Genomic DNA, 64,438 nt, shown 5'->3' with positions numbered 1-64,438 from the left:
CTACATGGGTAAACATAAAGACTTTTTTCTTATTATTTAAATCTCTTTAAAAGGCAATCAGCTGGAGAGTATTCTGGGAAGTTGGTGGAGTAGGAAGCACCAGAAATCTGTCTCCTCACTTAGACAATGCAGAATCTATCTCAGAATCTATCTCTATTTTGGAACTCTGGAGTCTATTAAATGCTTGCATCTACCAGGTGAAGGCTTGGATGGTAAAATGCAGTTAATTTTGGTCAATTTCAGCTCTTAGCACAGTAGCTGCTATCTACACCCCACCCCCATCCCACAGAAGGCACCTGTGTTCCTGCAGCAGTCAGGGTGGGCAAAAAGGAACCTGTCCTCCAAAAATCAGTGCTCTGTTCTCTGACCACTGATTGCTGCTTCTGATCACAAAGGTGCTGACAAAGAGGCAACCAATCATTGTTACACCTCCTTCCCCACCCCACTGTTACAAGCCCCTCTCCCTCCAGGTGAAGTGACTTCCACGAGATTTAAGGGCCAGCACCCTGTTCCCCCGCTTCATTTTTCTCTTTTTCCCCTTTTGGGAGCCATGCATTAAAGACTAGGACATTCAAAGGCAACTGCATATATGGGGGAAATCAGCAAGTCACTACACATGCCCAGGGAAAAGCAAACACTCAGAAAAGACCTTAGAAGATCTTAAGTTTTCTCCTCAGGCTGATTCTTGGCACAGAAACAGCCTACAAGAAAAAAAACAAAAACAATTCACAAAAACAAAAAAAAAGCAAACTCTGATAAAAGAGGAGAATCTGATTTCCAGAGTTACCACTTTATTAGATTCAGTATCCAGTTTCCAACAACAACAACAACAAAATCACAAGGCATACAAAGACACAGGAAAGTATGGCCCATTGAAAGGGAAAAATAAATCAACAGAAACTGTCCCTGAAAAGACATTATGGCAGATATACTAGACAAAGACTTTAAATTAACTGTCTTAAAGATGCCCAAAGAACTAAAGAAAGACATAGAGGAAGTCTAGAAAACAATGTATGAACAAAATGGAAATATCAATGAAGAGAAAAGCTAAAAAGAAAACAAAAAAATTCTGGAGCTGAAAAGTAAAATAACTAAAATGAAAAATTCACTATGGTGATTCAAAGGTAGATTTAAACAGGCAGAAGAAAGAATCGGTGAAGTTGAAGATAGGACAATGGAAATTATTGAGTCTGAGTAACATAAAGAAGAAAAGATTGAAGAAAAGTAAACAGGACCTAACAGACTTGTGGGACATCTTCAAGCAGATCATCATATGCATTTTGGAAGTCCCAGGAGGAGAAGAGAGAGAGAAAGGGGCAGAGAGAATATTTAAAGAAATAATGGCTGAGAACTTCCCAAATTTGATGAAAGACATGAACATAAGCATCCAAGAAACTCAACAAACTCCAAGTTGGATGAACTGGAAGAGACCCACACTGAGACACAATGTAATCAAACTTTTGAAAAACAAAGACAAAGATAGAATCTTGAAAGCAACAAGAGAGAGGTGACACATCACATACAGGGGATTCTCAATAAAATTAAAAGAGCTTTCATCAGAAACTTTGGAGGCCAAAAGGCAGTGGGTCAATATATTCAAACTGCTAAAAGAAAGAAAAAAACAACAAAAAAAAACAATCAACCAAGAATCCTTTAACTGGCAAAATGGTCCTTCAAAAGTGAGGGAGAGGGAATTCCCCAGCGGTCCAGTGTTTAGGACTCGCGCTTTCACTGTCAAGGGCCCGGGTTCAATCACTGGTTGTAGAACTAAGATCCCACAAGCCGTGCAGTGCAGAAAAAAAAAAAAAAGAGAGCGAAATCAAGATATTCCCAGATAAACAAAAGCTGAGGACGTTTATTACCTATACACCTGTCCTGCAAGAAATGCTAAAATGAATCTTGCAAATTGAAATGAAAGGACATTTGAAGTAACTCAAAGCCATATGAAGAAATAAAGATCTAAGTAAAAGTAAATACATGGGCAATTATATAACATAGTTCTATTGTAACAACAGTTTGTGATTTCAGTTTTAGTTTTCTACATGATTTAACAGACTGATACTTCTTTTAGAAAGGAAATTGACTGTCTATAGCAAAAATTATAACAATGTATTTCAGGGTTTATAAAATATATGAAAGTAAAATGTATGTCAACAATAGTACAAAGGCTGGAAAGGGGAAATGGAATTATACACTGGTAAGGTTCTTATACTATATGTGAAGTGGTATGTTATCATTTGAAGATAGATTGTGATAGGTTAAACATGTATACTATAAACCCTGTACTTAACCACTAAAATAATACAACAAAGGATTATAACAAGTAAGTCCCCCAAAATGGAATTTAAAAATCAGTTAATCCAAAAGAAGGCAGAAGAAGAGAACAAAGGAAACAAAAACCAGGTAAGACAAATAGAAAACAGCAGGATGGTAGATTTAAACCCAACCATATCGATAATCATGTTAAACATAATCTAAGTCATCTAAACACCCCTAATAAAAAGGCAGAGATTGTCAGGTTAGTTAAAAAGCAAGACTCCACTATAGGTTGCTTACCAGAAACACATTTGGAATATAAACAAATAGGAACAAACTAAACGGGTGGCAAAAAGTATACCACGCTAACACTAATCAACAGAAAACTGGAGTGGTTATATTAACATCAGACAAGTTAGATTTCAGAGCAAAGAATGTTACCAGAGATAAAGAGTGTCATTTCATAATGATAAAAGGGTTAATTTATGAACAAGACATAAAAATCCTAATTTTTATATCCTAATTATCCTATTACTTTTATGCTGTTAATAACAGAGCTTCAAAATACATGAAGCAAAAACTAAGTTGAGGATTACCAGTTTTTTATTTTCTTAATATAAAGACATATCTATAGCTTATTATTTTTATATAAACTTTTAATTCATCATTTAAGATGTAATAACATTTATCTTGAACAAGGAAATTACCCATGACTAAAATCTGATGCATTGACTCAAAACAAATTACTTCCAGATTTTTAAAAAACTTTTCCACAAAAAAAATATCAGACCCATATGGCTTTAATGGTGAATTCTTCCAAATATTTAAGGGCAAAATAATACCAAATTTACAAAAACTCTTCCAAAGAATAGAAAAAGAGGGAATACTTTTGATCTCACTTTTTTAAGACCAGTAAAACATTAATATCAAACCTAAAAAGGACATTACAAAAAAGAAAAATTACAGGCCAGTATCTCCTTTGAATGTAGATGTAAAAATCCTAACAAAATATTAATAAATAGGATTCCAGGGATATAAAAAAATACATAATGCATCATAACCAAGAGGGGGTTTATTCCAGGAATAAAAGGACAGTTTAACATTTTAAAATTCCATCAGTGTAATTCACAACATTAACAGAATTTTAAAAATAGGGGGAAAGCACAATCATTTCAATAGATGAAGAAAGCACATTTGATAAAACTAAACATGCATTCACGATTTCAGGGGGAAAAAATCCTCAAAAAGTAGAAATGAAAGGAAAAATCTTTTATTTTTAAAAGGTTTTCTAGTAATAAAACACTACAGCTAAACCATTCTCAGTGGTGCAATAGTCAAAGCTTTCTCCCCCAAAAGATGAGGATGTCCACTACCACAGCTTTTATTCACCATTGTGCTAGAGGCCCTAGACAGTGCTACAAGACTAGAAAGAAATAAAAGGTACACTATAGGAAACAAAAAGTACAATTTTCATTTACATATTACATGATTGTAAAAAAAGAAAAACTGAAAATATATCAACTGTTAAAATCAAATGAATTTAGCAACAAGCTCTCTAGATATAAGGTCAACATATTAAAAAAAATATTTCTATATACTAGCAAGAAACTATCAGAAAATGAAATTTTTAAAAATACCACTTATAGTAGAATGAAAAAAATCAAATATCTAGAAACAAGTTTAAGAAAAGTTCCATAAAGCTAATATTGAAAAGTATAAAATATTGCAAGTTTGTACTATAGAAAGAAATTAAAGATGACCTAAATAAATGGAGAGCTACATCATGTTTATGAATCAAAAGGCTGAATATTGATGTCAGTTTCCCCCAATTTGATGTGTGGGTTCAATGTAAATGCAATCAAAAGCCCAGCATGAATAGTTGGTGCATATTGACAGGCTGAATCTTAAATCTATATGGAAATACAAAAAGAACCTAAAATAGCCAAGATAATCTTAAAGATGAATAAAGTTGGAGAACTTATACTATCAGAGTTTCAAAACTTATTAAAAGCTGCAGTAATTAAGACAGTGGGGTATTAGTACAAGGATAGACAAATAGACCAATGTAACAAAACAGAGATCAGAAATACACCTATACCTATAGAGTCACTTGGCTTATGACAAAAGTATCACTGCAGTTCCGCAGGGAAATGATAGTCTTCTTCATTAAAAGGCACTTCAACAATTTTATATTCATATAGGAAAAGCAATAAACCCTACCTCACATCAAACCCCAAAATTAATTCAAGGTGGATCATAGATTTAAACATGAAAGCTAAAAAAATAAAGCTCTAGAAGAAAATGCAGGAGAGCAACTTGACAATTTTGGGGTAGGTAAAGATTTCTTAAACATGACAGAAAAAGCACAAACCTTTAAAGACAAAATTGATAAATCTGACTTCATTAAAATTGAGAACTTCTATCATCAGAACACATTAGCAGAAAGTTGAATAGGCAAATCACAAACTGAGAGAATATATTTGTAATACATATATCTGATATATCTGATAAAGGATTATATCCATAATATTTATATAAAGAACTCTACAGATCAATAAGAAAGCTTTTAAATTTAGCAAAATACTTGAACATGCACTTCTTAAAAAAGGAAGCTAAACTTACATCTACCTTATGATGCAGCAGTTTCACTCCTAAGTATATCCTCCCCCAAATAACACATTGAGTGCAAATGTCTGTAAAAACTTGTATAAGAATGTTTATAGCAGCTTTACTCCTAATAGCCAAAAACTAGCAGCAACCTAAACATCCATTAACGGGTTAATGGATGGATAAACAAATTGTGGTATCTTCATACAAAGGAATATGATAATAAAAAAAGAAGAAACTACTGATATGAACAACATAGATAAATCTTCAAGATATTATGGTGAGCAAAAAAGAAGAATGCAAGAATACCAACTATAGATTACATTTATATGAAGCTGAAGAACCAGCAAACTAATTTATGTGATTGAATTCAGAAAACCTACCTCTGGGAGATGGGGTATCAACCGGAAGGTAGCACCGAGAGTTTCCTTGGGGGCTGAAAATGTTCTGTATCTTGATCTGGGTGGTGATTACACAGGTATATACACCTGTAAAAACACATACATGCTTAATATTTATTTTACTATAGGCAAATTAAACTCTAATTTAAAAAAAAAAGTAAGGACCAGCAATGCACATATTATTTGGCACATTGCATGCACAGCCTTTGCACAGCATGTTCTTTGGTATCAGGGAATTTAAAAGTTAAATCTTCTTAATCCCATCTAGGGACACAATATAGCATAGTGGTTAAGAGTTTGGGATTGACCTAGTGGTGCAGTGGTTAAGAATCTGCCTGCCAGATGAATGGATAAAGAAGATGTGGCACATATATACAATGGAATGTTACTTAGCCATAAAAAGAAATAAAATTGAGTTATTTGTAGTGAGGTGGGTGGACCTAGAGTCTGTCATACAGAGTGAAGTAAGTCAGAAAGAGAAAAACAAATATCGTATGCTAACACATATATATGGAATCTAAAAAAAAAAAAAAGTTTCAGAAGAACCTAGGTGCAGGACAGGAATAAAGTCGTAGATGTAGAGAATGGATTTGAGGACACGAGGAGGGTCAGGGTGAGCTGGGACGAAGTGAGAGAGGGGCATGGACATATATACACTACCAAACGTAAAATAGATAGCTTGGGAAGCAGCCGCATAGTCCAGGGAGATCAGCTCTGTGCTTTGTGACCACCTAGAGGGGTGGAATAGGCAGGGTGGGAGGGAGATGCAAGAGGGAGGGGATGTGGGGATATATGTATACATATAGCTGATTCACTTTGTGATACAGCAGAAACTAATACACCATTGTAAAGCAATTATACTCCAGTAAAGATGTTAAAAAATAAAAAATAATAAAATAATAAAATTTAAAAAAAGAATCTGCCTGCCAATGCAGGGGACACAGGTTCGATCCCTGGTCCGGGAAGATCCCACATGCCGTGGAGCAACTAAGCCCATGCGCCACAACTACTGAGCCTGCGATCTAGAGCCCGTGAGCCACAACTACTGAGCCCATGAGACACAACTACTGAGCCCACGCACCACAACTACTGAAGCCCACGTGCTCTAGGGCCTGCGTGCCGCAACTACTGAGCCCACGTACTGCAATTACTGAAGCCCATGCGCCTAGAGACCGTGCTCTGCAACAAGCGAAGCCACTACAATAAGAAGCCCGTGCACCACAACAAAGAGTAGTCTCTGCTCGCCACAAGTAGAGAAAGCCCGCGCACAGCAACAAAGACCCAAAGCAGCCAAAAAATAAATTAAAAGAAAAAAGAGTTTGGGAATGAGCGTCAATCTTTAAACAAAAATTTGTTGAGCTTCTTATTACATGCTACATTTGAACAGAGACCTGAATGATATAAAGAAGTCAGCCATGGGAATATTTAGTGGAAAACTAAGCCTGGGGCCTTTAATTTTCTATTCTGGAAAACTTGGGCAAGCTACTTAATTTCTGTGAGTCTTAGTTTCATCATCAGTAAAATAGGGATCATAATCATTCTAAACTGTATTAGATTTAATGAGATAACAGGTAAAATGTTAACACAGTATCTGATGTATCATAAGAACACAATAAATAATAATTGCTTAAATCATGGGATAAGTTACAAACGGAATGAATGCATCAGTAACACAGCATGGGCTTTTTCTTAGTCTTCTATATATACAGTGTAGATGTTCCATAAACATTTGGGGTCTGGTGTATTTTAATGTAACACCTGTTTTGCAATGAGTCTGTTCCAATCCAGCTCTAGCACAGAAAAAGAGAGGATGAGAAAATGGGGAAGCTGGAGAACAATAACTGGCTAAGGAAAGCAGTGGAAATTCTGGGGGGATAGAATCAGAATACTTATTTTAAACAGCTAATTTTTCCAAGTTCAAGTCATAGGACACAGAATTGAGATGAGCCAGATAACAAACTAAACAAATAGCCATAGTTGAATCTAAACTTATGTGTACATATTTCACACCTTTATGCTTTCTCAAGCCTCCCTACCTCTTTGGTGGTTCTCTCTTAAGTTAGAATTTCCCTCCAAACTTCTATCATGTCCTTGTGCCCAAGCCTCAGCTGTTATTGGGAAACCTTGCCCTCCCAATCTGTTCAGGTAGGTTTGGTGTCCCTCATCTGGACTTAAATTTCTCATCTTCAATAGGAGCTCAATATTTCTTGAATGATTGTTACACGAAAGCACTCTGTAAACAGCAGGTGCTTGGGAACTTCCCAGGATCCATGTTACACTATTTATATGTAAAGCACCATCTGGTGGTGAAAGAAGGTGACCATACTTCTAAGTCACCAAGATGTTTTACATACTCTGAGCTTTCAGAGAGCTTTAAATATCATGTTAGACAAAAAGCCATGATTACTCGTATGTAGACGTACCTATTGTCAAAAATTAATTTTTCTTGAGCGAATGTTTCCTGCCCTTTCACCTCCTCCCTATTTCCTCCCATCCTTAGTTCTCAATCCCTTTCTACTACATTACAACTGGTTCATTGAAACATAGTTTCGGTTGGCATTTGTTTTGTTTTGGCTGCCTCAGGAACACCCAGATTTCCTTTTGGAATTCATACATCCAGACGGTGGGCAATCTTGATGGGGCAGTAATTCCTGGTGAGCACATTCCGTTACCGGAGCTGACAGAAACAGATCCTTGCCCTCCTTCACTCAGCAGGACCAGGGCCCAGGCATGTGACCCAAGCTCAGTTATTAGATGCTCTTTCTTAGACTCAGACTGTTGAGCCAATGACATAGAGACAATAGAAAAGTCTGGAAGATATGCACTACAGGGATGGCATGTTCTCCTCACTATCTTACTTTACAAAGATGGCCAGGGTTCCTAATGCCCAGCCCTCCACAGTATGATTCCTGCCCATTTCCAAGTGTGATTCTCCCAGCTCCCATTACTCTGTGAGCTTCTTAATAGTCTTCCAATAACTCCTTTCTCTTTAAGTTAGCTCAAGTTAATATCTGTGGTCTTGTCTGCTTACAAGTTTGTAAAACAACTAAGTATCACTAGAGTGGTGCTGTAAAATGGTACCACCCATCCTCTCATCCCTTTATCAGGGAATAAACTTGAGGATTAAAGAGAAACATTAAATCCTAGCTTTAATTAGGGGGCTTTAACAGAGCCATGTGCAGGCAGTGTGAGGGTCCTTTGAAATGAAAACCAGAAAAAGAAAGGGGCAAATGTCAATAGGAAGATTAGACACTTCTAATGCAGATTAGATCAGAGTGTCCTGGAATAAAAATTAATCCTCATAATAGCACACTAATGCAAGTTATTTTAGGAGAAAACGAGTTGCAGCTGGGAAGCACTCAGTGGCCAGCCCCTGTAATCTACCACTTAACAGAACCTCTCTCCCTGCAAAGATAAATGGAGGGAAAAGCAGAAGGAACACATGTATACATTCATTGAGTATATCATGCAAGAGAATTTATGAGACACAAAAGAAACTAGGGGCTAAAACATCTTTATTCCGTGGGCTGAAGAGTGGCTTGCCCAAAAGACGAAGAAATACGGTGAATCTCTCCTGAGTTATTTTGTCACCTGATGACTTATGCAATGAGGTCATTCTCTGGTCTCACGCAGAGCAGGGGAGAGTTAACTAGACTGAAAGCTGGATGCCTGCTCCCTGCCTATGGACTCCATATGATTTTGGAAGACTCATTTGACTAGTTAGTAAAGAACAGCTTAACATTCTATAAAGGTCTAGTGTGTACACAAAAAACCTATTTGGAACAGGGAAATAGAACCCTGCTCCATGGCTGCTGACAGTTTATCAAGTCTTTCTTTCATGGATCATGCCTTTGGTATACATAAAAAGTCATTGCCAGGCTTCCCTGGTGGTGCAGTGGTTGAGAATCTGCCTGCCAATGCAGGGGACACGGGTTCGAGCCCTGGTCTGGGAGGATCCCACATGCCGCGGAGCAACTAGGCCCGTGAGCCACAACTACTGAGCCTGCGCGTCTGGAGCTTGTGCTCCGCAACAAGAGAGGCCGCGATAGTGAGAGGCCCGCACACGGCGATGAAGGGTGGCCCCCGCTTGCCGCAACTAGAGAAAGCCCTTGCACAGAAACGAAGACCCAACACAGCCAAAAATAAATAAATTTAAAAAATAATAAAAATAAAGGAATTCCTTTAAAATAAAAAAAAGTCATTGGCACACCCAAAGTCATCAAGATTTTCTCTTTTCTTCAAATAGTTATTGGTCATTTCATCATTCATAAGAAATCCCAAAGGTATATAACAATTTGATTGTTCTTTGAAGCTGGTATGTAATGGTAGGTAACTTCATCAATGTGTGACCCTGGCTGATATCCCACCTGATAGATTTTAATAATCTGATTTGTAATACTTAGTGAACACATAGGATATACCAGTACTAGTCTATGAGTTTTGTGTAAATCAACTCATTTGTACCTTATAATGAGCCTCTAAGGCAGATACTACTCTTTGTTTTACAGATTAAGGAAACTAAGAGAGGCTAAGTAACTTGATAAAGTCACACCAGTAAGTTAATGGTAAAGCCAGGTTTTGAACCCCAGCTATCTGGCTCTAGAGGCCATTACCTTGACCTTTATATAATAAAATTATATAATGCAGCTTTATTGTTCTCTACGCACCTTTGCAAAAAGAAAAAAAAACCTTTGTTCTTTGGGGGAAAAAAGCTATTTGCTAGTGCTATTGAGATCTAAGATAACTGTTAGAAAGTATTAGTTTTTTTTTTTTTTTAATTTTTATTTATTTATTTATGGCTGTGTTGGGTCTTCGTTTCCGTGTGAGGGCTTTCTCTAGTTGTGGCAAGTGGGGGCCACTCTTCATCGCGGTGCGCGGGCCTCTCACTATCGCGGCCTCTCTTGTTGCGGAGCACAGGCTCCAGACGCGCAGGCTCAGTAATTGTGGCTCACGGGCCTAGTTGCTCCGCGGCATGTGGGATCCTCCCAGACCAGGGCTCGAACCCGTGTCCCCTGCATTGGCAGGCAGATTCTCAACCACTGCGCCACCAGGGAAGCCCAGAAAGTATTAGTTTTTGACCAATTAAATACAGAAAAGTTGAATTTGGTGATGGCTCAGATCTCTGATACATATTTGGTCCACAACAGGTTCTAAATGGAAAAAAAAAGGGAACAGCAGGCCATGAAACTGTTTCAGTAAATATTTAAGCCAGAACATGTTTAAATGATTTCACCATATTTAGACTTATTAAGTGTCTGACAGCAACAATTAAATTTCCCTTACACCACTGCACTTGCCAAAGAGAAATTGAAATGGAATTCTATAGTCCAATAAGCTAGAAAAACACTAAGTTAAACAAACTTAAACAGGTTTCTTTACTGAGGATTTTGCAGAGCCTTTATTATGCAAGTATGTAGTGCTATGAATTTTAAGAAGGGGGGAGGTTATGCTGTTTCTTAAATTATTTGACCACAGAAACTTTTTTTTCACAGTATCTAGCAGATTAGTACTTTATGAAATGCATTTTAAATAATATATTATGCCATATTCAAGAAATTAATGTTCATATTACATATGATATTCACATAGCATATTCAAGAAACGGGATAAATTAAAGTCTTGAGAAATATCATTCCCTACTGAAAAACAAAATCCAAAATACCTCTCACTCCTCAATTTCTTCCTTTGCAGATCCTTCTGAAACCCTCAAGTTGGAAGCCACTAGGGATATAAGGCCATTTTAATGAGGGGAGCACTTACTTCTCCACAAAGCATACTGCCCTCATATCTTGTTCAGCCTTTCAAAAAAATCTATTGAGCATCGACTATTTGTCAACAATTAAAAAGATAGGATAGTTCCTGACCTGAAGAAGATAAAAATGACAAGTAAATAGGTAGTAATAATGCAGTGTGATTAGGTGTCACAAAATCCTATAGGAAGGGGAAAAAAGAAGACTATCTAGTTTTGGGGAGTCAGAGAAAGCTTCTCAGGGGAAGTGAAATCTAAGTTAAGACTTAAGGAAGGATTACCAAAGCAAAGGGAATGGAAGAAGAACATACCAAGCAGAGCAGAAAAACATGTACAAAGGCCTTCTAGCTATATACACATGGTGGAACATGTGCAAGTTGAAGTGGGGGGGGGGGGGCGAGGGGGTATGAGTATTAAGGGATAAAGCTGAAGAGGTTAAGGAGGATCAGTAAAAATTCCCTACTTCTTTCTGAAATCAATGAGAAATTATTGAAGGATATGAAGCTAGGGATGGAGATGATGAGATTTACACATTATAAAGATCACTGTGGCAGCAGTGCAGCAAATAGATTAGAGGAAGGAAGGATTAAAAGTAGCAAAGAGATTCTTGAAGAGACTCTTTCAAGGACAGCCTAAACCCTTCCCATTCAAAGTATGGTTAATGTAGCAGCAGGAGCAATGGTAGTATTACCTGGAACCTTGCTGGAAGTGCAGACCCACCCCAGACCTACTGAATCAGAATCCACATTTACAAGCTCCCCAAATGATTAGCTGGTACAGTAGAGTTTGAGAAACACTGGCCTAAACTGCCTAGTAGATGCAGAAGTAGACTAGTGAACGAATTTAAGAACTATTTGGAGGGAGATGTGATTGTACTTAGCATAATCATTGAATGGATAAGGTGGGAAGGAAGGAGAAATCAATAGTGATATTTAAGCTGTGGGCAACTAGCTTGATAGAAATTAATGCCATTTTGGTTTTGTTTTTTTTTTTTTTTGGCTGCACCACCCGGCTTGTGGGATCTTAGTTCCCTGACCAGGGATTGAACCCAGGCCCTCCGTGGTGAAATCACGGAGTCCTAACCACTGGACCACCAGGAAATTCCTTAATGCCATTTCCTAAGAAAAGGGACATGGGAAGAGGCAGAAGAAAGAGATGAGTTCTGTTTTGTATATATTGATTTTGAAGTTCTTATAGGACATAAGGCTCTTCAGGAGTTCAGAAAAGAGATCTGGAATCATCAAAATGTGTTGGAATAGATTAGATCACTCTAGAACTGTACTTTCCAATATGGCAGCCTCTAGCACATTGAGCACATGAAATGGGATTAGTGTGACTGAGGAACTGAATTTTTTTTTTAAATAAATTTATTTATTTATTTATTTATAATTTATTTTTGGCTGTGTTGGGTCTTCATTGCTGCACGCGGGCTTTCTCTAGTTGCGGAGAGCAGGGGCTACTCTTTGTTGCGGTGCGCGGGCTTCTCATTGCGGTGGCTCCTCTTGTTGCAGAGCACGGGCTCTAGGTGCGCGGGCCTCAGCAGTTGTGGCTCGAGGGCTCTAGAGCACAGGCTTGGTAGTTGTGGTGCACGGGCTTAGTTGCTCCGCAGCATGTGGGATCTTCCTGGACCAGGGCTCGAACCCGTGTCCCCTGCATTGGCAGGCGGATGCTTAACCACTGCGCCACCAGGGAAGTCCAGGAACTGAATTTTTAAATTTTGGTTTTAATGAATTTAAATTTAAAAGTTAAAGCAGAGTACAATGTTTTCCCATAAATACAACTTCATTGTTTTGGTAATACTACATTTCACTTTAGCCTTTGAAAATTTGGCATCCAAACTGAGATGAGCTGTAAATACAAAATACACACCAGATTTTGAAAAGTTAGCACAAAAAAAGTGAAATATTTCATTAATTTTTAAATTGATTACATGTTGAAATGGTAATTTTTTGCACATATTGGATTAAAAATATATTATTAAAATTAACTTCACTTATTTTTTAATGTGGCTGCTAGAAAGTTTTAAATTATATGCATGGCTCACATTATATTTATATTGGAAAGCACTGTTTTAGAAGTATATAGTGTGAAACTTAGAGGGACTAGGATAGAGTTCCATGGGTTTCCAAGGGATGCCATAAGTAGACAGTCAAAACAAAGCTCAATCATTTTAAGAAGGATATGATTAAACATGTAATGCTAAGTAAAATTAAGATTGAAGTGTCCAAAGAGGCCAATAATGACTTTGTGGATTAATTTAAGAGTGCGGACTAAAGTCAGATTGCAAGAGGTTGAGGAGTCACTGAGCTGTAAGGAAGTAGAGATAGCAACTCCACTGAAAAATCTGTCTATGAAGAAGAGTGGACGAAGAAAGGGCACAGATGTGTCATAGAGGGCTTTTTGTTTGAGAGGAGAGACTTGAATCTGTTTAAATGTTGTTGGAAAGGTGCCAAGAGAGGGATAAGATATACAAGAGAAAGGGAATACTGATAAAGGGAGATCCCTAAGAAATTAACTCAGTATGGCCTTTAGAACAGAGATGAGCCTAGGATAGGTGGAACAAATACCTCATCCACAGTGACAGACAGAAGTGGAAAGCATTCCCATCTGATAGTGTCTACTTTCTAAGAAAGTGACCAACTGCCAGCGGATGAGAGGGATGTAGTGTGCAGGAATTTTATAAAAAGAGAAAAAGGGGATTTTTTAAACTGTTGTGGGACTTTTGATCTCCTTTTAGGGATGAAGAAAGCTGGATAAACAGATGCTGCCAAACTTACAATGCACAAACAAAGAGCAAGTTCACAACTTTCTTGAATCCATCCAAGTGTTGAGGTTGTAGGGCAACCACCCAAGAAAACAGGTGTGACAGAGGCTTACATAGATAAGGCATAGGTGTACAAAGAAAAGAAGAGTTCAGCTAGGGTGACTGGAAAAATTGGTGAAGTCTCCGCTACTGAAAAAAGGAGAGTCTCCACCCTGGTGCAGGCTTTTTCCTCATGAATCCCACTGAGTGCTCACATAAAAGATTTTGAGAGTACTGGAAAAGTCCTCATTGTGCAAAACTCAGGGACAGAAACAACAGTCTTTGCTGGAGGTAGAAAATACTTTGCTGGGACTCTTCACTCCTACCTGCCTAGGGAAAAAAAGTCTTAATCTGTGGCAGACAAAAGCTGTCACTCTTAGGGCACTGGTGAAAACTCACTGTGGCTGAGAGAATAAAAATCTGTTCCCAAGGGCAGAGGCAGAAATATGTGCTGGGCTCAGAACTATGTTGGCAGAGGCAGGAGCACGAAGACCACATCCCCAAGACCCAGGAACGTGATGACTGCTTAAGACTGAGGCTTCATTAAACCAGAGAACATCTCCACCCCCTCAACCCCCCATCCCTACTGCCAGTTAACTAGCATCAAGAAATAAGCAACTTGCAAGAGAGACCCTCTCTAAGGTGCAACACAAAGGGAAAATCTAAAGGTGAGGGTGGAGAAACATTAAAAAGAAAACCTCTGCAAACTAACCCCACCTAAAACACAAGGTATAGCTAGGGAAATTTTAAGCCTGTGGTGCAGTGACAGTAATCTCAAAGCCTCAAACCCAGGCCAACTACTAACCCTGGAATAAAGACCTAGTAGAAGATAAGGTATGCCTACTGCCAGGCACAAAAACTATTTACCTCAGACTCTAGACCTAAAGAAGATGTCTGGCTTTCAAAAATAAAATGACAAAGAATGGGAAAAGGCAAGAAAAAAAACAACATATTCCTAAGAGACAAAGCAATCATCAGAACTAGACTCAGATATGACATATATATGTTGGAACTGATAGAGGATTTTTTTTTTTTTTGACTGTGTTGGGTCTTCGTTGCTGCATGTGGGCTTTTCTCTAGTTGCAGCGAGTGGGGGCTACTCTTCGTTGCGGTACGTGGGCTTCTCATTGTGGTGGCTTCTCTTGTTGCGGAGCAGAGACTCTAGGCGTGCGGGCTTCAGTAGTTGTGGTGCACAGGCTCAGCGGTTGTGGCTCGCGGGCTCTAGAGTGCAGGCTCAGCAGTTGTGGCACATGGGCTTAGTTGCTCCGCGGTATGTGGGATCTTCCCAGACCAGGGCTCGAACCCATGTCTCCTGCATTGGCAGGCAGATTCTTAACCACTGAGCCACCAGGGAAGCCCATGATAGAGGATTTTAAATAACTATAATTAATATGTTAAAGGCACTAATGGAAAAGATGGACAACATGTAAGATCATATAGGTAATTTCAGCAGAGAGATGGAAATTATAAGGAAAAAAATCAAATGAAAATACTAGAAATTTTAAAACTCAGTAAGAGAGATGAAGAATGCTTTCACCAACTTATCAGTAGACTTGACGCAACCAAAGAAAAATTTAGTGAACTTGAGTATAGGTCTGTTGAAAATAATCAAACTGAAAGACAAAGAAGGAAAAATGTGAAGAAAAAAAAAATAAAAGAGCTGTGGCACAGTATCAGTGGTCAAGCATACATGTAATTAGAATTAAAGAAAGATAAGACAGAAAGAATGAAACAGAAAAAACTGGAAGAAAATAACCACCAAGAATTTTCCAAAATTAATGATAGACATCAAATCACAGATCCAAGAAGCTCAGAAAACACCAAGCAAGATTAAAAAACAAAAACAAAAACCATTTAAGGCAAATCATTTTCAAACTGCTGAAAATAAAAGACAAAGGGAAAATCTTAAAGGCACCCAGAGGGGAAAAATAACAGTTGTGGTGAATGAGATGGAAGAGTTTATCAAAAAACATAAGATTGCTGAGCAGCACTGACAACCAAGGTGAAGTTAGAGATTGTGGTTACAGGATTTTTTTAATGCAATACTCAGTGGCCTTTTACCAAAAAAAAAAAAAAAAAAGTACATGTGGTTGAACTTATTCAGAACTCAGGTTTTTCTGGTCAAGGTGATAGAAAAGGAATGGGACAAGGGGACTGAATATCAGTCTGGAATATATGCTAAATAATCAGTGGAAGTAAAAAATGCCTGAGAACATCTAACTCTACAGGCTACAATATAATGCAAAATGATATCACAATATACTTTCAAGAAACAATGTTTTTAGTGTATTTTTAATATTTACACTGATTCCTTCTAATGCTGAGCAAGAAAGGAGGCAATACACTGTACAATTGTGGAGGATAACTTTTTGAGGTTTTCCCAAAAACTAATTAAAGAGATTAGACTGATTTCAATATATAAGTATTTAAAAAATCTTTTAAATCAAATAAAAATTGGCAAGGAGCAGACACTACAATTCTGCCAGCTTACTTTTATAAGCCTATTTTATTTTTTATTTTTTATTTTTTTTAAGTTTTTTTCTTTTTTTAATTATTATTTATTTATTTATTTATTTATTTTTGGCTGTGTTGGGTCTCCGTTTCTGTGCGAGGGCTTCCTCTAGCTGCGGCAAGTGGGGGCCACTCTTCATCGCGGTGCGCGGGCCTCACTATCGTGGCCTTTCGTTGCGGAGCACAGGCTCCAGACGCGCAGGCTCAGTAGTTGTGGCTCACGGGCCTAGTTGCACTGCGGCATGTGGGACCTTCCCAGACCAGGGCTCGAATCCGTGTTCCCTGCATTAGCAGGCAGATTCTCAACCACTGCGCCACCAGGGAAGCCCTATAAGCCTATTTTAAACACAGTCACTGTTGAATAGTAGTCCTTCTCTCAATTTCCATTAATGTGGGCCAGAAATCAAGATGAATAAAGTGCATGAGCCCAAACAAGTTCACATGCTTTCAGTCTAGATTTAACATGTGACCACTATTGTAATGATCAAAGGAAAAACTAATATTGAAATTGGTATGAGCTAGCTTCAGTAACAGAAACTCAGTTAAGGGGACTTCCCTGGAGATCCAGTGGTTAAGAATCCACCCTTCCACTGCAGGGGCCATGGGTTCGATCCCTGGTCATGGAACTAAACCCATGTGCCATGTGGTGAGGCCAAAAACAAACAAACAAACAAACAAAAACTCAGTTAAGAAAAATAGAACCTGTTAAGGGAAAAGTGTGCTTAATAAAAACCAAATGAACCTCAATTTAAAAAAAAACAAACCCTCTGTCAGCTCTATGCAATCTCCAGTAAATTATGTATTGCTTATGAAAATTTTTAATAGAGACTTCCCTGGGGGTCCAGTGGTTAAGAATCCGCCTGCCAATGCAGGGGACACGGGTTCAATCCCTGGTCTGGGAAGATCCCACAGGCCATGGAGAAACTAAGCCTGTGAGCCACAACTACTGAGCCCGTGCGCAACTACTGAAGCCTGCATGCTCTAGGGCCCATAGGCCACAACTACTGCAGCCCATGCCTAGAGCCTGAGCTCCACAAGAGAAGCCACCGCAAGGAGAAGCCCATGCCCTGCAATGAAGAGAAGCCCCTGCTCACCGCAACTAGAGAAAGCCCGCGCACAGCAACAAAGACCCAACGCAGCCAAAAAAAAATTTTTTTTTAACAATAAATAAAGTGAAAGGAGATATCCTCAAATGTCACAAACAGCTGCTCCTAATTCCATGACCTAATGTATTATTAAGAGCCAACTAAAAAACTAAGATTAAACTAAGTCAATAAAAAACCAAAATATAGAAACTAAAGACCACCACTCTAACTTAGGCAATAAATGTATTAGTTTATAAAGATTTTCTTTTTGAACTATGGATATTTTCTTAAAGTAATAAGAATTGAGACAGAAACTCCAACTTGCATGTGACTTGCAGAGAGATAAACTGTATCAAACCTTAACATGCAAGACAAACCATCTTAAATACATGCAGACCCATATATTCTAAGATAAGACCCCAAACAAACTGATCTAACATTAACAGTACTCAGGCTCATGTGTTCTAGAGATCACTGACTTCCAACAATGCGTCCCTGCCAAGATGCTCCAAGACTAACTCTGGCTCCCAAAACCCTTCCCTAATTCTTCCCATTTGAGAAGCCCCATTGTTCCCTTAGTTTACGGTCTCCCTTGCTGCAGCATAACTTTGTTTGAATAAGGGTTTGTTCCTGGTGGTCTTTGTATTGCAGAGCTTAACAAGTTTAGATCCCACTGAGCTTGCTACTCTAGCCTGGACCCTCAACTGGATGGTAATGTGAACATCTGAAATCCCTTTGGTTTCCCCCTTAGAGCCACCCTTGTGCTGAAATTGAATCCATTATTCAACTTCAATGAGTTCTTCAGTGATGTGTTTTTGGGTTTTGTCCTGGGAATAAATTCCCCTAGGACTCTTTGCCTATCTGATTAAATATGTACTCATTTTCCTTGGTGAAGTTCTGCCAGATCTTTGATTTACCATTAGTCATCCTGCCTATTGTCTACAGTACTGCTACATGTCTAAAGAAGTTCACAGAAGACAGTTATAGACCCATTAAACCTGTCCTCCAGGCTTGCTTTCCAAGGACTGGTAAGTTCACAAGGTCTTGATAACCCGGCATCATTTGGGCAAACTTTTAAAAAGTTTGATCTTTTTAAGACAATACAGCAATGTTCTTCAGTCTTGTCCGTGTGTGAAAAATTGGCTTCGGGAAAGATATTCTCTGTATATTCTCTCTGCCAGGAGACTGCTGATTAATGACCAGAGACTCACACAAGCAATAATTTCCCTTTTAACCTAAACAGCCTGTTTGTCCTATGGTTCATCGCAAAAGACTTGGGGTATCTCCGAACAGAACTCTGACTTATATTTTCTCATTTTTGCATATACCTTTCTCCATGACAACTTCACCAAAGGCAATTTAGAATTACAAGTGGTCACTTAGGGAGACTTTTGCTCATTTGAGAGGTACATTAAAATCAAAAGAGGAATGAATCAGAAGGTAAGGGCTCTTAAAATCTACAGGAGCTCCTGTTCTAATTGGCCTACATGAAATTTTCATATAAATTTCAAGAAATAATTCAAGAAACTCCAGAAGGAGGGAAAATCTCCTAATGCTTTACATTTTGGCTCTTCTAAGGAAAACACTTCTGCTTCAACTGTAGCTTGAAAAAATTTTAACTGCTATTAGTTAAGAAAATAGTTACAAGAAGAAAAGCAAGGCATTCAGAGCTTTTAAATGTAGTCTTAAATTTGATTTACGTACACAGGTTAATAAATTGCATTCAAGAAAAAGTTCATTAAATACTCCTGAAATACAGATGATTCTACACAAATTAGAGTTAATAATATCACTTTTCTCCCTTATCACAATGTAAAAATATTCTAGTTTGTACAAGACTAGGTTTGTTTGTTTTTTGTTCCCCACGATTTAGTCTCTAAATTTCTTGTATAGGTTTTATGGGTTAACACTGTTTCCACAAATCATTTATTACTACAAAAAAAACAAAATTGTGCTTAACAAAATGGAATGGTTATAAGTGTCTTTTGAGAGGTTTTAAATTTGTGGAGTTCTTATGCTTCCATAAGACTGCCATAAGGACTTCCTGTGTCAGCCTAATTTGTAATTTCCAGAGCCTTAGTTATCTTTAAGAATATTAATGAACATCAATTTAATTGAAACATAATCTTGGATAAATAGACAATATAATTTTACTATACATGTGCTCTTATTTAATAACTGGAGTAACTCTTAGCTACCAGGTTCAAAAGGATATTCAGATGCCCTTATATTATGTTGGTATGCATATACATTTTGAAAGAATATAAAAGAATTTGTGTAGGTAAGGGGATGTCCATGCAGAGTAATAAACACTTTTTCTACCTAGATTAAAAAAAATTTTTTTTTGCCTTAAAACAAAAAGTGTCTGGTCGTGCTAGAATACAAGAGTACGTTTTGTAAAGACAAATTTAAGAGTATACAGAAAATGTAGAAGGTTTGAGGGGTGAACTTTGTCTGGGTTCATAATGAGCTACAAATAATAGGTTGGAAATGATTAAGAAATATGTTAAAACTGTTGACAAAGTTGGTTAAGTATGATGAATGTATTCACAAAGATAGGCTCATGAAACCATTACTAGATGTTGTTACACAGAAAATAAACAGAAAGAGTAAAACTATAATTTAGATTTTTTTTTTTTTCTGGTAAAACAGCAAAGCTATCTCTGTGCTCAGCTGAGAGTTGTCTTCTCTCATTATTAAAGAATACCACTCAGAACATTTTGATATACTCAAATCATTTTTGAAAAAAGTTCCCCACTTTTGAAAATATTAAAGTTCCTAATAATCTCAGTCATATACTCTTTCATCTTTTATGCTTATGCATCAAAATTAACATAAGTAGACTATGTTTCAACAAATGGTATTGGGACAGCTGGATATCCACATGCAAAAGAATGAAGTGGAGCCCTACCTCACACCATTCACAAAAATTAACTCAAAATAAATCAAAGACCTAAATGTAAGAGCTAAAACTATACAACTCTTAAAAGAAAACATAGGAATAAACCTTTACAGACTGATAGAAAAAATCTTTTCTTAGATGACACCAAAGGCATCAGTGACAAAAGAAAAGAGATAAATTAGACTACACCAAAATTAAAAACTTTTATGCTGCAACTATTACTCTCATCAAGAAAATGAAGACAATTCACAGAATGGGAAAAATATTTGCAAAATCATATATCTGATAAGGGACTTGTATCCAGAATATATAATGAACTGTTAGAACTCAACAATAAAAAGACAAATAACCAAACAATGGCAAAGGATGTGAATAGACATTTTTCCAAAGAACATAAACAAATGGCCAATAAGCACACAAAAAGATACTAAATATCATTAGTTATTAGACAACTGCAAGTCAAAACCAGGAGATTACCACCTCACACCCACTGGAATGGCTTCAATCAAAAGAAAAAAATTAGTGTTGACAAGGACGTGGAGCTATTGAAACCCTCATACACCACTCATGGGAAAGTAAAAGCTTTGAAAAATAGTTTAGCAATTCTTCAAAAAGTTAAACATAGTTACCATGTAACCCAGTAATTCCACTTTTAGGTATATACCCAAGAGAGATGAAAGCATATACCCACATAAGAACTGATACATGAATATTCATATGGGCATGACTCATAATAGCCAAAAACTGGAAATAACCCAAATGCCCACCAATTGATATATGGATAAAATGTGGTATAATCATACAATGTAATATTATCAGCAATAAGAAGGAATGAAGCTCTGATACGTGCTATAACATGGATGAATCCTGAAAAATTATGCTAAGTAAAGGAAGTGAGTCACTAAAGACCACTATACTATATGATTCCATTTATACAAAATACTCAGAAAAGGCAAATCCATGGATACAGAAAGTAGATTCATAGTTGCTTAGAGCTGATGGGGGTTCTGGAGGCTGGGGATTAAATACTAATGGGTATGGAGTTTCTTTTGAGGGGATGAAAATGTTCTAAAATTAGATCATGATGGTTGCACAATCCTGTTACTAAAAAACACTGAACTGTATACTTTGAGTGAATTTGATGTTATGTGAATTATACCTTAAGATTTTTAAGCAGGCAAATGCTGAAAGCAGGTATATATAGAAAAGTTATGGAAATAGAAGATGTGGAAATAAAAAATCATTTGATCATTCTAATAAATCCATAAATCTAAAATCTAAAAATGAAAATGGCTTACAACTATTGACGTAAGAAGACAGCTATCCTCTCTTTGACAAAATTATTGGCTGTCAGTTTTCAATTAATTCTTCATGTATTGCATTTTGATAATAAAAGAACCAAAACGTAATGATAAGGTAGAATCTATTAGACATGTATTTGAAATCTAGAATCAGCATTTACAAGATGGATATGTTCCCAGTTCATACATGACAACTCAAGTATAGTTAGTTAAACTCAGAAGACAATGCCCTTATCAGGTACAAATATCATGAAACTATGAAAATATGAAACACATGTTTAAGCTTGCTATTTTCTCATTATTTAAAATTCTAATAAAGTCCCTTACTATCCTTTTTTTTTGTTCAGTAAATTATTCAAAAAGTGACTTAGAAGCATTTTTAAAAGTGGATCCATTGGGCACAGATGGTAAATGGTGTTACTATTTTTCCCAGTATACTAAGTATAGATATTAACTGAGACTATTTCTTGGCTTTGGATATTTTTGACTCATGTTCATATCTTGTCTCCTCCGACCACTCTCTCTGATTTTGCCTTTCCCATATTGAGGCATAATAAAACTGTTAAGATGTCTTTTTTGCCTAAACTCTCTTGAGTTTCCTTCACTTTATGGAAAAAATGATAATAGGAAAAATTAAGTTTGTTTGGCATTCTCCAAATTTTAATAAATTCAAAACTATTCTAAAAGCCCTTTTTAAAAATCAAACTTAAAAGAAAAAGAAATGGACAAATCCAGAGTTCAGCCTTCCTAGGTTAAACTATGTGCAAGTAAAATTTGTTAATAAAATGCTTCAATGTGTCTTTGTCCCTTCAAGCTGCTGTAACGAAATACCACAGACTCACATAATCAACCAAAATTTGTTTCTTACAGTTCTGGAGGCTGGAAGGCCAAGATCAAGGTGTCAGCATGGTCAGCTGAGGGCCCTCTTCCAGGTCACAGAGGTCTCCATATATCCTCACATGGCAGAAGGGACAGACCTTTAGGAGGAAATTGGTCTCCTCAGGAGTTTAAAAGAATAGCTATTAAATCTTTTTTTTTTTTTTAATTTTTATTTATTTATTTATTTATTTATGGCTGTGTTAGGTCTTCGTTTCTGTGCGAGGGCTTTCCCCAGTTGTGGCAAGCGGGGGCCACTCTTCATCGCGGTGCGCGGGCCTCTCACTGTCGCGGCCTCTCTTGTTGCAGAGCACAGGCTCCAGACGCGCAGGCTCAGTAATTGTGGCTCACGGGCCCAGCTGCTCCGCGGCATGTGGGATCTTCCCAGACCAGGGCTCGAACCCCTGTCCCCTGCATTGGCAGGCAGATTCTCAACCACTGCGCCACCAGGGAAGCCCGCTATTAAATCTTTTACGGTGAAATTTGACTCTGAACCTGCTAAATTCCACTGTAGAAGATTTAATGGTTGTTCCTTTAAACTCCTGAGACCAATTTCCTCCCAAAGGCTCCTTCTGATATTTGAACTTTCCTCACACCATTAGCCCCAGTCTTCATTATTGTAAAAATTGGAACTTTACTCAAAGTCAGCAAAATACTTCTGCTATAATCATTATAGCACTGTCAGCAGAACCAACATCACCAAGGGAGGAACAAATGCTGGAGTTATTCTCACTGCACTGGTCATTTCCTCCAAGATTTTCCAGACGTCTATGAAGAAACTAAGCTCCACTGAGAATGTGCCCACCACAAGGAAACAATTATTGGCTTACTCCTGTTGTGATAAAATATAGATAAAAATCTATATTCCTGATTATTATCTGTAACTCACCAGGAATTGCAACATCAACACTAGGCTTTTGCCCACCTCCTACACCCAAACCTATCTTGGGTGTATGGAATAATTAAGAGGCTTTCTGATATTTAAAGCCCTTTTCTCTCCAGTGTAGCATGTATCCTTCAGAAGAGTAACAAGAGACTTCCAAAATGAAGCAGGTATTGGCTGCTCGGGAGAGCTCTCAGAAGTGATAACTGAATCTCTTTATGCATACTGTGCAAGACTACTACTCCAGCAGCAAGAATAATACAATTAGAAAAGTGGTCCAAATTTTGCCTCATCCTCTGCTGTGAAAGCCCAACAAACCAGTTTAAATACACTACCCCGGGGACTTCCCTGGTGGCACAGTGGTTAAAAATCTGCCTGCCAATGCAGGGCACATGGGTTCGAGCCCTGGTCCGGGAAGATCTCACATGCCGCGGAGCAACTAAGCCCGTGCATCACAACTTCTGAGCCTGTGCTCTAGAGTCCATGAGCCACAACTACTGAAGCCTGCACGCCTAGAGCCCGTGCTCTGCAACAAGAGAAGCCACCGCAATGAGAAGCCCATGCACCACAACTAGAGAAAGTCCGCACACGGCAACAAAGACCCAACGCAGCCATAATTAATTAATTAATTAATAATAAAAAAACACTACCCAGGACTGTCATGGACAATCACACTGTCTTTATATCCTCTTGGCAAGCCAAGGGACACTTTGTTTTTAGTTAATACTTCCTGTTGTATCTCTATAAAGATCACTGGACTGGTGAGATCCTGGTGGTTTCTGGTCAATGGGCATCACCAGTAAAAGTCAAAGGGTTGCCTTTGAATGAGACACAAAGGCTTTACCTTCATACAAAGAAGTAATGAATCCTATAGTCTATACACAAATGTGTAACATTACCAATATTAAACAAAACCTGATCAGTATTATGGCAATTTTGTTAATCAAAAACGTATGAATTTGCAGATATAAAAAGTGACAACCAATCTGTTAATTGAAAAAACTTTTTTTTTTTTTGACTGCACCACGCAGCCTGTGGGATCTTAGTTCCCCAACCAGGGATAGAGCCCAGGCTACGGCAGTGAAAGCGCCTAGTCCTAACCACTGGACTGCCAGGGAATTCCTCTGAAAAAACTTTTAGTCTAAAGAAATACTAACTGAAAATAATTTCTCCATATGTAAAAATGTATATTTGATATATTTTTCCAAAAGTCCCCAAATTTTGATATAGTTGATTTTAAGTTAACTATTCTAGCAAACCCCTGTAAATATAAATGAAAGATTATAAATGCAATGCATTTGGCACACTATTGTGACTATGTTTTATTTTTAAGTAAAAAATGAATCATAGCCAAACAAAATGTTTTGCCTCTGAATATTTTCAGCTTAAGGGAAAAAAGTCATTAATGATGAACATATTTTCATTTTTCAATGTTTCTAATTTTTTATAAAGATTTTAATTAAGCTTCATAGTCACTAAGCAGTTTTTAAACTTAGGCATCACGATCCTTTTGACTTCATGCTTTCAAATAGAATGATTATCTTTAAAACATGACAAATTTCAGAATCCATTAAAAATTATTTTATTCAAATTATGTTTTCCAAAAGAGAGGGTTCTGTGCCAGTCGTCTTTGAAAGTTTTCATACCTACAAAAGAAAAACATATTTATACGAAATTTAATTAGAATCTTTCATAATCTGACAAATGACTCATCAAAAAGCAAATAACTTTACATGTCATTTCTAAAATGCTAAGATTAAAAACTTAGAAAGTTAAAAGTTAATCTGGGAGTTTAATTATTAATTTATAAAAGACAGCAAGCATAGTGATTTAACTGGCTGTATCAGAAAGCACAAATCATAATAAATTTTATTAATTTTTTTATCTTCTGCAAATCTGAGAGCTAGAAGGGACCTAAGAAAAAATGAAATCTAACTCCTTCTCCCTCATTTCATAGATGAGAATAATTTGCTCAAGGTCACATAGCTACATTATTACAAAGCTCAAAACTAATACATTCTAGTACAATCCATGCTATACCATGCTACCACTTCTCAACAAACTCTCCTTATGTATCTCCCTAACACTGGGATATTCAAAGTGAAAAGAAATATCTATAAAACAGAAACATAGAAAAGCTGAAGAAACAGATTCATGTACAGGGTGCAGTATAAACCATTCTGATGTTTTATACATGTTTATTTTAGATCAAGACTTTCTACTTATGAAAAAAAAAGTTCATTGATATTTCAAGCCTCATATACAGTACTTACAATTCAAAATATAAAAAAATGTACAGCCCTTAATTGTGGTTCCTAAAACATAAGCAATTTTATTTTCCTGTCTTTATAAAGCCAAAATGGCTACTATATAACAAAATATTATTTGGGGTAAAAATTATTCCTAATGTGAACTCTAAAGTGCATACTTTTTAATTGTATGCAAATGTTAATGTATGCTGATGTCCACAATAAAAGAATATGTTTAAATGTCAAAGAAGAAATACATTCACAAGCAAAAAATACACATTTTTTGTAGGTTACTAGAAGCCTTAATATGAGAGCTACAAAATGCCCCATACCATTTCAGAACCACATTTGCCGGAATGAACATGTCAGATGGACTTGGTGTCATCTGGGCCTGAGAGACAGCAAACGATGAAGCAAAATTGTAGAAGTTGTCTAACATCTTTTGTGTGAACTAAAAGTTAATAATAAATAGATTAATGGATTATACTAAATACTCCATTTAGACCTTAATATTTTTAATTAAAAATGTTGTCATATTAACTTGGTTTAAGGACTGTGAGTTCTGAGACAGTCTAATGCTGAACATTAAGGCAAGTCATAAAATGACATTATGCCACAAAATCATAACAATCTGCCTTTAGTACTTTCTTTATATCGCAAAGAATTTCTATGATTATCAAATATTTTTAAGTTTATAACATATTCATTTTGGGAAAAAAAAAGAAAAGATGTTTTTTCATTCAAAATATCTTCTTTTATCTCCACCTTTGGAGATACCCCTCTCCTCAAATACCACCCTCATCAAATCAACCTATTCTCTCATATAAAATAGTAACCATATCCAAGAAGTCTTTTTCTTACCAGAAAGATAAAAACTTAAGTATAAAAAAGGAACAACTGGTTACTTGCCATCAATTACAAAGAAGAGAAAGGTAACACTATTCCATTTCTATTTCCTGGTCTGTTTGTTCTCACTGACCCTCAAATGGGCAAATCCACTAACATCCTCCAAGACTCCTTCGTAGAAGCAAGAAGTAAACTGATTCACATTCCTTGAGAATCAAATGGGTTTAAGCACTAAACCCCAAAATTAATGAACTACTAACGATAATACTACCTTTTATTCACTCAAAAATAATCTTCCCAACGTCACTTTCTCCGAAACACAACACTAGCCATGAAGGTTCTTGCTGTCTCTTTTCTACACGGAAGAAACATCTTATTAGGGGTTTTGTTTGTTTAATAATATCGAGGTAGTTTAGTCCAAGAGACTCTACTGTTAAGGTACTTGAACCAATATCAGAGTTGAACCAATAAGATCACTAACTAAAAGATCAGTATCAGGAGAAAAAAAATCAACAGCAACCCTCCATACAAGCAAAAAACATTTTTAAATGTAACTTTAAGAAGATCCAATTCATGACAGAAACAAAGTCTGTAAGATACCTAGGGGAAATGCTAAGACAAGCTAATAGTTATGACTTTTGTGGAAAATATTTTAAGACTGTCTTGAGAGATAAGAAAGAAAACAAATGAAAGGACTTATATACCAGGTCGAGTGGAAAGATACAATATGTTCACGGATGGGAATACTTAATATGATAAAGGCACATTAAACCTATAAATCCAATGTTATTTTCAACTAAATTCCAACAAGATTTTTCATGGCACTTGACAAGCTGACACTAAAATTATTATGAAAAATACCTAAGCCTATTTTGATGACTAGGAGGAGGGACTTGGCCTTCCAGATATTAAGGTTTTTCCTGGCAAAGGGACAGGCAAATAAACTAACTGGAATAAAAGAGAGAGCCCAGAAACAAACCTAAGCATATGTAACACATGATACATAACAAAGATGCTATTATTCAGAATAAAAAAAAATGTGGACTAACTATTCATTTAATGGGACTAGAACAACTAGTTTTCCATAGGGGGGAAAATGAGTTTAGATCCCTTCCCATACCACACACAAACACAATTCAAAAAGTAAAACGTTAAAAGCCTTAAGAACTATAAGAGAACATAACATCTTTACATATCAGCATAGGGAAGAATTTCTCAAATACAAAAAACCCACAAATCATAAAGGAAACAACTGATAAAACTTGTCTACAGAAAAATATATTATGTCTGTATGCAAAAGACACCATAAACAATACTAAAAGACAAGGTAGGAGAAAAAATTTACAACATATACAACAAAGGATTATTATCCAGAACACATAAAGGCCTTTCCCAAAAAGCTAAAATTAAAAAGTGTCAAAAATAACACAATAGAAAATTGGGGAAAATTATATAAACAGTCAATTCCTATAAAAGAAAATACAAATGCAGGCCAAAAATCTGAAAAGATGCTCAACTTCACCACCAGTCCAAAAAACAAACCAAAACAATAGTAATATTCTAATTTCACCTATCAAGTTTGGCAAAAATTTAAGGTCTGATAAATATTACTAAGAATGTATAAAAACATCTACCAATATGGAAATGGAAAAACAAACTGCAGCTCATTCGTACATATGACGTATGACAATTAAAACAAACTAAATCGATTCCATGTGTCAACACAGATAAATCTTTAAAAATAATGCTGAGTGAACAATAGTAAGTTGTAGAAGTTTGTGCAGTATGATACAAACATTTATATCCATTTTAAAAACATATGAAAGGGTAAATAACAAGAAGGAAAAACAGAAGAACCAGAAAAAAAGAGATTCAACACAGAAGAGAAATAAAAGGAATTTCTGGAGTAATGGTGAAAGAAAACAATACCTTAACAACAGCTATGCAACAGACCCAGAGAGTAATCAGTCCACAGTGGAACAAAAAAGAGAGTTCCAAGAGGAATGTTTCCAAGACAAATTTTAAATTGCTATATTTAAATATACTGAATGGGAATTTACAATTGGCAGAGTTTGGGCATAAATTATTAGAAATGGAAATACAGAAATCAATGCAAAGGAAAAAAATGAGAAATTTATTAACCAGGATAAATGAAAAGTTATACAGAACAAGAAATATAATCATAGCACTACACCTGGCTCAGTTTTGAAAAACATTTACCAGGTCATAATACTGAAAACTTTGAATACTAACTTAATGAAAATCTATATTGGAAAGGTGGGGAGAAAAGATATCTGTGTATTTTGGAGAACAGAGGATTAAGAGAGCTAAATCATGTTATGCATTGGTAAGTCAATGGAAAATACCTATAACAAATAAATTAATAAAGATTAATCAAGTTTCTTCTGACACATGGAAATAAATACAAGAAGAAAGAGGGAAAAAATATGAGGGGGAGGTTGAAAGTGACTGCTGCTGAGAGGCAGAATAAAGCAGAATATAAAAGGTATAATAGAGGACAGCTGTTTTACATGTAAAACCATTTGACTTTCTAAACCATGTACTACTGATAAAAACTAAAGTGAAGTAAGAATAACTAAGAGCATAAATTAGAAACATGTTTAAACACACATACAAATAGTACTATACATGTTTTGTGAATAAATATGAAAAAATTTTTTTAAGTACTGAAATACAGACAGGAAAGATATATAAAGTTAGAAGAGTAGCTACCTGGAGAGGAAAGGGAAGAAGAGAAGCAGAGAGCAGTGGGCTGTATCTGTAACACTTTATATAATTTTTTAATTAGTAGCAAATATAGCAAAATGTAACAGTTAAATCTAGGTGGAAGACACATGGAAGTCTTCAAATATACCCCACTATAAAGAGAGCTCTATAAGGACGGGTATTATTTTATTTTGTCTACCTATTTTTATCTGTTTGTTCTTAAAAAATGCCTCGCACACAATAGGTATACAATAAATATTTGTGGAATGCACTTTTCTATATATTAAAATATTTCATAGTAAAACGTTTAATAAAAAATACATATGCTTCATTAAAAAGCTCAAATAATTGATAATTATAGAGTAAAAAGTCTTCTTGCCCCTCCCCAGGGATAACATCACTTTGTCATGTATTTTCCAGACATTTTTCAAATACAATCTATATGGGACACTGTAAGTATTGTTTTACAACTTGCTTTTTTCAGCATGGTTTATTTTTTAAATTACTGACAAAATTTTTAAAACCCAGACTCTGCCATTCTTTATTTCTTTATTTATTTCTTTATTTATGGCTGTGTTGGGTCTTCGTTTCTGTGCGAGGGCTTTCTCCAGTTGCGGCAAGCGGGGGCCACTCTTCATCGCGGTGCGCAGGCCTCTCACCATCGCGGCCTCTCTTGTTGCGGAGCACAGGCTCCAGACGCGCAGGCTCAATAATTGCGGCTCAAGGGCCCAGTTGCCCCACGGCATGTGGGATCTTCCCAGACCAGGGCTCGAACCCGTGTCCCCTGCATTGGCAGGCAGATTCTCAACCACTGCGCCACCAGGGAAGCCCCTGCCATTCTTTAATTTGGCCCATTCTCAAGAGATCATATGACAAGTCAGAGCTTAAATTCATGGCCACAATCCTCAAAAATGTGCTGCCCAGCAAGCCCAGAAGGTTTCCCTAGTCCATTCAACCTCCTCCTCTCCTAGAGGACTTGTTTAATAATCCTTTCGGTTTAGATTTCCAATACTTCCTTTCCCCTCAATCTTAGCTGATGACCTTGCTTCCTATTTCACTGAGCAAAGAGAAGGAATCGAGAGAGAGAACTTGCACAACTTCTCATCAGCACATTTACCAACCTTCTGTGTCTGTCTGTGCCCATATATCCATTACTATAAACACTGTCCATTACCCTATCGAAAACCTCCCAATACGGTCTTATTTCCTACTCAAGGACACCACTTTCACAAGCCTCCCCACTCTCCTGCATCATCAATTTTTCTCTCACTAATGTTTCATTCCTGGCAAACACGATATAATATCTCTGATTAAAAACAGAAAGAAAAAAAAAATTCCTTGTCCCCATAGCCCCCTCAAGCAACCAGACCATTCATCTGCTGTCCTTTATGACAACACTCGTCAAGAGTCATCTATATTCACTGTTTCCATTTCCTCCTCTCCAATTCACTCAACCTCGCTGCAAACTCCCTTTCCACCTCTATGAACTCTTGTCAAAATCTGTAATGACTTCTACCTTGCTGAATCCAATGGTTAATTCTTAGCCTTCATCTTACTTGACCCACCAGCAGTGAATACTATTGATCACTTCTTCCTTCTTAAAATCCAGTCTTTGCTTGGCTTCCAAAACAGCACTTTTGGGGTCTCCTCCTACTTCAGGCTGCTCCTTTCCTTTTATTTCTCCTTATCTCTTAAGCATCTCAACTTTGAAATGGCCCCAAGCTCTGTCACTGGCCAATTTTTCTATTTACAGTTACTTCTCAGTGATCACATCCCCTTCCCAACTTTAAATACCACCTCTACACTGATGACTCCCAGATTTTTACTTCACTTGAACTCTAAACTTGTCTTCTCCAGCTGGATATCTAACAGGCACCCCAAACATAGTACAATCAAAATTCAACTCCTGATTCCACTCCCAGACCATACTTGTTCTTTTCACAATATTCCTGTGTTCTTGTTCCTGGATCCAACACCCTTGGAGCCATAGTTGATGTCTCTATCTCAGACCTCACATGTGATCCAAAACATGAAACACTATTGGCCCCATCTTCAAATTATCTCCAGAAATCAACTACTTTTCATCACCTCCATTTCTACTTCCCCATATTTCCTGGTTCAAGTCATTAAAATCTCTCACCTAGATTTTCACAAGAGCCTCCTAACTGATCTTCCTCCTTCCCTCTTTGCCTCACTACCATTTCTCTCCAAAGATGCAAAAGTGATCCTTTAAAAATATAAGTTAGATCATATTACTCTCTTGCTCAAAACTCTCTTATGTTTTCTCTTCCAAACAGAATATAAGCCAAAATCTTTACAAAAGCCAATGAGGTCGCATATGATTTATCCTGCAGCCACCTCCCCCATAATCTCCAACCTCATCTCCCATCTCTCACCCTTGTTCACTCTACTCCAGACACGAAGTTTCACTTTATTCTTCAAACATAACAGGGCCTTTGTAATAGCTATAACTCTGCCTAGATCATTCTCCCCTTCAGGCCTCTGCCAGACAGGTTAAAAGTCAACCCTTATGGAATTGTGTCACTTTAAGCTCCACGAGGACAAGGATCTTGCTTATCAGGTTTACAACTGTATACTCACAGCCTAGCATACTAATTGTGGGAGGAAAAGAGGAAAAGCTAGTATTTAAACCCATTTAAAAAAATCACTTTGAGCTATTTTATCACTATAAAAACTTAAGTCTCATCAAAGCATTTATAAATTTTACAATACCTATAGAGAGGGAGACAAACTGAAAATATTCATGGAAGCCAATAACTTATGTCATATGTGTTTACCTTCATTTTTACATGAATTCTACCACCAGGCTAATTTCTGAAGTACAGAATGTGATTTTTAAATTATTTTAGAAAATAATGAAATGTACATTCCAATTACCTGAGTAAATGAGTCAACTGAAGACACAGCAGCATTACCTACAGGAGTCTGCTGAGCCAGACTGTCCAATAATTCCACTGAAATTCCAATCTGAGCAACAGATGGAGTTCGGACAATATTCATGGCTCCAAAAGGGTGCTGGCTTCCTTCTCCTGAAAAAAATTAACATGTGCCACATATTTTAAATTTAACTTGTATACACACAAATTCCTTTATAAAGATGTGAAGAACCTCTGATCTATATGCACTAAAAAGTTCTGTTACATGAAAGTTTGTCTCTTCTCAGATAAATGTAAAAGAATGCCTAGCTTTTACCATATTAACAAATAATTAAGAAAACCGAAATTTTCCCCACCGGAAAAACAGCTGTTACTTTTCTAAAACTTACAAAATTATTGCAGCTAGAAATGGAAATTAAGAGAATAAGAGAAAAATAAATAAATGAGCATTAATTAGATAAAAGATTCTCAATGCTAACTCTGAGGGAAGGATATTTTTAAAGATTTTTAGAATTAGTTTTAATATTTTCTGATTATTCCACTAAAGAAAGAGCTTTCATTGCCAATAATACTGATAACGACATGGCATATTTTATTAAATGTCATAAATCACCCCACTCAACACCTGATGATCTGTTATCAAATAGGCAATAAAGAAATTTGCAGCTTATTCAGAAAATAGTAATTTTCGCCTTTACAATATATTTATTTACAAGTAAAATATATAATACATCATAAATATATAAAATATATCAAATGTATATTTGATATATCTGAGCCTCTAAGTGTCAGCTAACTTATACATGAAAAAATAGACCAGTTTTATTAATCCACATAAGACATAATCAGAAGCTAGTCTAATGAAAGAAAAAAAAATCATACAATGAATAGATTTTTGGTTTACCTGCTCTTTTTATATGACTATAAAATGTCTAAACAAATACTACAGAACAAAACTCTAGGACAACACACATTCCTAATAACTAGAACACTTACTGCAAGTATCAAAACTCATTAAATTTTCAAGCATATGAATACAAACATAACTATATTTTTCTGTGCTTTAAAAATACACACACTTCACTAAACATGACTGGTTTAAGATATTTTTGGTATTTTGAAATTATTTTACTTAATTTCCACATATTTGTGAATTTTCCAGGTTTACTTCTGTTACTTCTAATTTCTATCAATGTGGTCGGAGAACATACTTTGCATGATTTCAATCTTTTAAAATATGCTAAGACTTGTTTTGTGGCCTAACATACAGCTATTCAAGGAAATGTTCCATAGGCACTTGAGTAGAATGTATATTCTGCTTTTGTTGCATAGAATGTTCTATATAAGTCTATTAGGTCTAGTTGGTTTATAGTGTTTTTCAAGTCTTCTGTTTCCTTGATGATCCTCTGTCTAGTTGTTCTATCCATATTGAAAGTAAGGTATTGAAGTTTCCAACTATTATTGTTGAACTGATTATTTCTCCTTTCAACTCTGTCTATTTCTGCTTCATAAGGCTCTATTAGGTACACAAAAGTTTGTAATTGTATCTTTTTGATAGAGTGACCCTTTGGTTTCAGTCTGCATAATTTTTTTTCATCCTTTACTTTCAACCAATTTATATCTTTGAATCAATAGCTGTATCATGTTTTTTAATCCCTCTGCAAATCTCTACCTTTTAATTGAAGGGCTGAATTTCATGTTAAATAGATACTTGCCAGTGTATCATTTTAATTCCCTTATCATTTCCTTTACTATATATATATTTTTATTATATTCTTTAAATGGTTGCACTGGGGACTACAATTAACATCTTAACATAGAACAACTCTAGTTTGGATTAATACCAATTTAATTTCAACAGTATACAAAAACTTTGCTCCTATGTAACTGCTTCTCTCCCTTATGTTGTTATTGTCACTAATTACATCTTTATACCTAGTATGCCCATAAGCAGACTTAAGAGTTTTGTTTTATGCCACTGTCTTTTATATCAGATAGGAAAAAAAGCAAAGTTACAATGTACAATGTATTAAGGCTTTTATAATTACCCGTATAGTTACCTTTAGCTGTGTTCTTTTTTACTTAACATGAATTTGAATTACTATCCCAGGTCCTCTCATTTCAGCCTGAAGGACTCCCTTTAGCATTTCCTACAGGGTAAGTCCTCTAGCCACTATTCCAATTTCTGTTTATCTGGGAACATCTTCATTTCTCCATTTCTGATGGCTAGATAACTCTTGATTGACCTTTTTTCTTTCAGTACTTTAAACATGTCATCCCACTGCCTCTGGACTAAATGTTTCTGACGAGAAACCAGCCATAATCTAGTAAGGACCCTTGCATGTGATGAGCTGCTTCCCCTGCCACTTTCAAGATGCTCTGTCTTGGGCAATTTATCATGTCTTGGAGTGAAGTTTATCCTACTTGAGTTTGCTGAGCTGCTTAAGTGTGTAGATTAATGTTTTTCATCAAATTTAGAGTGTTAGGGCAATTATTTCTTCAAATATTCTTTCTACCCCTTCTCTCCTCTTCTTCTGTGACTCCCATTATGCATATGTTGGCATGCCTGATGGTGTCTCACAGGTCTCTAAGGCTCTGTTCATTTTTCATTCTTTTTTCTTTCTGCTCTTCAAATTAGATATTTTACCTATCTTCAAATTCACTGATTCTTTCTTGCACCTACTCAAATCTGCTTCTGAAACCCTCTAGTCAAATTTTCATTTCAGTTACTGTACTTTTCCACTCCATAACTTATTTCCTTTAAAAATTTTTTCTATTGGTATCTTCTATTTGATGATACATCATTCTCCTGATTTCCTTTAGCTCTTCGAGCATATTTGAGACAGCTTCCTTGAAGTCTTTGACTATTAAGTCCAATGTCTATACTTCCTAGGAACAGTTTCTATTCATTTCTTCTGTGAAAGGGCCTTGTTTCTTGCATGCTTCATAGCATTTTGTTGAAAACTGGATATTGAATAATGTGACAACTCCAGCAATCAGATGTTTCACCTCTCCTTAGGGTTTATTGCTACTGTTTGTTGTGGCTGTTTCCTTGTTTAATGATTTTTCTGAACTAATACTATAAAGTCTGTATTTTTTGTCATTTGTGACCACTGAAGTCTCTGTTCTATTAGGTTAGTGGTTAGCTAGTGAATGGAGATTTCCTTAGAAGCCTGGAACCAAAAAATTCTCCCAGTGTTTGCAGGGGGGCTTTGTGTGTTGAGACATGCCTTCAATGCTCACATCTTCGGGCTTCCCTTGTGGTGCAGTGGTTAAGAATCCGCCTGCCAGTGCAGCGGACACAGGTTCGAGCCCTGGTCTGGGAAGATCCTGCATGCCGTGGAGCAACTAAGCCCGTGCACCACAACTACTGAGCCTGCGCGCCTAGAGCCTGTGCTCTGCAACAAGAGAAGCCACTGCAATGAGAAGCCCGTGCACCACTACAAGGAGTAGCCCCCACTCGCCACAACTAGAGAAAGCCCCTGCGCAGCAACAAAGACCCAACGCAGCCATAAATAAATAAATAAATAAATAAATTTATTTATTTAAAAAAATACTCATGCCTTCAAGGTCAGCCAGCAGGAAAAGCTTAGGACCTTCTTAGGTCTTTCCCAAGCATGTGCACAGCCCTGGACACCCATGTGGTCTTTTAGATTCCCAGGAATCCCCAGGAGAATTTCAAAACCCTTGTTCCCCAAAGTATCTTATTCCCAGCCTTTCCTTCCAAGCTTCTTGGTTAGTCTGTTATTTGCCCCAACCGTTGTCACTGCCTCAGGCAGCAGTGACTAATACATTTACCTGTAAACATTTTTGACAAACATGCAGAAAGTCATTTTAGCAGTGGAAGAATTCCAAGTTAAAAGAGATAAAGGCGAGCCTTTTAAATCAGTCTTCCAGGGAACCACAGAACAAAACAAGTTAATTACAATTAATTGTGAATAAGGTCCATTCTGCTCCCTCTGGTATCAGTACCAGTACCAAGAACATGGTCTGTTATTTTCAAGGCTACCACTGAGCTGAGGAACAAGGGTTGGGATCAGGGTAGATTAACTGCCACAAAGTTCACTGTTCTTACAGAGGTTTAGTGTTTTATCTTGATTAAATGTCCCTGTGGTTTCGACAAGCCTTTGGTTAGTTTCCAGAGTCCTGAAAAAGTTGATTCTGAGAATTTTTGCCAGTTTTTGTTGTTGTTGTTTTTATGGAGGGATGAACTTTTGGAGTTCCTTACTCCATCATTTTAATTGTTTTAAGCCTAGAATTATGCTAAGTCCAGAAAACGTACTGCTATTTGCCTGTATAACAGGCTCCAATGATCTCAATCAAGGAAAGTAGTTCAATGCAACCTACTACTGCCTTAGTTATAACTACCCAGAGAGTGATCGGCCCAAGCAGAAAGCCCTGTCATCTCTAACCTCCATCCTTTATCACACACAAGCTCTTGGCAAATGAGTGAAGCCCTAAGGAAAACTCTCTAAGATCTGTTGTAAAAATTGGGGCTAAGGAAATATTCTGACTCTTTTATTTTAAAGCTCTCTGGGACTAAGACAACTTAAGATGGGAAAAACAAAAAAACCCTCAGTCTTCAGTAATCTTTAATCTATATTTTCAAAGAAATCTACTGTGCAGTTAAACCATTCCTTTAGTCAATCTTATTCTCAAAACGGGCTTGACACAGTAATTGATACCCTCCAAGTACAAAGGTTCTTGTTTGCAAACCATAAAATATTGGAAAGAAACATTGGAACATAATGTACAAACTTACAGTGAGAGTTTAATTTTCGATATGAATTCCTGACAGCCAAAGTAAAAAGAAAAACATGATCAGTTACACTGAGTCTTATAACCAAAAAATTAAAAAACAAAAACAGCAGGGAAAGTAAAACATCTGACCTGGTCTTTAAAAAAAAACATACATTACAGAAAGTTCTCAGTAACATTCCAATAGTAAAAGCAGCAGCAAATCTTTTAAGGTTGTTTCTCAAAGTATCCCTCTTCACTAGCCTAACACAAGGCACAACTCAGAGGAGAAAATCCTATAGGAAACTAGTGCTTTACTGTCAGTATACAAGGAAAAGCAGTCATCATCATTTACTATCTGGGTGTGACTCTTTTTAAAACTATATACACTTCATTTCACAAAAAATGTTCAGAAGAATAAAGAGATATTAAAAAACCTTATTAGAATTTTAATAAGTACTAAAGTACAGCAAACTCAAACATCCATTCCAGATTTCCCACATTTGCCTGGCTTTTAAGTTATAAATAGCCAAAATGGGCCATGTTCTCTGAATACAACTGTTCCTCAAGTGTCACTAATAAATGTAGAACATATCCATTTTATAAATCTGACTCCTGATTTTAAACACATCTCTAATAGATTCGAGCTTATCATCACTTCTGGTCTTTCTTCTGGCAATTGCATTGTCAAAGTGTAATACTTGAAACCTTGAAATTTTGAAACTTTTAATGGCTCATAATTTATTGAAGAAAGAATGGCCATCTTCTTTGATCTGTAATTTGCAAAACATTGTCATTTTTAGACTTATAAACATTATTTAGAATCAATCCAATTAGTTTCATTCATTTCTACATTATCTTCTCATCACCTTTGTATACACACCCACTTTCAGCAATGTCCACTTACAAACTGTATCCAATCAAATTTGGAGCCCAAACATAAGAGATGAAAGAATACCAGCACACATCCTTTTACCACATGTCCAAGATTTTGTCACGAAATACTACGTGATTAATTCCTCCTTGCTGAATGACTAAATGGATAAGAATACCATATTTTCTTTTGGTCCTTAGAAATATACTGTTCAATCATCCATTTTTTTATTTGAGAAAATTCACCTAAGAGACCATAATCTGAAGATTCAATCTTGAGATTTTGCTTATATGATCAACTTCACCACCATCATGAGTCTAGAATGCTGCTATTTGCCTCATTGTATTCATTTTCTTTTTTTTAAAATAAATTTATTTATTTATTTATTTATTTATTTATTTATTTATTTATTTATTTATTAAAGGCTGCGTTGGGTCTTCGTTGCTGCGCACGGGCTTTCTCTAGTTGCGGCGAGTGGGTACTACTCTTCGTTGTGGTGTGCAGGTTTCTCACTGAGGTGGCTTCTCTTGTTGCAGAGCATGGGCTTTAGGCACGTGGGCTTCAGTACTTGTGGCACACGGGCTCAGTAGTTGTGGCTTGCGGGCTCTAGAGCACAGGTTCAGTAGTTGTGGCTCATGGGCTTAGCTGCTCCGTGGCATGTGGGATCTTCCCAGACCAGGGCTCCAACCCGTGTCCCCTGAATTGGCAGGCAGATTCTTAACCACTGCGCCACCAGGGAAGTCCCTGTATTCATTTTCTGATTCACACAAAATTGTGAAACTTGTTCCCCTATCAATTTTCTTCTCTTTGCCATCATGAACAAAATATGAAAAATTATTAATTCCTAATTCTGTCCAATAAAAGCAAAAAGCAGACAATGAAGATGGTGTCTCCAGTCTCCTTTTACACTTCTTAAAACATGACATAATCCTTCGGACAATGCAATATGAAAACCGTAGGATAAGGCAATAGCAAACTAAGGTGCACATGCTAAATCTGGCCCATAACCTATTTTTGTATGACCTAGGATAGGTCATACAATAGTTTTTACATTTTTAAAGGGTTGTTTAAAGAAGAATATGTCACAGAGACCATATGTAGTACACAAAGCCTAGAATATTTACTATCTTAAGCTTTACAAAAATGTTTGCCAACCTCTGCTTCAAGTAATTCCATCATTTTTCCTTTTTCTTATTGTTTCAGCCTTTCTTTTCTTCCATAGTTGAGAATGCGTAACGATGAAATAATTCCTTGGATGAAACAGCAAAATGTTTCAAGATATAGACAAAATAAGATCACTAATATCCTCAAATGCACATTAAATTTATAAAATGGTCCAGTGGACCCCTATGGTAACTGCAAGATAGAATGAGTTTAAAAAATATATAAGTAAATGTTTTCTCTGGAAGACCTCTACAGAAGAATAAAACTCATGAAATATCAATCTTTCTAAGAGTTATAAGTGCCCCCAAAAAGAAACCAAAAAACTAAAAGTGAGTCCACTGGTTAAGATACTTTTGGTGTGCACAGCAGCAGGGATGAAGACTAAAGAAAACTGTTATGCCAAAAATAAGCAATTCACTATGAAGTGGCATTTGAACATGACATATGCTAAAAAGCTACAGAAAAACAACCTAATTATGCCTGCTGAAAATCCTCTTAGTATTGAATATAAATATTTAGAAATCATATATATGTGTATATATATATATCCTTAAAACCTCTGCTTTATTTCTACTGATAGCCGGACAAGCCTGAAATTACATTTTTTACTCATGCATATTCTAAGAGCTATGTGACTTCCAAAGGTCTATCAGTAATAAGTATTTTAAACCAGACAAAAATAACTTACCTGACATTGTAATATGTCTAGAATTTGGATGTCTGAAATGCATTTAAACTATCAATATTTACGAAGTACCTAAAGTCCATCACTGTGCTCTACACACTCTAAAGAACACAAGGTAAAAGATACAAACAGTCCCTACTCTCAAGGAGCTTACACTCTAATAAGTCAGTAACAATTACTTAACCTTTCTAAATAGGTTTCATTATCCGGGTGATTTTTAAGATCCCTCCTAGAGCTGTCTATGATTTTATAAAAACGTAATAACCATTCCTTGAGCACCAACTACGTGCCAGGCACTATTATGCATTTTGCATTATCTCTAATGCTCCGCAAAACACATGCACTGTAGGTATTATTATCCCCGTTTTACCTGGATTCTCCTCTAAGGCTTAAAGAACTTGGTCAAGACTACCCAGCTAGTCATGAGTATCACTGGGATTCAAATGGGTCTAGCAAACTCCAAGGTTGATGCTCATTCCCGTCCATTATCCTACCTGTTTACACCAAATTCTGTAGTATGAACTCTTAACTGCTTTTTATTAATTACTTACTTCACAATAAGCCATTCAAGAAAGGAAATCAAGAAACCTCAGGAAGTAAAAGGTTCCCACTCTGGCTCTAGTTCCACCGCATGCAAACAGACTAATAGTAGTATCTTGAGGTGTTGTTTTGTCCTTTCTAATCCCCTTGACAAGCTCAACCCAATCTTAAAATGAAAACTAGAATAAGTTTAAAAGTTTCTTCTTGGCAACTGAGCTAGATGAAATGAGAGACTGTATATGTCATGTGTAGAAGCCAAAGCAATGACATTAAAATATGGCAGCAAGCCCAAAAAGAAAAGAGCAGAACTATAAAGAAGAAAGTTAAGTGATGATTTATAACAAACTCTAATTTTAACATTTCTTAAAAATTCCTTTTTGGTGCTAAGCCTTCTTTTCATAGATATTTTTAATGTCACTGCCATGAAAGACAAAGAAAGGCTGAGCAATGTGTCAGATTAAAGACTAAAGAAGTGTGACAATTAAATGCAATTACAATACTGACTGGACCCTAGATGGAGGGAGCAGGAAACTGCTATAAAAGGCATTATTGGGAAAACTGGCAAAACTTTAATGCAGAATGTATACCAGACAAGGTATTGTATTAATGTTAAATTTGTTGAATTTGATCATTATACTGTGATTATAAAAGAATATCCTTGTTCTAGGAAATATATGCTGATGTATTTAGGAGTAACAGGGTATGATATCTACAACTTATTCTCAAAAGTTTCAGGAAAAAAAAAATATCCAGAGAATGATAAATAAAGAGTAACAAAATTAATGAATATGGGAGAAGAATATAAAAAATTCTTTACACTATTCTTGTAATTTTTCTCTAATTTTAAAATTATTTCAAAATAAAGTTGCTTTAATTCCCTAGTGCAAAAATTTTTTTTTAAGTATCAGAAGTGATACTTTTAGAATTTTATTCCAAACTAACACTACCTCACAGTAGGGCCCTGGCCAAAAAAAACAAAAAACAAAAAAAAGGTAAAACCCCACCATAAGGTGCATAGTTCAGGTACCTAAAACACAAAATATCAGCCTTTTCTCATAACAAGAGTGTTCTACAAAGCTCTACTGCATTCATTACTCTATTTTATTCATATAAATATATAATCCCTCTTTATACCACAGGTGATTTAATCAACTATTTCTTATTCTTCTATTAAGTACAATCACATATTAAAGTGCTAAAGACACAATAAAAAGTATTTAAGTTCCACATAAGTGTTTTTATTATATCTGACCTAATGTCCTACTCCCCCACCTGCTCTTCCAATCTTGGCCTCTTCCGTTTCCCATTCTCCACATAATTCTCCACTGCAGATGTCACTGGAATTCTCCCTGAACTGAGGCATTGAGCCATTTCCTCATTGTATCTTGAAACACTTTAAAATAGTTAACCTACAGAGAAAAGGAAGGTTTTAAGTTGAACTTAAGTACGTGTATGAAAGAATATGTGGATGTGGCTTAAACAAACTCTTCAAATAGGATATGAACTCTACAAATAATTACCTTTGACGGACATATGCATATAAACATGTATAAATATGAATAATATAAATTCTATCAGTTACATATTTTTGGCAAAAGAAACTGCTTCCACCTTCCAAGTTCAGAATTAAAAATTTAAACCTTAATTTAAAAGATACTGTGCTCATGTTAACATTACCTGGCATCTCATTATTCACATATAACAGGTTTTAACAGATGTTTAAGTTGTTATAAGTGAACACCAGCACTCAGCTGACCTACTATGTGAATGCTGAGTTTTTTTGTGCATCTTACAGTTTAATAATGCTACTAAGGCTAGATATCAACTTCAGAACTCAGGTAAGACATTTTAAGAAACACTTTCCAAAATTACTGTGAAAAAAATTCAAAAAGTACTGTGAGACCTGATAATACTTAATATCATAGAACTAGAAGGAAATACTAAAATTATGTGGAAAATGAGTTTCTAATTCTAATTACAGATACCTTTTGTGTTAATGAGATGGACATACATCAAAATTGGACATACATCAAAAAAGAAGCCTATCTCCCAAAAGACTTCATTAAGAAAATTAAAGATGCAGTCCACTGAGAAAATTCCCAGTACAAACCATGAAATGTTTCTCTGGATGAGATTAAGTCAAAGCAAAGGTGAGCAAATAATCCTTTTGCCTCTGCTATTCAACTCTGAAGGATGTGAAAATTCTGAACTTTGGGGAAATAATGTAGAGTATAACAGATCTTTTGGCTTCCTATTATACATATCTGATTCTCTCACATGCTACTAAGAGATGCAATGTTTAACTTCAGTATGGAGATGGTGAGAATGGAGATAAATATTTTTAATTCAAAATAAATCACCAAAATGTGATTTTTGCCCTAAAGTTTTCATTGTCATATTCAGAATTTCACTAAGTGGGCTGACATAGCAAGGAAAAGTGGAGATGACACGCTATAAAAATGACCAAATCCAGGTTCATAGTTGTCAAATACAGATGTTTATTTTGTTAATATTAATTCATGGTACAGTGTAAAAAGTTAACGATTCATTTAATAATCCATAGAGGAACCACTAAAAAAAAATGCAAAGGTAAAAGTAAAAACCCAATAGAAGAAATAGGGATTTTAAAAATACTCGATCCGGGCTTCCCTGGTGGCGCAGTGGTTGAGAATCTGCCTGCCAATGCAGGGGACACGGGTTCGAGCCCTGGTCTAGGAAGATCCCACATGATGCGGAGCAACTAGGCCCGTGAGCCACAACTACTACTGAGCCTGCGCGTCTGGAGCTTGTTCTCCGCAGCAAGAGAGGCCGCGACAGTGAGAGGCCTGTGCACCGTGATGAAGAGTGGCCCCTGCTCGCCGCAACTAGAGAAAGCCCTCGCACAGAAACGAAGACCCAACACAGCCAAAAATAAATATAAATAAATAAATAAAAATTTTAAAAAAAAGAGTTTCTTGTGATTAAAAAAAAAAAAATACTCGATCCAAAAGAAGGCGGAAAAAAAGGAAAAAAAAACCCCAAGATAAAAATTTAAACCTAACCATATCAGTAACATTAAACATTAATGGTCTAACCACCTCATTTAAAAGGCAGAGACAGTGGTCAAAAAAAAAGCAGCACCTAACTACACACTGTTTACAAGAGATACCTAGATTTATCTCAAAGTAAAAATACAAGAAAAATACAGCATGTGAACACTGGAGAGAAAGAACGCTGGAGAAGCTATATAAATTTTAGACAAAGTAGACTTCAAGACAGAAGCATTACCATAATAAAGGGTATTTCATATTGATGAAAGGGGCAATTCATTTTCAATCTTAGACACTCATAAAACAGAGGAAGAGAGAACAACTGTCATGTTTCTTTTCTTTTTCTTGCCTCACTGCACCCTTACTACTTCTATTCAACATGATGCTCAAAGGTCTGGGCAATGCAATAAGGCAATAAAAAGAAATGAAAGGCATAAAATTTGGCAAAATATTGGAAAGAAAGTCTTTCCAATCTATGAAAGTCTTTTTCATAGATGTTCATCTATATAGAAAATTCTAGGATGCAACTAGAACTATTAATAAGGGAGTTTAGCAAGATATTCAATGTGTTACCCTTTCCTTCAACCTCCAGGATACAAAGTCAATATACAAAAATCAATTGTATGACAACACCAAATGCTAGCAAAATATTTAATTTCTCTGACATCCAGTCTCTTGAAAACCAGAAGCTAATAATAAAGATTAAATAGATAATACACATGAAAGCCTAGTACAATGCATTGCATAAGCAGATATTCAATGTTACCCTTTCCTTCATCCTTCAAACATTATAAAATTTTCCTAATTGGCTGCTCTGGCTCTAATCTCAACAAGACTCTCCAACCCATCCTAGACGATGATTTTACTAAAACATCATTTTTTAAAGTATCATTCTCTTGCTCAAACACTTGCCTGCCAGAAAAAAATGTAAACCCCCCATAGCATAACCAGCACACAACAGCTCCACTTTACCTTTAAACCTTACCCCTCGCCCCACACGTCCCAAATAGAAGTCTATCATGCTACCTTTAAAAGTCTCCTCCTCACTGTCACTTGAAGGTGCAGGGTATACTACTACTTTCATGACTGATGATTTCCAAATGCAATTCCCATCCTCCCACTTCCATCCCATCCAAACCTATTCATACTTCAAGTTCATGCTCCAGTCTAATCTTCTATAGAGCCACTTTCAATTATCTCAGCTCAGTAACCTGCTTCCTTTGAATACTGTCTTGGAGTGATCTTAATATTCACACACAGATACGGAGACCCTGAATGAAAGCATTCATCAATTTGAAATGTATGTGCTAAGAATGAAGTTGATATACAACAGTCTTTACCTAAGCAAGTACTTTTTTCTTCTGTAACTTGTTTAATGGAAATGTCTACAGTAATTTCTAGTATATTTCCCAAGCATTCACAATGTAAACAGACAACTTAAAAATCATGATATAGCAAAAGACATATAGTTACCCACTTTTTAAAATATAAGTTCCATACAAATTTTAATTTTGTTAATATTCCCTTTTATGTGCTAATTTGAGTTTGCATACAATTTCTGTAAAGCAAAGAATCTCTTTATATAATACTCCCAGTATTTCATGATTTTTACTAAGTTTTTGATTAAATGTCTCTTCCGCACTGAACACCAAGCACAGCATCTAAAGATAAAAATTGCAAGACTCATTTAAACTTCCCCAAGTCTCTAACCACCAAACTGTATCTCCTAAACTTGTGTCTTTTATTTATTTACTTTTTTTTAGGATTTCTAGATCCCATGGAGGGAGGAAGGAAGAAGGGAAGTTTCTTCTTGTTTCTTAACATCAAACCCTCCCTTCTATATTTTCAAGTTTAGTCCTATCCTAATTCTCAGCCATCACCCCAGATTGTTCCATCATCAGCCTAAAAGTATATTCATCGTATAACTCCTTTTCAGAACCCAAGAGCTACAAAGAATCTTCTCTCAAACAAAATAAAACTCACAGTAACTTGTTTTAAGATGTCCTACCAACTGCAATTCTCTCAACAGAGCAGTCCCAACCTTCTCTGACCAAAACCTTTCTGTGCAAAATTAAGAAATCTGTTCATCAACCAGCAGAGAACCACAAATACTGCCAAAGTTTAACATGAAATTTGCTTCACTTCAACTAACCTTCTACCCTCCCTACTCCCATAAAATTCTTCTAGATTTCTTACTTAATAAATTCTCAGTTCAATCACAACTGCCTAAAGTTACTTCAGCAAGTCTCTCTTCCACCCTGATGTGCTAGTTAGCTAGGTTTGCTCAATGTAATAAAACTTATAAAGGGCATCTCAAAGGTTCAAAAATATAAATCCATTACAAGTCCACCTATTCTTATATTTCAATAATACAAAATTCCCTAATATGAATAAAAAGTCTAATCTTTTCTGTATAAATTAAGAATTCTAATACTTTAAACATCCGAAAAGCGCATTTTCCAAACACACTAGGAAAGAACCACCCAAAACATTTTAACAGCATTTTATAATTTGTTTAATGTTGATAATCAGTAAGTCTCTAAATATTTTAAGCTGTTTTTCCTTTAATAAAGCATTGTGCTTTACTCATTAAAAATACTGCCTTGAAATTTCATTTTGTTTTCATAGATAAAGCTATCAAAAGCCATGTTATAGGGCTTCCCTGGTGGTGCAGTGGTTGAGAATCTGCCTGCCAATGCAGGGGACACGGGTTTGAGCCCTGGTCTAGAAAGATCCCACATGCTGCGGAGCAACTAGGCCCGTGAGCCACAACTACTACTGAGCCTGCGCGTCTGGAGCTCGTTCTCCGCAACAAGAGAGGCCATGACAGTGAGAGGCCCGCGCACCGCGATGAAGAGTGGCCCCCGCTCGCCGCAACTAGAGAAAGCCCTCGCACAGAAACGAAGACCCAACACAGCCAATAATTAATTAATTAATTTTTTAAAAAATCCATGTTATAATGGAAATGATGAGAAATAATTTATTTTTTAAAAGGCAGGAGAATAAAAGAATTGCTTTTATCATAATGGAAATAAATCCATTTTCCTATAATGGATTAAGTATTACTCTGGGACTGGATTTTAGACTGTTTTAGCTAACTCCACAACAGAAAATATGTCACTGCGTAATTATTATTGTTAAAGTTTTGGTTAGAGCAACTGTATTAACTCATTTTTGATTGCTGAATTTTCTCCAGAGTGGATGAGATAACACAATAAGGAAATGTCTGGGTTTTTTTTTTTTTTTTCTGTTTTGGCTAGACAGCTCTTCCTATGGTGTTCTAACATACATCCCCTATCTTTGTGTGTTTGTTCATATTGTGCATAGTTTTCCTTCTCCCTAAAATGGTCTGATTCTTCTCTATGAGGCATCTGAGATTACTTCACCTCTTCTTTTACTTTTACATCTCTTAATCATATAGACTGTGCTAAATCATCATGAATGTAACTTGTATGTCACATTGTAATTTTTTTTAATGTGTTTGTCTTTTGTTCCTTATTCCAGATAATAAGTTCCTTAAGGGCAAAGAACATATCTTCAATTAGTATTAATTTTCGTGACCTTTTTACCATTGTTTCTCAGAATTTTTCACAGTAGGACAGGGATTTCTTCCTTCTTGCTCTCCACCATCCTTTAGGGCACTCTTTGTTTCCAAGCATAGCAGAAAGAGAAGAAATCACAGAAGAGTGCACAGTCTCGGTGTTTTAAGGCCCAGATCAGGGAGTGGAACACAATGCAGGCACTCACACTTCATTGGTGAGAACTTAGTCACATAATTACAACCAACTGAAAGGGAGACTGAGAAATGTAGGATGTAGCTGGGTAGCCATAGGTCTAGCCACAACTGTATTTTGGTGGGTGACTAGGACTCTCCACCATAGGTATGTTGATAGAACTTAATGTATCTGGTGATTAGTTTATAACTGCTATAAAAGAATTTATTAGTTCTTTGTCATCGATGCTAGAATTTCTGTAATCAGGTAAAATTCTTACTCATAGTTTTCCCAAATGGTATGCTCACCATTTTTTTTTTTTTTACACACACACACACTGTATTTTATTTTTACAAGAGGTAAATAGACTGACACCAAGCATTGTACATGGATGACCACAACAAAAGCAACAATGATTGCAATTACCAAACATGAAACACACTCATACTATGTCATAATATTGACATTCAGTCCAGTAATCCTCCACTGTAACAGCTCCTTTACTTTGCAGTGAAAATTGATTTGTATGTTCTTTGCCTCTGAGCCCTTGTGGGATTTTTTTGTGTGTCTGGGTTTTTATGATCTCAGAATGTTATGCCCACTGCCCCCAACCTTTTGGGTGTCACAAGAGAAAAGGGAAAAGACAGCCAAAGGCAGTGCAAAAATGACAGAAGAAAGTACTTTTCACTATTTCCAAGGCATCTCCTTCAGGGAATATAGTGATGATCATAAATGAAAAAGAGATGTTGCACCCCTTTCCCAACTCAAAATGTTGACAAAGCTAGAGCAAAGAGAAGAGAAGGTAAGGTAAGGTAAGGACAATTAAATTGACAATTTAATTAGTATGTCTCCAAAAACAACCAGTGGGTCCTGGTATACTAGATGGTGGCCAATATTAACCTTAATCAATGCATATGAGTCTGGATACAAAATAAGCCTGCACTTTCCAACTATGCAAAGGTTAATAGTTGGCTGGCTACTAGCCTATTGCTACACAAACAAAACCCACCACTTTATGTTTAAGGCATTGCTATCATGTTCCAAAGGTTCCTCACACCCAAACCAAAAATCTCTCTCTCTTGTCCCAAGTTAGTTGATCCTCCGCCTGTATCGCTTATTACTATTAATATCTACCAGTATCCATTTAATTTTCTAGCATGCCTTCCAACTAGTAATTTGTTTAAAAAACTGTATAACAGTATCTATTTCCATTTCTCTTTCCTTTTTAAATCAATATATATTCATATAAACATCTCTATAAATATTCATTTATGTATTTTATGTTTTACTTTAAAATGGAGTACTTTGAGAGCTCCCAAGTGAGTATCAAGTGAATGTATTTGATGATGAATGCAGAAAAATATGTCATTACTTCCTCTTTTTAACAAATGGTGTTGGAACAGTTTGATATCCACTTGCAAAAAAAAAAAATTCAAACTTCAATCCATACCTTGCACTAAATACGAAAATTCATTCAAATTGGATCCCAGATACAAATGTAAAGTCTAAAACTAAAAACATCTAGGAGAACACTTTTGTAACCTTGGGTAAGGCAAAGATTTCTTAGATGCAACATTAAAAGCACAATCCAGAGAAGAACAAACTGAAAAACTGAACTTCACCGAAATTAAAAACATGTTCTAAGTAAATCAACTATACTTCAATAAAATTATTTTTAAAAAGATGCAAGGGAACAAATCAATAAACAAGATGTCTGCAAAAAGACAAAACAAAAAAACACACAAAAACATATGCTCTATAAAAGACACCATAAAGAGAAAAGACAATTCAAAAACTAGAAAAACATGTCAAATCACATATCTTATAAATAACTTGTATCAAGAATATATAGAGGACTCTCAAAACTCAGTAAGAGGGGACTTCCCTGGTGGCACAGTGGTTAAGAATCTGCCTGCCAATGCAGGGAACATGGGTTCGATCCCTGGTCCAGGAAGATCCCACATGCAATGGAGCAACTGAGCCCATGAGCCACAACTACCGAGCCTGTGCGCTAGAACCCGTGAGCCACAACTACTAAAGCCCGTGTGCCATGGAGCCTGTGTGCTGCAACTACTGAAGCCCACGTGCTCTAGGGCCCGCATGCCACAACTACTGGGCCCACACACTGCAACTACTGAAGCCCGCATGCTCTAGGGCCCACATGCCGCAACTACTGAGCCCGCAGGCCTAGAGCCCATGCTCCACAATGAGAAGCCACCACAATGAGAAGCTCGTGCACCACAACGAAGAGTAGCCCCGGCTTGCAGCAACTAGACAAAGCCCGCAAGCAGCAACGAAGACCCAGTGCAGCCAAAAAAATAAAATAAAATAAACAACGCAATTAAAAAAAAAAGGCAAAAGATTTGAATAAACACTTCACCAAGGAAGATACAGAGAAAGCAAATAAGCACTTCAAAAAATGCTCAGTATCATTAGTCATTAGGGAAATGCAAATTTAAAACCTAATGGGATACCACTATATATCTATTAGAACACGTAAAACTGACCATGCGTTGACAAGGACAGGAAGTGGAACTTTCATATACTGCAGATTGAAATGTAAAATGGAACCACCATGTTGCAAAATAGTTTGGCAGTTTCTTAAAGAGTTTAACACAGAAGTACCATTATGATCCAGCCATTCCACTCTCAAATATTTATCTAAGAGAAATGAAACCATATGTCCATACAGACTTATACACAAATGTTCATAGCGGCTTTATTTTTATGAGCCAAAAACTGAAACAATCCAAATGTCCATCAACAGGTGAATGGATACACAAATGGTGGTATACCACACAACTACCCAGAAATAAATAGGAATGAATTACTATTGTAGTGAGTCATACTACAACATGGATGACTGTAAAAGTAATCATGCTGAGTGAAAGAAAACCCTAGAAAATGCAAACTATTTTATAGTGACAGAAAGCAGATCAGTAGTTTCCTGGGGTGGAGGAGGAAATAGGAGAGGGGATTACAAAGGAGCACTAGGAAACTTTTAGGGATGATGGATATGTTCATTATCTTGATTGTGGTAATGGTTTTACAGGTGTATACATATATCAAAAATTACCAAACTGTATACTTTAAATATATGCAAATTACTGTATGTAAATTATAACTCAATAAAGCTATTAAAATTGTTAGTCACACAAAAAACTTAATTTTCCCTGTTCTTTGAGGGATTTCTTTAGAAAGAATAAAAGTCATGAAATATCAATATCTGCCTAAAACAGAAACTGAAAAATTAAAATTAGGTCCAATGGATCCTGATGATACACAAATGGTTAGAACACATCAAATATAAATAAATACACACACACACATCAATGATATCATAATTCTTTAAAAAAAAACTTATTACTTCCAGAGTACGTTAGGGTATCAACTCATTTTTTGAACACTGATATATTAATAATCAAGCATTTATCCTGCCTTATAATGACGCTACCCATAGCAAGTGTCTCTTTACAGCTAATAAATGACAATTAGAATATTATCATTTTGAATTAGCTAATCTAAGCATTGCATATAAATGGCTGCTAATTTCCCAAAGAGATAACTATATGTGTGTGTGTGTGTGTGTATACATATATATAAAATACACTTCCTGATCAAAGAACACACCATTGCCTATAATAAACTTGCCAAAAAATTTTTAAAATGCATTTGAATGAAATCTGATCAAACCTCTAAATCCAGATAATTTACTGGAAATAGAGACAGAATACATTAAATCTTTGATTTTTATAAAAAATACTTGAGAGATCTATCAACCAATTAATTGCAATGTAGGGACTTTACTATTCAGATGCTGACTGAAAATATTTTAAAACTTTAAAATATATAAACATAAGACTTCTGAGACCATTGGAAATCTGAACACTGATTAAATGTTCAATCCGATATTAAGAAATTATTTGTTTTTAAGTGTTCAGGTGTACAACAAAGTGATTCAGTTATGAGTTGGTCATTTTTGAAGCTGCGTGATGACTAGAGAAGGGTTCAATATTCCATTTGGTCTGCTTTTGTACATCTTGAATTTTCTATAATGAAGTTTTTAAAAATAAAGATATCTTATTAAATTCACTTTGTAACTTGTATACATACAAAGATATAAAAATCCAAAATAAATAAAACTGGCTTAGGCCAAATTTCCTCTTTCATATTGCTCTTGTCCTTTTTGATAAGGAGGTTATATTAGCTTCAAAATCTAAACTTAGGGGCTTCCCTGGTGGTGCAGTGGTTAAGAATCCGCCTGCCAATGCAGGGGACACGGGTTCGAGCCCTGGTCCGGGAAGATCCCACATGCGGCAGAGCAACTGGGCCCGTGTGCCACAACTGCTGAGCCTGTGCTCTAGAGCCCGCGAGCCACAACTACTTAGCCCGCGAGCCACAGCTACTGGGGCCCGCGCACCTAGAGCCCATGCTCCGCAACGGGAGAAGCCACCGCAATGAGAAACCCGCGCACCGCAAGGAAGAGTAGCCCCCGCTCGCCGCAACTAGAGAAAGCCTGTGCGCAGCAACGAAGACCCAACACAGCCAAAAAAAAATAAAATAAATAAAATAAATAAATTAAAAAAAAAAAATTCGAAAAAAAAAAAATCTAAACTTAGGGTAACTTTGCTTCTTTTCCTATTCTCTGACACTTTATATGAGATATGAACAATCTGTTTCATAAAGGCATAGTGGAACTTTGTAAACCATCTGGGTCTAATAGTTGTATGTGAAAGGGAGAGGTATTTTTTTTTTTAATTGGAGTAAAACTGCTTTACAATGTTGTGTTTGTTTCTGCTGTACAATGAAGTGAATCAGCTATATGTATATGTATATCTCCTCCCTCTTGGACCTCCCTCCCAACCCCCCCAATCCCACCCATCTAGGTCGTCACAGAGCACCACGCTGAGCTCCCTGAGCTATATAGGTTCCCACTAGTTACCTATTTTACACATGGTAGTGTATTTATGTCAAACCTAATCTCCCAATTCGTCCCACTCTCCCCTTCCCCCACTGTGTCCACATGTCCATTCTCTACGTCTACGTCTCTATTCCTACCCTACAGTTTCATCTGTACCGTTTTTCTAGATTCCACATATATGCGTTAATATATGATATTTGTTTTTCTCTTTCCAGCTTACCTCACTCTATATGACAGACTCTAGGTCCATTCACATCGGGAGAGGTATATTTTTAATTACTCATTTTAATTTCTTTATTGATATTGTATCTATTCATGATTTAAATTTATTTGAGTCAGTTTTCTTTAGTACATTTTTCTAGAAAATAACCAATTTCATCAGTTCCTTTGTTGTTCTCAAATGTATTGGCATAAAATTTCTTGTAAATTTTACTTAGTCTCTACTACAGTTATAGTTATGTCTCCATTTTCACATTTTCAATAACATTGTGTCTTCTTTTTCCTAAATATATCTTTTTAATAGCTCATCATTTTATTAGTCTTTTCAAAGAATCAGATTTTTATTTCATTAAGGCCCTCTATCATTTCTTTGCTTTCTGTCACTAATTTCTATTCTTAGCATTACCATTTTTTCATCTACTCTCTTTGCGTTGCTATGTTCAATACTTAGCCCACTCATTTCAATCTCTTTTCATATACACACATTTAAGCCTAAGAGTTAATCTCTTTAGTACTACCTTACCTGCATTCAAAAAGTTTGATATGTGATGTTTTATTTTGCTTTGGTTTCTGTGGAAGTTTAATTTCCACGGTCATTTCTTCTATGACCCATTAGTTAAAATATTTTTGAATTTCTAAACATGGCAATGTTTAATCTTTTGATTTGTAATTACACTGCATTGTGGGTTGCATACTGATAATCTCCCATTTGCTACAGCTTGCTTCATGACTTGGCATGTGGTCAAATTTCATAAATGTTCTGTGTACTTAAAAAGAGTGTATGATCTAATTATTAGTTTCAGGGTTCTATAGTGTCCATTAGCTCAAGTTTGTTAATTCTTTATTCAAATTTTCCTTCTTTACTAGTATTTTATTTACTTGATGTATTAATTATCAAGAGGTATATTAAAATATTGATTGTAAGGTTGTCCACTTATCATTGTAAAGTCAATTTTTTTTATATTTGAAGTTATGTTTTATATGCACACAAATTCATGACATTCACTTTTTCCTAGAAATATTTAAGTCTTCCTAGTGAATTATTTCATTCCTAGTGAATGAACCTCTTAATCCTTGATAATGCTTTTGCCTTAGTCCCATTTTTCTAAAACACACCTATAACAGCTTTTTGGGGGGTTCCTTGTGTTAGAATATTTTAGACATGTTACTGATAAACATCACTATAATTATTAGTTTGCTGCCTTTAAAAAAAAATCCCATCCTGGAGTCTCCATGCTTTCTCTGGTAACTTTAGTCTGTTTAGATTTATTTTGATAACTGATATATGTAAAATTATTTCTACCATCTCATTTTGTTTTTCACATACCATGTATTTTTCCCTCTTTTTCTTTTTTTTTAAGTTTTCCTTAAAATTTTAACAGGATTACTTGAAAGTAGAATCAATTTTATTATTCCTTCTAAACCACAGGACCTTAGAAAGCTTACTCAGATCACTACCCCTACTATCATATGCACTGTTTTCCAGTACAGTATTTAATTCTTGTGCATTTATTTGTTGTATTGTTTTATGTAATCAGGTTGTCCTGATTTGTCTATATGTTTACCAATTTCTTTGCTGACTTTGAGTCTTGCATACCCTTCTACATTCAGGGATTCAGTTCCTTCCTATTAAAGTACAACTACCTTCAGCAGTTCTTTCAGTAATGGTCTATTAGTAGTAAACTCTACATCTCCACATGAAAACACATTTATTTCTCCTTCACTTTACAATGATAGCTTTGAGGGTTATTTTATTTTTCCTTGGCACTTTGAAGATACTCATCTATTGACTTTTGACCTCTATTCATGCTGTTCATAAATCTGCTAAACTAACTCATTGCTGTTCAGTTATTAATGACTTGTCTTCTCTCTCTGGTTCCTTTATTACTTTCTCTTTATATTTAACTTCACTAAAGTGTATTGAGTTGTCCACATTTTTTTTCTACTTATTTTTTCTATTTTTAGGTGCAGCTACAGAAAAGAGAAAAAGTGATTTGATAATGACTCTTTCTGATTCAGTAGGTCTGGGGTCCTACCACAAATGTGCATTTCTAACAAGTTTCCAGGTAATGATGCTGCTGGTCAGGGACCCATGCTTTAAGAACCACTGCCTTAGGGATTAGGGATAATTATCTCAGGGAACCCCCACTGAGAAGGACTGTAAGAATCTGTCCCGGTTCTTAAATCTAGAGATTAGTATTTATCATCAATCTAAACAATTTTTAGCTTTAAATATTACTCTTTCCCATTTCTTCTTGTAGAATTCCAACTACATAAATAACAGCAGCTAACAGTTCATCATCTGGCCAGAACTGCTCCAGTTCATTCTTCACAGTCCTTAGGATAAAAATTAAATTTGATCATATCATTCCCTTACTTGAAATTGTTCACTGGCTCCTCTATACCTACAGGGACAGTTCTTTATGGGGAGGGACACATGGATGGGCTTCAGAGTACATGCAAATTTTTTAGTATTTATACTATGCTTATATAACACATACTTTTTATGACACTATCAAATAGGTCTGTGATCTAAGCATGTTAAAAATTGCTAGCCTATTAAATTCAAATGAGTCAGTGTGATACATAAGCTTTTCAGCTTTTCATGATCCGTGCCTGCCTATCCTATACACCATACCTTGTGCCGTTCTGAGCATACCACGATGTCAAACTTTCATCATTATACCCATATTACCTCTACCTAGAAAAGAATGCCCAATAGGCCTCTCAGAGGCCTGACAAACTCCTACTTATCTTCTCAAAAGGTCCAATATCATCTCCTCCCAGAAATTTTCCCAAACCTACTTAAGAGTTAATTGTCCCTTACCTATTCTCTCTCAGCACTTTGTACAAACATCCACAATTACTTCTCACCCTTCTAAATATTGGTCCATAGAACTATCTTCCTTTTTAAGAATATGAGTGATCTCAGGCAAGAACTTAATCATTATAGTGATACCAAAATGTTTGTTAAATATATAAACATGTTACCTAAATATAACTTTGCCTTGGACTTTACAGACTATTTCCAGGAGAATACATATTTATAATCTAAGACTTTTCATGTCTGTTTTTATCTAGACTTTCAAAGGAACCAGATATTCAATGGGAGTAAATGCTACCTAGTTTCATTCTCAATTTCTAAACAAAATACCTCAAGCATCAAAGCAAGGATCGTCCCTGTAAGATCTAACACCTACAATGTCAATACAACCAACAGAAGAACACTGAAGGGGTAATCAAATCTAATAGCTCAAAAAACTTCGTAGAAAAAATGGACTCTCATTGTATTTCCTATACAAGTCTACTTGGTTTATCTGTTTATTTAAACACTGATGTGCATATTACAAATTATGAGACGATTCCTCTCATTTTTATTAAAACACCCACTAATTCAGAAAAATCCCTTTACAAAGGTATATAGCATACAAAGAAAACCACAGTGAGTGGTTGTCTCCAGAAGCAGAGGATGGATGGGAGTGTGAGCGTGAGGTCTCTTCACTTACCATTTTTCAAATGTGTCAGTACCATCTGATTTTTTTTTTTTCCGGCCGTGCCATGCTCACAGCATGCAGGATCTTAGTTCCCTGACCAGGGATGGAACCTGTGCCCTCTGCAGTGGAAGCATGGAATCTTAACTACTGGACTGCCAGGGAAGTCCCTGATTTTTTTTTTTTAAATAATGTTACATATTACTTCAGCAATCAGAAAATGTAATGAGAAGTAAAAAAAGCCACATTCTATGTTATGCTATTTAAGAAAAAAGTTTAATTATGAAACTATTTTAATATATATTCTTACCAGATTTAAGACCTGAAATTTTGAAGATGGCACTTGGTTTCCCATTTGTGACAAATCCTAGGAGTTGCCATACCGGCATTCCATTTGAATCAGGATAGGAAAAGTAGACAGATCCTCCCATTCCCTCAGGAAATGGGACTGTTCCCAGCATAAAAACCACAACATGGTTGATATTTTCATAATCAGGCAAGTCAAAAACAAACTTATCCTCTGCCACTTGCTGTGCAGCTGTTTGCACCTAGAATATAAGAAACTCGCCTTAGTTCAATAGTTTGATAAGTTTCTATAGCCCTTTTAGTATTGCTGTAAGCTCTGTTACCAAATATAGTCAATTATAGTCATTATATCAAGTATAACATTGGATCAATCTGATACTCTAATTACGGAATTACCAAAAACACCAAAAAGAGTGCTTATTTTAATAGAAAAATCTAAAAATATACATTTAGCCTTAAAATGATTTAATGAATGTAATCTTTCAAAAACATAACTAAATTATTTCAGAAGTGCCCTGAAAGGATTTTACTTACATAAATAAATCACTACAGCTTCAGAATGTTATAAAAATGAAAGGCTGTTCAAAACACCATGCCACCAAAGCTTTATCTTCTAGTTTGAAGGTAAAGAACCTCGGGTAATTAAAATGGGTAAGCAATTCAGAAGTTATTACAGTCAATCCTCATTATTTGCAGATTCATTATTTGTCATTTTGCCTACTCACTGAAATATATTTGTAATCCCCAAATTATTAAACCCTCCGGTTTAAATACAGAGAATAAAACAAAGGAAGAAAGAACATAAATATAAACCAAAATGCCTATATTAGTATTAAATTCAATTTTACCAGTTTTTGGCATGCATAATCTTAAAAGGCACATAAAATCATGGTATCTACAAGTCTTGAAATAATCATCAGGTAAAATAAATATTTATTCAATGTCAACTCTGTCAAAGACACCAGACATTCTGTTAATCTGTATTATGACACACTAATCCTCGACCTTAGGAAAAAGGGTACATCTTTTACTGAGCCCATAACTTTAGATTAGGTGAATTTTTCTAGTAAAAGAATAATGTACTTAAACGTTGAGGCATCGCTAGGTCTATTTGCCCTTCATTTTGATTAACAAGTTCAAATACTCCAGAATTAAAAAGTCAAACACCGTCAAAGAAAATCTTGTCATGAAGGAACCCCTACTGGATATCCACTACGTAGGTTAGGTGTTAGGTAAATAGACACAGGCATTGCTATAACTAAATTCCTTGCAAAGTAGTTGACAACACAGATTCCATAGGGCCTTCCTATTCTTTAGAAAAACACACACATTTTAAATGTTATTCGTTAACGAAATTCGTCCCACACTCAATCCCAGGCTGGTCCTTTCATTCTTCCTATCCGGAGCAGGAGTAAATACAAAGTTATCCCACCAGTATTATCAATTACCACCATCACCAAAAGGGGCCTCCCAGTCATTCAAGGGACAGACAATAAATCTGAGGATAGCCATCTCCAATTTATCTCTGTGGTTCCTTAGAACTGTGTACACACTATATTATCAAAAATTGATGAAAAAATTCAACAAAGGGGCTGCAACATTTAATAAAGCAGGGAGAAAAAAAATAAAGAGAAAGAATTCTAGGTGAAAGGAATCAGGTCTGAAATGGATTTCTGAGTGGCTTCTACGGAGGCAAGCAAGATTCACCCTCCAGATTCTTCTGGAACAATCCCAGGTACTTAACTCATTTACCTAACAATTCATCAAGGAAGGTAATCTCTTTTTACCAATAAGGAAATTCGCTGCTCACCTCCTTCTGGGGTCATCTCATGCTTTAAGTTTCAGGCGTTTCTATCAGCCAATTTCCAATTACGTTAAGCATATTTTTATTAGGGCCCTTCCAAAAGGACCCAGCAGTTATACTTTGCCCGAGTACCTTCATCTTCGACAAACAGGACGCTACAGACTAGATTCAAACACCACATTTACCTCGAACTCACTTTATGAGCTCAGGCGAGTATTTCTACTGCCAACTGAACTTAAGTCCCTCAACTGCAAAATGAGAAGGAGAACCACCATCTCACAAGTTACGGTTAAGTTTGCAGGGCCAAATAAGCGCTACATAGATGGCTGAGATGACTAGGAATAGACAAAAGGCGTGCATTGCCTAAGATAATGCACACTCGATAAATGGCAGCTAATGGTGTGACTGCTACTCTGAAAAGCGCTGGGGAGAAAGGAGAGCGAACATCCCAGCGTCCCACTCCCCACCCTCAAACTCTCAGCAGTCAGCTAGACGTGAGGGGGTTTCCCCGCATCCCGCGCACCAACGCACCCTCCCCTTCCCGGGGCCTCGCCCTCGGGGTCCTGCCCCCTTCCTGAGACCACCCGGCCCCATCCTCACCAGCCTCCCCGCCACCAAGCAGCCAAACATGGCGGCGGCGGCTCCGCTCAGCCGGCAGGGACCCGAAGCCGGGGACTAGAAGTCCTGGGGCTACTGCCCTAGTCGAGCCCAAGAACCTTCCAGAACGTGACGGGGGGTGCCTACCCCTCCGCTACATAGCGACTAGGCCAGCGGCAGAAACGCCTTCTGCCCCCGCGACCTCTGACCTCTCTTTCCTAACCAGAACGCCTCTCAGGCGACGACTAGTTCCGGGGCTCACACCGCGCCGCCCTTACGAAACGGGAAAGGCGGGCCAGATCCCGTATAAAACTACAAGTCCCAGAAGGACCTGCGCCGGTTTCCGGTAAGGGAGGGCGGAGGATTTGCCTGTTGGGATTGGTAGTCCGTATCTCAAATTTACGAATCCAGAACCGGGAGGAAACGTTTCTCACGTTTGTCTAACATTTTAGAGATTACAGTGCGCTTTTACAGTCATTTTGCTAGATCCTTACAAAAACCCTAGGAGGTAGGTATTATTATCTGCATTTTGTAGGCGAGAAAATTGCCCAGAGTGATCAGCCCCAAATCTTTACACAGCACTCAGGGATGGGGCTTGAATCCAAACCCTGATTCAAATCCAGGGTTCTTTCTGCTACACAGTAGCTGAAAAGTACTGATTTTTAATCAGCTGTTTTGTACTTAATGACAACTTTATTGTAGTTCTTTCCAGCCTCACTCCTCCATTAATTTGCCGAAAACAAACAACACTAAGCAAGTTATATAATAATATCTTTGTGCTTTAATGGCGCCATTTGTAAAATAAGAATAATAAATGTGCCTGTCCCCTAGGGTTGCTGTGAGGGTCAGATGAATTTATAAATAACCACTTAGAACCTGGCAGTACTTAACTAATGGCTGTTTAATTGTAAAATGTCTTTTTTTTCCTCTATGCATTTGCAGAAAAGAACTGGCATCAAGTACTGACTGCCACCAGTACTCATTCTCCCTTTCACAGCTTCAGTTCCTTTTCCTCTTGGATAGGAAGGTAAGATATCTCCTCCCTGAAGGTCTCTGGCCAACTTGAAATATCTGAGCTTAGTCCACCAGCCACCAGCAAGTCTGTCCTCCTAACCCCAGGTTATATGTGGAAGATCAGAATGTTGGAACAGTCCTCTGGTCTCCACTCTGGCTCCATAAACTTGGACCACCTATCTTGTCTCAGATACTCCTTTGAGAAAGCCAAAGATGAATAGATAGAAGAGGATCTTTCTACCAATATCTCCAACTTTCTACCTAAGAAGTCCCAGAATCTTCAGAATAAAAAGGCCACTCATTATGAGACCATTTCATGAGGGGCAGACAAACTGCTTGGATTCAGAGCCCATCTCTGTCATTTATTAGCTGTAAAATATTAGGCCAGTTACCCTAACACTGCCATGCCTCCTTTTCCCCATCTGTAAAACAGGATAATAATAAGGTTGTAATGAAGGTTATTACATGTAAAGTACTAAGTAGTAGCCAGAATATAGCTTAATAAACTGTTAGCATTTAGCATTATTACTTTTCCTCACTAACTTTTCATGTCTTTATACCCACCTTACTATGAAATAGTAAATAAATATATTGGTCTCTGCCTCATGTACCTGACACAGGGCTCCTGAAACCCCTGTAAATTACCAAGTGATAAGAGCACTAGGAGCATCTTTTGTTCTAATGAGGGGACTCCGGTGGGCTTCTGGGTGGCTCCTAGATGGGGGCTGGTCACCAGAAAGATGAAGCCTGATTAGAAGCTTGGAATTTTCAGCCCCTCCCCACATTCTACAGAGAGGGGAGAGGGGCTGGAGATGGAGTTAATTGATCATGACTACATGAGGAAGCATCCATAAAATCCCAAGAGTATGAGGCCTGGAGAGCTTCCAGGTTGATGAACACATCCACGTACCAGAAGGATGACGCACCCCAACTCCACCAGGAGAGAAGCTCCTGCACTCCCACACCTTGCCTATGTATCTGTTCATCTGGTTGTTCATCTGTATCCTTTATCATATCCTTTAATAAATTGGTAAACATGTTTCCCTGAGTTCTGTGAGTTGTTCTAGCCAATAATCAAATCCAAGGGGGGGAGGTAATGGGAACCTCCAATTATAGCCGTGTTGGACAGAAGTTGTAGATAACCTGGGCACTTAACTACTTGCAATTGGCATCTGAAGTAGGGGCAGTCTTGTGGGACTGAGCCCTTAACCTGTGGGATCTGATGCTATCTCCAGGTGCTGTCTCCAGGTTGACAGTGTCAAGATTGAGTTAAATTGTAGGACACCAAGCTGGTGTCACAGAATTGCTCGGTGTAGGGAAAACCGACACACATCTGGTTTTAGAAGTATTGTGAGTATGGTAGTAGTGTGAGAGTAAAGGAGAAACATGGGAAGAAGACAGGGTTTTTTCCTTTACATACCGTAACTATATATTCTATGTATTTGTATTCTCTGAGCAACTTGTATTTTTCAGCCTTTCTGTGCTTAACGCAACTTGTTTTATCTGCCTGTAATATTCACTTGGAAATTTCTTACATCCTCCCAACTGGCTCAAATATTTACTTCAGGTTGGACAAAGAATTAGAGACAATGAGTTTAGTATCCTTTCTCCAGACTATGAAAGCCAGCCTTCTATTCACCAAACTATATTATTTTTAAATACAAAAGTTCTTTGTAACTAAAGAGAGCAGAAATAGATACAATGTATGGAAGTGAAGAAAAGTGTTTCAGAGGAAAATACCTCTCCAATAATCAGAGCTCTCTGAAATAAGAATAGGTAGATATAGAATAGTGATTTCTCCCATTCACATTGATATTTTAACCAAAGCTGAAATCCACTTATATTGTTAAGGAGATTCATAGAAAACTTGGGAAATTTTACCTAGGACAAAAAAAAATTACAGACCAATATCACTCATGAATACACATGCAAAAATCCTCAACAGAATACTAGCAAACAGAATCCAGCAACACATTAAAAGGATCATACACTATGATCAAGTGGGATTTATCCCAGGGATGCAAGGATTCTTCAATATACGCAAATCAATCAATGTGATACACCATATTAACAAATTGAAGAATAAAAACCATATGATCATCTCAATAGATGCAGAAAAAGCTTTTGACAAAATTCAACAGGCATTTATGATAAAAACTCTCCAGAAAGTGGGCATAGAGGGAACCTACCTCAACATAATAAAGGCCATGTATGACAAACCCACAGCAAACATCCTTCTCAATGGTGAAAAAGTGAAAGCATTTCCTCTAAGATCAGGAACAAGACAAGGATGTCCACTCTCACCACTATTATTCAACATAGTTTTGGAAGTCCTAGCCACGGCAATCAGAGAAGAAAAAGAAATAAAAGGAATACAAATTGGAAAAGAAGAAGTAAAACTGTCACTGTTTGCAGATGACATGATACTATACATAGAGAATCCTAAAGATGCTACCAGAAAACTACTAGAGCAAATCAATGAATTTGGTAAAGTTGCAGGATACAAAATTAATGCACAGAAATCTCTTGCATTCCTATACACTTATGATGAAAAATCTGAAAGAGAAATTAAGGAAACACTCCCATTTACCATTGCAACAAAAAGAATAAAATACCTCGGAATAAACCTACCTAGGGAGACAAAAGACTTGTATGCAGAAAACTATAAGACACTGATGAAAGAAGTTAAAGATGATACCAACAGGTGGAGAGATATACCATGTTCTTGGATTGGAAGAATCAATATTGTGAAAATGACTATACTACCCAAAGCAATCTACAGATTCAGTGCAATCCCTATCAAATTACCAATGGCATTTTTTACGGAACTAGAACAAAAAATCTTAAAATTTGTATGGAGACACAAAAGACCCCGAATAGCCAAAGCAGTCTTGAGGGAAAAAAACAGAGCTGGAGGAATCAGACTCCCTGACTTCAGACTATACTACAAAGCCACAGTAATCAAGACAATATGGTATTGGCACAAAAACAGAAACATAGATCAATGGAACAAGATAGAAAGCCCAGAGATAAACCCACGCACCTATGGTCAACTAATCTATGACAAAGGAGGCAAGGATATACAATGGAGAAAAGACAGCCTCTTCAATAAGTGGTGCTGGGAAAACTGGACAGCTACATGTAAAAGAATGAAATTATAGCACTCCCTAACACCATACACAAAAATAAACTCAAAATGGATTAAAGACCTAAATGTAAGACCGGGCACTATCAAACTCTTAGAGGAAAACATAGGCAGAACACTCTATGACATAAATCACAGCAAGATCCTTTTTGACCCACCTCCTAGAGTAATGGAAGTAAAACCAAAAATAAACAAATGGGACCTAATGAAACTTAAAAACTTTTGCACAGCAAAGGAAACCATAAACAAGACAAAAAGACAGCCCTCAGAATGGGAGAAAATATTTGCAAACGAATCAACAAAGGATTAATCTCCAAAATATATAAACAGCTCATGCAGCTCAATATTAAAAAAACAAACAACCCAATCCAAAAATGGGCTGAAGACCTAAATAGACATTTCTCCAAAGAAGACATACAGATGGCCAAGAAGTACATGAAAAACTGCTCAACATCACTAATTATTAGAGAAATGCAAATCAAAACTACAATGAGGTATCACCTCACACCAGTTAGAATGGGCATCATCAGAAAATCTACAAACAACAAATGCTGGAGAGGGTGCGAAGAAAAGGGAATCCTCTTGCACTGTTGGTGGGGATGTAAAGTGATACAGCCACTATGGAGAACAGTATGGAGGTTCCTTAAAAAACTAAAAATAGAATTACCATATGATCCAGCAATCCCACTACTGGGCATATACCCAGAGAAAACCATAATTCAAAAAGACACATGCACCCCAATGTTCATTGCAGCACTATTTACAATAGCCAGGTCATGGAAGCAACCTAAATGCGCATCGACAGACGAATGGGTAAAGAAGATGTGGTACATATATACAATGGAATATTACTCAGCCATGAAAAGGAACGAAATTGGGTTATTTGTTGAGACGTGGATGGATCTAGAGACTGTAATACAGAGTGAAGTAAGTCAGAAAGAGAAAAACAAATATCGTATATTAACACATATATGTGGAACCTAGAAAAACGGTACAGATGAACTGGTTTGCAGCACAGAAATTGAGACACAGATGTAGAGAACAAACATATGGAAACCAAGGGGGGAAAGCCGTAGGGGTGGTGGGGGTATGATGAATTGGGCAATTGGGGTTGACATGTATACACTGATGTGTATAAAATTAATAACTAATAAGAACCTGCTGTATAAAATTTAAAAATTAAAAAAATACAGTTAAAAAAGTAAGAAAGAAATAAGAGCACAAACTCTATCTTCTTTGACCTAAGAGATATCTATAACTCCAAATCACAAAGATATCAGTGGAAAGTGGATAGAAGAAAGACAAGTGACTTAGCAGAGCAGAGGAAGGTCAAACTTAAGTACCTATAGAGAAAGATAATAAGTACCAGAGAAGTTCAGGAATTGGAGATGCCAGGGGCCACAGAAGGCAGGGGTAAGGCAGTAGACTGAAACATGTAGATTGCTTAAAACTGATGTAAGGTTTTGTGTCTTACTCTCATCAGCACCTCAGCCATTGGTATGAAATCTCTGGAAAAAAAGTGAATCAGAGAGGCCCCAGGCACTAGGAAACCAGATACTGAAAAAAGGTGTTGTGGGGCAAGGCCACTATGTACAGATTAGGTCCTGAATAAGAGTGCCCGGGTGAGAGAGGAGCAGTTGGCTCACCAAGTCAAACACACTAACGTAGTACTGTGCCACCCAAAGTGGGGGTGGCTTTTCTAAAACATCCACTTGGAGGATGGGGGTGCCTTTTTCTATATCATCCATGCAGAGAGAGATATCTCTTATTAAGTCATCCATAAGGGATGAGGGTCACTTTGTAAAAACTCATGTAATAATACAAAACTCTTTCATGATTAAAAAAAAAATTCGATTAACCAAGAATAGAAGTGAACTTCCTCAACCTGATAAAGAGCATCTATAAAAATCCCACAGCTAACATCATACTTAATGGTGAAAGTTGTATGCTTTCCTCCTAAGATCAGTAACAAAACAAAGATGTCTTCTCCAGGCACTTCTATTCAACATTGTATTGGAGATTCCAGCCAAAGCAATGAGGCAAGAAAAAGAAATAAAAGGCATCCAGATTGGAAATTAAGAAATAAAACTATCTCTATTTGTGACA

General features: G+C 36.5%; 1 protein-coding gene across 6 annotated transcripts; it reads right to left on the bottom strand.

Annotated features, from left to right (window-relative positions):
- Positions 1-24,940: 24,940 nt before the first annotated feature.
- On the bottom strand, positions 24,941-58,388 carry HIKESHI (heat shock protein nuclear import factor hikeshi). Of its 6 annotated transcripts, none has more exons than XM_082340535.1 (5): positions 58,177-58,388; positions 55,777-56,014; positions 32,095-32,246; positions 25,956-26,074; positions 24,941-25,020 (listed from the first exon to the last, which is right to left on the bottom strand). In XM_082340535.1, exons 1-5 carry the CDS (start codon positions 58,204-58,206, stop codon positions 24,966-24,968), a joined length of 594 nt encoding a protein of 197 aa, XP_082196661.1. In that variant the 5' UTR covers positions 58,207-58,388; the 3' UTR covers positions 24,941-24,965. The 6 variants fall into 6 exon arrangements, with proteins under 6 accessions (XP_082196661.1, XP_082196663.1, XP_082196662.1 ...); XM_082340537.1 differs by lacking the exon at positions 58,177-58,388 and adding an exon at positions 57,583-57,719; XM_082340536.1 differs by lacking the exon at positions 58,177-58,388 and adding an exon at positions 56,307-56,405.
- Between the last annotated feature and the right edge of the window lie 6,050 nt (positions 58,389-64,438).

This window comes from Balaenoptera borealis, assembly GCF_965194805.1.
Source record: "Balaenoptera borealis genome assembly, chromosome: 11".
Taxonomy (NCBI): Eukaryota; Metazoa; Chordata; class Mammalia; order Artiodactyla; family Balaenopteridae; genus Balaenoptera; species Balaenoptera borealis.
Note: the sequence above shows the minus strand (reverse complement) of the source record. Positions and strands in the feature narration are given on the sequence as shown.

Coding starts and splice junctions, on each gene's coding strand:
- HIKESHI (XM_082340535.1), bottom strand. CDS start 58,206: ATGTTTGGCTGCTTGGTGGCGGGGAGGCTG. Junction 32,247..55,776: donor AATTTCAGGTCTTAAATCTG/GTAAGAATATAT, acceptor AATTTTTTTCAG/GAGAAGGAAGCCAGCACCCT. Junction 25,021..25,955: donor GCAAATGTGGTTCTGAAATG/GTATGGGGCATT, acceptor TTTCTTTTGTAG/GTATGAAAACTTTCAAAGAC.